This window comes from Clupea harengus, chromosome 5 (genome assembly GCF_900700415.2).
Source record: "Clupea harengus chromosome 5, Ch_v2.0.2, whole genome shotgun sequence".
In the NCBI taxonomy this organism is placed as follows: Eukaryota; Metazoa; Chordata; class Actinopteri; order Clupeiformes; family Clupeidae; genus Clupea; species Clupea harengus.
This window is the reverse complement of record NC_045156.1, coordinates 27,327,254-27,388,976: the sequence shown is the minus strand read 5'-3', so window position 1 is coordinate 27,388,976 and position 61,723 is coordinate 27,327,254. Positions and strand designations below refer to the sequence as shown.

The window sequence follows — 61,723 nt, the reverse complement described above, 5'->3', positions numbered from 1 at the left end:
CAGCGCCCCATGCGGGAATCGAACGCATGAACTTCTTGCTGTGAGGCAGCAGTGCAAGCAGTGCAAGCAACTAAGCCACCGTGCCACCCGAAATGAGCTCTGTACTTCACAGACTCTGTTTTCAGTCTGTGACATGAAAAGATCATTGGTGCCAACCTGCCCACCATCCAAGACCTGTTCACCTCCAGAGTCAGGAAACGGGCAGGAAAAATCATTGCAGACCCCTCACACCCTGGACACAATCTATTCCAACTCCTCCCCTCTGGTAGGCGCTACAGATCTCTGTTCGCCAAAACCTCCAGACACAAAAACAGTTTCTTCCCTCTCGCCGTGTCTTTACTGAACAGCTAACACATTGTGGCACTGTGAAATAACCCTGGATCATCGTAATAACCAATGTACAATTACTCCCTCAACCATATTTATTTATTTCACCCTTACTGTATAACCGTCATACTCATACCGTATAGTATTTATTTATTCCTGCACTTTCTGGACTCTCATCTTCTTTGCACTATTCCTCCTTGTATATACTTTTTTAGACTTCTTGGACTCTTAGACCTTTGCACTGTTGTATTGTTTTGCACTGATGTATTGTTTTGTGTTGTGATGTATATTTTGTGTAATATGTGTAAGCACACTGAGAGCCACTGTACCAAGACAAATTCCTTGTTTGTGCAAACTTACTTGGCCAATAAAACCTGATTCTGATTCTGATTCTGACATCATTGGGTTGATCTCATAAACATATGAGGTTGTAGTTCTTAGATGCTTTGGGCTACTAACTGCTGCGTTCTCTTCACACAAATGTCTGCAGATGCACAGACACAACTTATATGCAATATCATGAAATGGCCTAGTGTCAGTCAGTCAGTAAAACAGCTAAATATTCATTGTAGATTTATGGTTGACATCTGAAATGTTAGCAGAGGACCCACTGCCTATTTTGTTCATTTTCTTGCTGTTATGGTTAAAGGGCGCCATCTGGTGGCAATTCTAATGAAGCGCTATTAGGGACATGGTGGAAGGAGATTTTTTTTAGAGGACAGACGAATCATGTCAAAACCCACCGATTAACGTAGGCCTATTGTTAACGACCGGAATCAGGAAGCAAAGGGTGATTCAACTGAAACTTTGAAAACAAAAACCGACATGAAATTGATACAACTGCCTTTTCCCTTAATATCGGTTTAGCCGCTATATCGTTGCAGCCAGGTATTTGCAAGTGAAGGTGCTTGTGTAGGCTATCACAAGGTAGCCTACTGATCACTTTCTTGTAGGTCATTTTGCTCCCTAACATGGCATGGTTCAAATGATTCGCTTCGACCGTCCATGCTAAACTACCATAAAGAAAAACGAACCCCCCCTGCCTTTAGAGGGGCACTAGATCATTCCAGCTTGTACCATTTGTTCCAGCGGTGAGCACTGCATCAGGATCAGTGAGTGATTCTCATTGGCTTTCTAGTGCACTCGCCAACCTCGTTGCTCTCGCCATCAGTTGTCTGTGTATTATAATGGCCGCAAGATGGCGATACTAGTAACCGTAACCATATCAACTCCAAGCCACAGTGCAAACCAACAGGGCAACTGTGTAGGAAACCATGTATAGGGAGCGTTTAAAAGTTAAAATTACTTCAGACATCCTAAAAGTAAAGAAGGCTAAACCCTTTTGTATTTTACAATCACGAATAAAGTTGAACTCTGATCCACATTACTTGGTGACTGACAGTCCTAATTTATACCATATCCACTCAGTTTATGTTCTAGAACCAGAGCTCAGCTATAGCCGAAATAGTAGGCTACCTAAATAATTCATCAACTATTTCAACGATTATTTTAATTTTTTGGGGAGTTTTAAGGAGTCATGATAATGTAGCGTGGCATATTTGCATTATTTATCATCAGTAATTAGACCTAATGCATGGCAGTAAAGTTGTATTGTGTGGCAGTTTTTTCCATTTAAACGGAAACCAAAAGGGGAAATGATAAAGATATGGATAAAGTGCTGTAGCCTACTTCAATAAACGTTTCGTCATATTCTACCATTCAGCTGCATTGTTCAGGTTAAACCGAAGTTTCCCAATATCCGATTTTTTTGTTCTCATTAAAGTCCCTTTCACGCTATTAAGTTGAGGGATTCCATAATGGAAGAGTCGGTTTTTTTTGATGATTTACAAACAATGTGGATAAAGATCTGCTGCATTAGAGAGATGGACTGAGGGGGCATCCACATGAGTTCATCTGCAGAACCACGAGACAGATGCTTCACACTGCTACAAAAAGAACACAGTGTACTTTTCTTCTTCTTTGTGTCTCTTACTCCCTTCACGTTTTGCATACATCTGTAGCATTTAAAATGCTTATGTGAGCAAGGGAATGAAGGGAAGCAAAACTATATGTCCGATAAAAGGTTATTATTGTCATATTATTAAGTGATATATAAATAACTGTTCATAAAATATATGGGATACATGTGTCTACATATCCACATATATAAGCATATCTATATACTATACTGAATACTATAATACTTATATGTACTGTAACAAACTTTACATGGAACAAAGAAATCAGTCTATGAAAACTATTTGACAGATGAATAGATGGTGCTTTCTTTCTCATCCTTCCTCACCAACATATAACAAGTGCACACGCCAGTATCCACAGACGAATGAGTTAAAACACAGTGTTATACATGCTGCTCTGCTATGGAGACAAAGGACAGGGGACATCTAAAAAAATCTGCTAATGAGTTTGCATCCAGTAACCAAAGATTATTGTGAATGGCTGCCCAAAGCCCTCGTAATCTCTCTCTTTCTCTCCATCCTTCCCTCTCTTTCTCGTTCTCTTTCTCACTCACCCCCATGAACACACCCCACCAGAGCCTGGGCACTGTGTTATGCTCATCCTGTACCACGAGACTCACCCATCAACATTACAAATTTGACGCTTCACTGTGTGTGTGGCTGGATAAATCCAGCCTCCATCTCTTCCTCCTCCTCCTCCTCCTCCTCCTCCCCTCCCCACACACACACACCCACCATCCCCCCACCTCTCCTCTTCCTCTTTCTCTCTCTCTCACTCTCTCACACGCAAGCGTACACCCAAGTGGATAGCTCCACAGATTTATTTGAATTCATCAGTGTTTTTTTTTTGTGTGGTGCAATTTGGTTGCTTTTGACAAGTTATCATGGAGGACTACCATAAACCTGATCAGCAGACAGTCCAGGCTCTGAGGAACATCGCCAATCGCTTGCGGATCAACTCAATCAAAGCCACGACCGCAGCGGGCAGTGGGTGAGTGTTCTATACTCTGAAACAATAGAAAGGTCAGTGCTCTCATACACAGAGTGGGTAGGCCATCTCACAAAACCTCAACTTCAACCCTGACACACTCGGTGGGCACAGAGATTCATTACACACAGATTCATCATTCACTTCCATCTCAGGCATGTGGAGCACACGTACAAACATGCCACACACAATACATAAATGCAAAAGCAGATGCTTGCACATAGATATACACACACACATTACTTGCTGAGAAGCAGTTTCATTGTTCTCATGGTGTACCCTACGTAGAAAGGCAATGCAATGATGATATGATGACCTCTGAAAAGTGGAGAAAGAGATTGAAATTGGTCGTGAATATATCTCTTTCACATTGTCTGCATAAGGAAGAAAAAATAAACATATTTAATTGCCTTCAGCAATTTTACGGTCTTGGTTCTTTAGTTTGTTCTTGAACGAAAAAGGTTTTTTAATCCATTACGTAAGTGGTCACATTTGTGTAAAGGGTTGCTAAGTCAGTATGAAATAATTATGGGCAATGTAGCACACTGGTCTCCGAAGCACCCCGCGCGCAGAAAGGCTCGGAATCTCCGCTTCGTGGTAGGAGCGCGCGTGAGGAGCTACTCGTGCCAGCCAGGGCGCATTGTAGTATATTTTTATTTTAGTGTCACGAACGAAGAGTAGCCCGCCTAGCCTGCAAATCAAAGCGTTAAACCTTCCTACAGTAAAGCCATCTGGCACACACAATTGTGTTGGTATAATTGAGAATATTAATACAAATCGTTCTTTATTATTTATTAAAGTTATCTACAATAATATTCTGGATTTGACCCCAAATGGTTTTGGATGTAAGATGATGGTAGCTATATAATATACACACATAATTCATCTATGCTACTTCATCTGTTATTTTAGTGCGTGACACTATCTTCATTCTTTATCTGTGACAAGATCTTCACATTACTGAACGGGTTTTTTTTTTTTTTGAGCCTGCCGAAGAGCTGCACTGTAGCGTGCTCTAATCCCCAGGGACGGGAGCAAACGTTTGCATCAAATTAAACGGCACAGTGAAAGCTCGAGGTGTCTAGTGTGTTCAAATGCAGCAGTAGGTAGGCTACTATGTAGTTTCTGAAGAGCACACTAAGTCTAAGGTCACAGAAAAAAAAATGTCAAAAAAACAATTTACAGTAGCCTATTTTAAATATTTTGTGATTTATCCTCGATTGCTGTGAACTGTCCTCACCGTGGTGTACATCTGTTAGAGTATCAGAGGGATAAATCGGGGTTGGGTTACGTAAGACTGGGCAGAATGAGGAGAGGAGGCAGCTGTGGCACGCGCTGTACAAGTTAAACCGAATGGCGGCATTCTGCCTCATGAAACAGTAATTTGCTAAAAATGCAATTCCCCATCTTTCGCTGTCAGGAAGGAAATATATGACTTCTTTTCTTTTCTGTTGTTTGTCGCTGCTATTGGGTGCATGTTGACATCTCATGTTAAACTTATCACAAAGAGGAGATGGCATAAAGGAAACATCCTGATTTGAACCTACTTTTGGATAAACTGACTTCTTAATTTCATTGGGAGCTACATTTGTACTGCATCCCGAGCGTGTGTGTGTGTGTGTGTGAGAGAGAGAGAGGATAAGTGACCTGACTGTGGTCTCTCCTGTCCTCTGGTGCACAGGTACCCCACATCATGCTGCAGTCCAGCTGAGATCATGTCCGTCCTCTTCTTCCACACCATGAAATACCGACCTGAGGACCCCAAAAACCCCAATAATGACCGATTCATTCTGTCTAAAGTAAGCACTCCAGGATCAACCCAAGTCATGCCCTTGGTGTTTAGTGTCCATTTGGGCATTATAGTTTTTTTCAACTGTCTTTAATGCTGTTGGAATGATTACCATATGTCCAATTTGCCATATTATGGTTTACCAGAGTAATTGAATTGTACCATTCTAATTATGGTGATTTAAGTGCAGTTGTGGTTATTCAATAATTTTTAGCTTAATCATGGTATGTTGTGTAATTCGTATATAATTACATGTATATAATACGTAAAATAAAATACAACTAATATCATGTATTTGATATGATAGTATTGTATAGTGTTACGATTTCTATACTACACTATTGTCTTGGGAGTCTATGCCTATTCAGTTGTGTGTCAGTTTTATTCTGATTATCTTAGAATCAAATCTTTAGTATTTTGTAACTTTTGTAAGTCTGTACTGTACTGTAATGTTGGTTTGTGTGGGAATCCCCCTCCTGTAGGGTCACGCTGCTCCAGCACTCTACTCCATGTGGGCGGAGACTGGCTTCCTGAAGGAGAGTGAGCTCTTGAGCCTGTGTCAGGTGGATTCCACCTTAGAGGCACATCCCACCCCAGTGAGTTGCTCTCTCTCTCTCTCTCTCTCTCTCTCTTTCTATTTCTACCTCTCACTCTCTCTCTCTCTCTCTCTCTCTCTCTCTTTCTACCTCTCTCTCTCTCTCTCTCTCTCTCTCTTTCTACCTCTCACTCTCACTCTCACTCTCTCTCTCTTCCAGTAACACACACACACACAATCAATCAATCAATCAATCACACACGTATAAGTTTGGCTGTTCGCCTTGATCCTGAGGGTGACACACACCCTGATGCTCCTCTCTCACCTTGGGGCCGTTCACATTTTGTACCTACAGATTACACAATGCGATGCACTTAATATGAGTGTTTGTGAATTGTAATTTCAGAAGCAGCCATTTGTGGATGTGGCAACCGGTTCCCTCGGCCAGGGCCTTGGAGTGGCTTGTGGGATGGCCTACACAGGGAAGTATTTCGATAAGTCCAGGTAAGATGGAAACATGGTGGATTTAACATGACAATCATTCTCACATGACCTTTGCTGAATTGTGAACTTGATGTGCCAAGAGACACACCTACCTTGTTCTTTTTTGTCCTGGTGAGTGAGCTTGTGTGTGTGTGTGTGTGTGTGTGTGTGTGTGTGTGTGTGTGTGTGTGTGTGTGTGTGTGCAATGCTCATTTTAGCTCAAGCTTTTTGGGTGTGTTGTTGCAGCATGCTCTACCCTCCCCGGTTCTTCTGCTCCAATAATCAGAGGCCCCAGCGGCAATCGCCCTGTGACTTTTACTATCCAGACTAAATTGGATTTCAGAGGGAGATGCAGGCTTCCCCGACTGTGCCATGCTGTGCGTTTTGAAAGGGAGTTGCTATGTGATGCTACATTAACCTTAGCATTGACACTAGCATTGATGCTCCCCTTAACCTATCCTATTTCAATCTGACAAAACCCTTAAAAATAGTTTTATTGTTCACACAAATGGAAGTAAGTACCAAACATGGGCGAACTGTATGTATTGATTATTGAGAAGAGCAAGAGAAAGATATCAAAACAGAGAGAGAGAGAGTAAGGCTATGTGTGTGTGTGAGGTGTGAGAGCAAGTGAGAGAGAGGGTGGCGTGTTTGGTTTTCGGGTTGGGTTAGCGATGGGAAGATAGTCAACTCCCCTGCCCATTCACAGCCTTGAGTCTCTCACCTTTAATGGAATTGAGCAGGTTTGACTGGAATGTGTCATGTCAAATTAACTCATTGCAAAGAGAGAGGGGGTTTTTCCAGTACATTCTGAGCCACCACCTCCTTGTGGTATTCTTACCTTTTCCACACAACAAAGGCTTCTCAGGTTTATCATGCATGGGAGAATGTCAGTCATTTATTACACATTGAGTATGCAGTGTGTATGCCTTCACTTTGATGTGATTCACCCTGACTAAAGGGGCTTCAAGAGGACCTATTATGCTCATTTTCAATGTTCATATTTTTTTTTGGGGGGGGGGTCTACTAGTGATGATTTACTCGCTTCCATATTTCCAAAACCCTCATACTGTACATGTCTATTCACCGGTCTGAAAAGCTCTGTTAGATCTCCTATGTCTAAGCACTCACCCCCCCCCTCCCCCATCTACTCATTAATGAAGCTGTATTAGTTAGCGTGTCAGTACTATTACTTTGTGGACCAGCATGTCTCACATGCTATTGATAGGAAATGGACAGTTATTCAGTAGCACTTCTCTGATGAAGGTCTGCTGGGACTAGTAATGTGTTCTTCTCCACGAAGTATTCTTCAAAGAAATATGGTGCACATGCAGTGAAAATGCTTTTTTTGTGTGGCATGTGCTTAATGGATCACTTACATGATCTGTAAATGAGGGACAGGGCTAGAATAGAAGAACATGTCACTTTGTGAATAATAAAAGGTATTACCACAATGCTAATAGTGCTAATAATGTCATGTCAAATTTGTTATTTTATGAACAAATTGTCATTTTATGTACAATTATCTATTGTATAACTATGAATGTAACCACATTTGTGACTGAACTGGACTGTGTGTGTTTCTTTGTGTGTAGTTACCGAGTGTACTGCCTGCTGGGGGATGGGGAGATGTCTGAGGGGGCGGTGTGGGAGGCCATGGCCTTTGCCTCCTATTACCAGCTGGACAACCTGGTGGCCATACTGGACATCAACCGCCTGGGCCAGAGTGAGCCGGCTCCCCTTCAGCACCACGTGGAGAAGTACCAGAAACGCTGTGAAGCATTTGGGTAAGTGCATTTGTGTGTGTGTGTGTGTGTGTGTGTGCGTGCGGGAGGATGTGTGTGTGCAGGGGTATGGCTATGGGTAGTTTCTGCAATGGTCTACAGTGTGTGCAGTACGTACAGTATGTGAGTGTCATTTGTTAGTTTCTTTGTCTTGATTTTGTTGCCATTGCATACTTCATCACGTACTGTATGATTGAAGCGTCAGTGTGATCCCCTCTGGCTGTGTGTCTTCAGGTGGCACTCCATCATTGTGGACGGCCACAGCGTAGAGGAGCTGTGCAAAGCTCTGTCTCAGCCAAGACACCAGCCCACTGCCATCATTGCCAAGACCATCAAGGGCAAAGGAATTCCCGGTAAAAATGCTCAGCACAAAAAAACTGACAGTATCATTCTGCATTTCTAATTTTCAGGTAACAGACAATAATATTTGACCTTATTGTACGGTGTGTGTGTGTGTGTGTCTATAGTGGCAGAGGACAAGATGGGATGGCATGCCAAGCCGCTGCCCAAAGACATGGCAGAGACTGTGACGCGTGACCTACAGAGTCGCATCCTGAACAGCAACAAGCGCCTGTACCCAGCCACGCCCACAGAGGATGCCCCTCCAGTCAGCCTGCGCAACATTCGCATGCCCAGCGGCCCCAGCTACAAGCCCGGGGAGAAGGTGTGTGCTATGCCCCTATGTCACACACTCCCTCTCTCTCTCCAATTCCCATCTGTATCTGTTCAATTTCATTTCCAGCAAAACAAGCACTTTATAATATCTTATAGGTTTGAAAGATAAACGTTTGTAAAGATAAACAGTTATTTGGCTTTGTATTTACTGTATATTATATTATTGTATATTATTATACAAACACATGTACAATATCTGTTCAATTTCATTTCCAGCAAAACAAGCACTTTATAATATCTTATAGGTTTGAAAGATAAACGTTTGTAAAGATAAATAAACAGTTATTAGGCTTTTGTATTTACTGTATATTATATTATTGTATATTATTATACAAACACATGTACAATATATGTGTGAGGTGTGTTGGAGGGCGGTTAATCATCAGAATAAGGTGGGAGCCCTTTGCTCTTCTTCCACCTCAGATGTCCACGCGGAAGGCCTATGGGATGGCCCTGGCCAAACTGGGCCGCTACAACGAGCGCGTGGTGGCCTTGGACGGAGACACCAAGAACTTCACCTGCTCAGAGATCTTCAAGAATGAACACCCCAACCGCTATGTGGAGTGCTACATCGCCCAGCAAAACATGGTAAGAGGCCTCTGGCCCTCCCACGCCAGCCCAGAGACCCAGCCAGTACAGCTCTGCCTCTGCTCTGCTCTGGAGGCTTTATCAGATGCTTCATTGGGTCTGTGCCGTGCAAGTGTGGTAAATGCTCGTCCTCGTGTGCCCCGCGACCATCAGCAACTGCTGAATGAAATAGACCAGGGCTCTCTCGGGGGGGGGGGGTGGGTGTGGGGGGGTTGTAACTGAGGACATGCCCTCAATGTATATTTCATAGAGCACCAGATGTGAAGTTATAAGGATGGGGATGTATGGAATATCTGTTGGACTCCTCTCTGCTGTAGAAGGCAGTCTTCCTGTGTGAGCCGTGTGGTTGGCTGGATAAAATGCCTCTTTGAGTCTCTCTCTGTTACTGGTTCACTGAATAATACATGTCTGCCCATCCATAATGTAACAGTGGCGAAGACATGACCCACTTATGCCTCAGCATCCACTGCGTCAGCGTGCCTCCTGTTAGGCAAGCATAGGGAAATAACCTCTCTTTTTCTCAGATTCTCTCCCTTGCCCTCTTTCTCTCTCTCGTTTCCCTTTCTCACACTCAGACCCTTTCCATCTCTCACTCTAATCGATATTCTGTCAAATGTACACTCTCTCTGTCAGTCCTCTTACCCCATTCCCATTCTATTTGTGACATACAATATTCAATCTCTCTTTCTCTCACACAAAGAGTAGAAATGTGCTCTCAGTGCACTCTCTTTCTGAACACGGTTTTAAAATGCCACAGAGCCAGCCAAAAGGATGTAGGTCAGGCGTTCATGGGGGAGGATGACTATTGGCTGTGACAGGCCTGCTGAGAAGTTGAATATTAATGTCAGCAGTGGGCGGAGCTGGGCATTTGATTGGCTGGCCATTGTCTCAAAGCCTTGCACACCTCAGAGCCATGGCCGATCCTCATTAGAGACCGACCTACACAACAGTGCGTAAATAATCACAACAGACACAACTAATTACCAAACAATGACATGAAAATTCAGTACATAGATAGTGATATGAAAGATAGTTAATTTACTCCTGAAGTCATTTGTTTTGACATGATTCATGTAAATTAGCCAATGATAAATTGGCATTTGTTTCAAGCGAAAAGTAATTCTCAATAATAATGACTGTTTTGTTATTGGCAAACAGATTGTTTATGTTCAATATCCCTATCAATATTAAGAGTTCCTTTTGTATTTTGGAATAAACATAGATGTCTGCAAGTGGGTGATATGGCATGGTCTGGTAGGTCTAGGTGTGGAGAATAGGGTATGTAGTAGGGCTGAAGGATTAATTGCATTTGCGATTTAATCGCGATATGATAGAACGCGATGTTCTAACCGCAACGTTCGCGATTTTTTAAGATGATACATTTTGCACACAGTGTTTAAGTGCATGCCTAGTGTTCATACTTAAAATGACTTTTTTTGACACCGATTTGTTGTTCTTGTTTCTGTAATGAGCAGTTAAATAAAAATGTAAAATGTGGGAAAGAAGATTTTACACTAAATGTATCTAATATTGTGTTGGTCATATTTAAATCATTCATTACGTTTTGTTGGGGGAAAAAAGAGGATAAAAAAAATAAATCGCATATTAAATCGCAATCGCAATATTTTGGTAAAAAAAATCGCAATTAGATTATTTTCCCAAATCGTTCAGCCCTAGTATGTAGTTATCCTAGGTGCCTATTGCTGCCTGAGAGATTTCAGAGAGCAAGCACAGTGAAGCTGAGCTCTGAAGGTATGTGGGAAGATTTGAGTCGGAGGACAGACACAGGAAACAGGATATGAGCCGGGGTAAGTGGCGCACACTGCCGCTGATCCCTCTCATGTGCGCTTTAAGCTGTGGTTCCGGTGTCTCCACTGAAGCACCTCCTGCAGGGCAGATGCTTCTCTCAGTCTCCAGGAACTCATAACCTTTCATGCAGGGAGGTGTGCCTGCTTTCCCTGTATGTTGATTGGTCTAGGCATCAGGCCCAACCTGCTCCACATCCCTAACCCAACATTCTTCAGCAGCATGATGGGTAAGGAACTCTGACCCCTTCTCTTCTCCTGCCTCTCCCTTCTAGGTGAGTGTTGCCATGGGCTGTGCGACACGCGAGAGGAACGTTGTGTTTGCCAGCACCCTGGCCTCCTTCTTCACACGCGCCTACGACCAGCTACGCATGGCCGCCATCTCCGAAAGCAACATCAACCTGTGTGGCTCTCACTGTGGACTCTCTATTGGTGAGCTCTCCTCCATCTTGGCCAATCACAAGCTCTCCCCACGCACCCACACTTCCTAACCTCCCTGTAGTCACCCACCTCTCCAGGGATCTCTCCTACGTGTTCACCTTCCCTGGACTGCTACCTCACCCAACTCCCACTCCCAGCTTTGCTCCTCACTCTAGTTGCTCCCTCACGCTCGTTCCTGCAGTTCCCTGAGGCCAACAGCACTTCAGTTCACTTGTTTCAGCTTGTTTATATAATCTAGGCAAGCACTGCCACTGGCAGCATTTGGGGTACTACAGGAACATGGTTAAGAACTCACAACCAAACCTCTACTTAAACAGCGTCCACTGTCACTGTATTGCTCAAAATATGCCCTGAGCCACTCTGGCTGCCAAAGTTTAGCCACAGGTTATTCCCCTCTCCCGATGTCTTTGTCTGTTTCTCTAATGTGTGTTGTTTTCTCCCTCACCCCTCCTTCCTACCTCCTGGAGATTGTGCACTCCTAAGCACCCGACCCCTCCCTCTCTCACTCCCCCTGTCAATCTCGGAGGCCGTCTCCGGGTGACCAGGTGTCCCTCCATTAGCCCAGGTACACTGCATGCTACTCTTGACTGTCCACCATTGTCCGCATGCCCTGCTCTTTTCCGTTTGACTTGCCTTTTAACGTCAATCTGCTCTTGGGTACAGTCCCCATCCACAATTATTGGCACCCCTGGTAGAGGTGAGTGAAAAGGGTTATTAGAAATTCACCTTTTGGTGAATTAACTTAATCTCACACTGAAAAAAACGTGACAAAAATCCAACCTTTAAGCAACATTGAAGCAATTTTATTCTATGAAAAAAAGTCTAAGAAATAATTAACTGAAGCATCGTTTTTCCTTAAAAAACAACAACTTGTTTAGGAACTTTCAAGTAGTAATCCATGACTTTCTGTTTCACTGGGGAATAAATATGAGGTGACATAGAGGCCAGATTCACTTATTCATTCTTCAACATGGGAAAGATAAGGAACACACAAATCAAATAAGGGAAAAGTGTGTTGAACGTCATCATTTTACTATGACTTTACTATAAAAAAAATAGCTACTCGCCTGAGAATGCCCTTATCTACCATTAAGGCAATAACTAAAAAGTTCAGATCAACTGGAACTGTAGCAAACTTGCTTTCAAGAGGACAGAAGTTTATTTTCCCCACACACACAGTGAGGAAGATGGTAAGACAATCCTCTAGGATCACTATTGACGAGTTACAGAAAAAAGTAGCATTTTGAGGTCACAAAGTCTCCAGAACTACGATCAAATGCCACCGCCATGCCAGCAGATTATTTGAAAGGCATGCTGGGAAAAAGCCTTTCCTATCATGTAACCTCAAGCATAAGCACCCGGAGTTTGCTAAATAAGACTGCAACCATTTTCTACGGTCAGATGAAACAAAAATTGAGCCTTTTGCCAACAGACACTCAAGGCGGGTTTGGTGTAAAAGGAAGGATGACCATACTGAAAAGATCCTGATCCCCACTGTTAAGTATGGTGGAGAGTCTATGATGTTCTGTGGCTGTTTTTTCCTCCGAAGGCCCTGGGAACCTCGTTAGGGTACATGGCATCATGGACTCCATGAAATACCAGGACATTTTAAAACAAAATCTGTCTGCCTTTGCCAATCATTTTAAACTCATCATTGAGTCTTCTATGGGGATAGTGATCCGAAACACATGAACACATCAATACAACAGTGGTTTACTGACCACAAAATCAAACTTAACATGGCCATCTCAGGGCCCTGATCTAAACTCATAGAAAACCAGTGGGGGTGGGCAATGTAAAGTCTTGACTAGGGCTACAACACTGTCGGGGCCAGCCCTGCCCCCAGGATCCGTAAAAGCACAGGTTGGCTGAGCGAGAATATTAAAACAGTGGACCAGACGAAATATTGTAATGAAAATCAGGATCACAGGGACATTTACCTGAGAAGCATAGTCTCTGCCATTTATACTACTCAGTGTGGACGATGTCGAGGACACCATAGAATAGTGTACCACCAGCTATTGCTGAGACAGTATGCATGGTAGTTTCTGACCAGTGGTCCAGGAAAAAGACCTCAGTGCCAAGGATCCCTTCCTTTACATTTCAGTTTAGGGAGGTACTGTCCAGGTACTGTCTGTAGGTGTGAGCTACAGACAGTAACTGGATGTTGCTATGGTTCCCAGGTGTTCCTCGCTCTAGGTAAACCTGAGGGAGAAAAGAAAAACACAATAATTCATTATTAGAGCAAAAAATGAGAAAATCATATTATGATGTGCACAAGTGACCAGATGATGTGGAGGTTGAACAAACAGGTGTGAGAATGACTTCTGATGATTTCTGATCTGAGAAATGTAACAAAGCGATTGAGAAAACTGTAAAAACCAGTATTGACCTTTACGTTTGAATCAAAATAATGCAAATTGAATTGCCAGTTGCAAAATGCATTGTCATATTGCATGACCAATTTGTACACTCAATTGCCAGTTGCAAAATGGACGTCCAACAACCATGATGAAATACTGTGTTACATTGTTCCATTTCTAAAGACTTAATTATGTTGTCACATTGACTGCTAGAAAGAAAACAAATGCCACAACAACATGATTTAAAAAAAGTAAAATAAAAATTCACTTCAAATTTTTCCTTACATCATCGGTTAGCCAGTTGAACTCAGTTGACCGTCTAAGTCTCGGAATGTGGCTTGGCAACTTCTAATGTTGATGCATGACCATGTCCTTGTTACTCTGCGAATTGCGCATATGTTACATTAGAACCTGGTGGATTGGTAAGCATGTGGACAGAAGTTAACACACAATTAAATCCAGCATTTACGTGTTAAATGTCATTCATACATTTTAGGCGTGCAACCGTAGTTTTACGCACTAACCAGAAGCGTTTGAGAGCAGGCTATGCTACGGTGGGCTAACATTACTTGTTACTACTAAGAAGACTGTCACGGAAATAAAACAAGGGGGGAATAGCAATGTAACCAAGCATATAGCACAACTGGAAGGAAAGGTCACTGTTTGCAAATTGTAACTGTAATTACATGAGGTTAATTGCAATGCAAGTAAATCAACTTACCTTGACCGGAGGTCGTGTGAGTTCCTGTTTGAAGTTGACACTTCGACAGAGAGAAGTTTTCCAAGGGGAGAACATTCTTAAAAAGTCCAGGATTATGTAAATAAGGTGGTGGGCTCCTTCCTCTGGCACATGGGCATGGGTAGCGTGAGACACAACCACCTCCGCCACTGTACGCCTTTTTACCAGAGTTCATTAAAACTCCCTGGGTAACACCGTACTCATAACTTACATAATTGACCACGTCCAATTAGTCCTCTGAGCAACAGAACGGGTTAATAAAATATATGAATGTCAATGACCAAATTAACAGGATGCATGGCTGACTGTGTGTGTTTTTGTGCGTGCGTGTGTTTGTGAGGGTGCTAGCGTGAGCTAACCAACCACCGTATAGGAGCTAGGTAGCTAGTTAGCTTGCGTAAGCTACTGTAATGTAAGCTTACCAATTAACTAATTTGAGCAAAAACCCATTGATTATGTGTGTTTGTGATGTGTAACATATATCCTTTATCAGTCATTGACGTTATTTACCGCTAGCGATTACACCGACACAAGTGTAATTCAGTTGCTACTAATGTTGAACAGCAGCGTTACACGTGACACAACATTAAAAGTCAGGCAATCGACATCGTTACTCAAGGACAAAATGAAGGTCCTGGTATTAGCTTGGTATTAGCCTATCATACATATAGTTTTTTCCGTTCCGGTCAGATGACTCGTCTTAAACAATCAGAGGCCAGAATGACTTCCTGTTACCACCGATCGTCTGCTTACCACCCATCATCTATCGGCAGTCTCAAATGCCCTGCTCTGTATTGCCAAACCTAATAAGATGTTATATTGGCAAAGGGAGTTTGTACAAAGTATGAAATAAAGGGGTGCCAATAATTGTGGCACATGGGGTTTTGTTAAAAACAATTATCAGAATTAATTTGCTTGATTTAGAGGTTGCATTTTTCTCACTATTTCAGTGTGAGACTAAGCTAATTCTCCAGGTGTGCCAATAATTGTGAAGGGGACTGTATGTGTTTCTATATGTGTGGATGTATATTTGTGTGTGTTTTTTTGTTTGTGTGTGTGTGTGTGTGTGTGTGTGAATGTGATTGAATTGTTCTGTGTGAATGTGTATGAATGCATGTGCATTTCTGTCTCCCAGGTGAGGACGGGCCTTCCCAGATGGGTCTGGAGGACGTGGCCATGTTCAGGTCCCTCCCCAATGCCACTGTCTTCTACCCCAGTGATGGTGTATCCACTGAGAAGGCAGTGGAGCTGGCAGCAAACACAAAGGTGACCACCTGCCCCCCTTTACCCTTCGCTCAATAACTAAGCTGTATCTAAGCCCAGTTCACAGTAATGAGATGATACAACGTCATGTTTATGATGCATCTCACTCCACTACTCCACCTCTCACCTCACCTCTCCCGGTCCCTCTGCCTCTCTGAACCCTACTGTCATGTTTCTCCTTCCAGGGAGTGTGTTATGTGAGAACCAGCGGACCAGAGAATTCCATTATCTACAACAGTAATGAGGACTTCCATGTTGGACAAGCCAAAGTGAGTTAAATAATGACACGGCTCACGGGGGCACTCTCACATCTTGATCATACACATGTCATGAATACTTCAAACTGATAAAAGGTCATATTGACAGTCTTAATGTTGTTTTCACGTATTTAGGACTGTTCATAAATATGACATCAGGTTTTTATCCCATTAAAGGGGATAACTCCCTTTGAGAAGTAATCAAAAATGTTTGTGTTCCATTTCTCCACAAATTTACAAATACTTAAACGGTCACTATTTTAGCCTCTGAAATGGCATTTTAGCAATTAAAAACACCATTCCTGTCAGAGTGGGCTTATGCCAGTGACGGCATCTGTGCTTTGCTGCTGTTTCATGATACATTGCCTCACTAGCGCCTCTTGAGGTACAAAGTAGTATCATGAGAGAGGACAGGCTGGAGCTAGCAGGTTAGCATGCTAACTTTAGTGGATATCTGGGTAGCACAGAGCATAGGCATTTTATTTCTAGTTAATTTTTTTATTTTTGAAATTCTTACATATAGCACCTCTGAATTGTAAGGTTTAGGCATAAGGTTGATGTGAGGTGTAGGCTCAGGTTATGGATGATCATTGTCAGATGATTTATTTGAAATAGGTATTGAAAGTGTGTAAAACAGGCTACTCAGAGAAAGTATTACCACACGTGTTAACGGTGACTGCACATACCTCTGTCGTGTTTTCAGATTGTGTGTCAGAGCAAAGATGATCAGGTGACTGTGATCGGAGCAGGTGTAACCGTCCATGAGGCCCTTGCTGCTGCAGAGCAGCTTAAGAAAGGTATGGACAAAAATTCCCTTGGTTACTGGCCCTTGGTTACTGGCCCTTGGTTACTGGCCCTTGGTTACCGTTGTTCCCCTCTTCACCACAAGCATAATGCAGCTCTGACCACAGCTTCTGATTGGAGCCTTGCTTGTTCAACTGTTTTGTCATGGAATTTTCTACTCTGAACTTAATTATCTGTTTTGACTATTCAATCATGCATATAAATTACCCACGTTACTTAAGGACAATCTTATATTTTTTCACATTTTAGGGCTGAATGTAATGTTAACATAGAAATCCACAGCAATTGGGCATGTTTCCCGGCTGTTAAGTGTTAAGTGTTAAGTGTAAAGTAAGTCTGAGTATGTGGGTTTTTATAACCCACTGTCATTCCCTAGCCCTCGGTGCGGGGAATGCTCTGTGCTCGGTGCAAACAGCAGTGGAGTGGGTAAGGCGAGGGAGTCAGGCTACAATGACATTGGGCGGTAGTGACCCAGTTGTAGTAAACACTTATATGGTAGCTTCAGCAGCAATTCAATAATAAAAATACCCAATCAATCAGGCACCAGTTACACACTACCGAATTATACTTTTTTTCATACTGAGCCCCATAATACAAGTAAAGTACTTTGATAAACATAGTGAGCTTTTGTTGTAATTAACAGTTTCATCTGCAGTTGCTTTATGCCTAACTATGGCTTATCTATCGGCAGAGAGGATCTTTATTCGTGTTATCGATCCCTTCACCATCAAACCACTGGATGCTAAGACCATAATCGACCAAGCAAGGTCCACCAGGGGGCGTCTCATCACTGTGGAGGACCACTACTATGAGGGTGGGTGTGTCCTTTGTGTTGTCTCAACACATTCACTTTTCAAATTGAATGTCATCTTCCATTTGTCTGGCTCCCCTGCAAGGCCTACTTGACCTATGATACTGCATTTTGCTGCAAGTGAACTCTCATTGGTTAAAATGCTGTGATGTGCTATGCACAAATGTTTCCATTGGCTAGAGAGTTCACACTGTCATGTGGTGGCATGTGCTTATTGGTCAGAGGGCCGGGAGTGTGTTGTCATGAAGGGGCAAATTTGTCATCCTTGCGCATGTGTGTATGTGAAATTGTGTGAGTGTGTGGCTGTATGAATGTGTTGAGTGTGGCGCCTGTGTGTGTGTGTGTGTGTGTGTGTGTGTGTGTGTGTGTGTGTGTGTGTGTGTGTGTGTGTGTGTGTGTGTGGAACGTTGAGGGTTAGGAAGGGGCAGCCTGCTGTCAGGTCTTCTTAAGTAAGTGTGCGCCCGTGAGGCTGTGGGTGACCTAGATAATACAGACAGCCTTGCACCACTCCTCTGTAGTGTGCGTGTGTGTGTGTGTGTGTGTGTGTGTGTGTGTGTGTGTGTGTGTGTGTGTGTGTGTGTGTGCATGTCAGAGCATGGGAGAGAGTGTGTAGACAGAGAGACAGACGATAGATGGAAATACTGTGGGTACATTTGTGTATTTGTGAGCTTGGTGGGGGTAGGGGGAAGACTGAGTACCAGCAAATTACTCTGAAGTGAAACAGCAGGCAGCAGAGCCAGATCAGGGCTGGAGCTGCTCCCAAATCAGTCGAGGGGGAGGGGGGGGGGGGGGGGGGGGGGGGGGGGGGGGCAAGAGACGCAGAGTGAGGAGAGAGAGAGAGAGAGACCACAGGGTGCCAGAAAGAAATAGAGCAGGAAGTGGAAACTGTGAAAGAAAGAAAGAAAGAAAGAGAGAAAGAGTGTGAGTGAATCAAACCAGAAGGAGAATGAAATGAGATTGTGATGAGAAGTGAACATTCCCCTCTATGCATCAGACTAGCAAGACAGCACAAGATCAATGACCAATGATAAATGAGGAAAAAACTGATAGCCTTGACAAGAGACTTTAGGGTTTAGCTCGTTGTGTGAGCTGTTTGCTGTCTGTTTCACGTAGAAAATGAAACATTGCTCACGGGTGACCTTGTATGTCCTGTGTCTGCGGAACTGACACTTGCAACACCAATATCTTGAACATAAACTTCAAGTGAAACTCCAGCATGCTTTGTTAGTGTTCAAACTGCACAACACCACCCAGTCTGCAAGCTTGAGACATTTGGGACCTAATTGTAAGGCATAATGCGTGTTTTGTGCAATTCCTCAGGTGGCCTGGGGGAGGCAGTGTGCTCTGCTGTGGTGAATGAGCAGGGCTTCTCTCTGCACCGCATGGCCGTGTCCCACGTGCCCCGAAGTGGTAAGCCGGCCGAGCTGCTCAAGGCCTACGGTATTGACCGTGATGCTATCACCCAGGCCGTGCGCAAGATGCTCAGCTCCTCAGCCAACGCCAAGTAACCCGTCAACGCCCAACCTGCCCTGCCCACTCCACTAAACCCAACCCTCATTATAAAACAGGGACAGTGTGTCACGACTCCCACACACAAAAAAAAGAAGTTTTGTTTTCCCACATCCCCTCACTGTGAAAGCCCCAATGTGAGTACTGTTGTAATGTGAGTGATGTCATGTACATTTTTTTGAAGTATCCTCCAGACTGTCCTGGATTGTCCTTTCCATCCGATCACACACATAGACACACACGAAAATACTTATGTCCAGGAAAAGACCAACAATATTAACAGACTCTGGCAGTATTCCCATGCACTGAAACACACACACACTGTCCCTCATTGTCTCAAGGTATGTCACTTCATTTAGTTCATACATGAGATTGCAAAGGGTCCTCTGCCTGAATCCACGAGTTTGCAGGGCTGATAGTCGCTTGTTCTCAGTAACCATGTCAGTTTTTGTGTACCATGTGATGTGTTTTTGCATTAACCAGGACAGGTCTCGTCTAATTCAACAAAATATACAGTTTGCAGCATTATATTTTACTATTTTTTATATTGTTCTGATGTAGTTTGGATGTATGGGGTAGGGCGCATATCTAGGGACAGGGGTGGCATAGGTGACAAATGACAAGTGTCGTAGTCAGAATATCATTACAAGTGTGAAGTGAGTAGATATTAGTATAAAAATACAAATGTATGTGTGGCATAATTATCCATCAAACCCCACTGATCGGCTGATTCAAAGCAGGGGTTTGGGGATGTGGAGGAGAGGGAGGACACACTGAGACAGGTGATTTAGCCAGGGACCAGACTAGTGCCAGCAGCTTGTCGTCATGTACCATCAGAACTGTGAACACCTCCTTTGTTACTTTTCTATCTATGTATGTACCTTTTTTTGCCATTGATTAAAGCCCTCTGCATTTGAATTTGAGTTTGCTGTGTAAAGTTGTGTACTGGTGAGAATGCACCAATCAAGAAACCTCCAGCTTTGCACTGTGTGGAGTTTGACAGCTCTTGCATGAGAGGATTTTGCTGTAGAAGTATGGTTGAAAACTGAACTGTGGTCTTTCAGTTGTTTCTATATCACTCAGAGGCTTGTGTAAATGTTAACACATTACAATTTTAATGCTTAAGCCAAATTTTACCAAAGGTAATAAGAAACATGAAAAAATATTGGAAATGTCATCTAACAAATCCATTTATAATAGTTACAATAGTTTACATAAACCAAATGAAGAATTATCCGCAATGAACAACAATATTATTAATTTCAATATTATATATTCATATTATATATTATACAATATTGTCCCAATCAAAGGAGTTCTGTTTGACTCTTCAGTCTCTGTTCCTCAGTGGCAGCTCCATCACTATTCTCATTTCTAAAAGAACACAATCCTATAACATTAACTTTTGGACGATCTGGTTCTAAGAATCTAGGTAGACCCCGCAAAATAGTTGAGTCACCTTTAGGTCCAAGCCACAAGCTGGATATGGCCCAAAAATGGCCAGCACACTTCCGTTGCCTTGACGTCCATATGCAGGTCCTTGAGGATGAGAAGAAGCCGTGAATGATTTGGGATTTCTCCCCCTATTTCTCATTAACACAAGTGTCTCTAAGTAGATAGTCAGTAAAAGTCAAATGATTTGACCATAAATGTAGGTTTTGATTTGATGATTATTCTACTGGTCTTTAGCTTTCTTACCACAAGGGAGTAGTAGCCTTCAAGAATCACTGGGAGTATTTGTAATAAAATCTCCTATGCTTCTTCCTGGGAAGCACACCAGAGCACAAAACAATATTGTACAGAGCAGTAGACCATTTGAGTTGTTCTTCACTAAAGTAGGCTACCACAGTAAAATGTATCAGCATGAGATGCTTATATGGTTCTTGGAAGCATTAACATACTTGCCGTTGTATTATGTTTTTATACTTCATCAAACTTTCCTACTATATTCCGGTAACTATCCCAACATGAGAGAAATCTCCTAAGTTTAGCAGGAATTTTTCTTAACCATGCTGGATGGTATATTAAAAAGAAATCTTGAAAACATTTTTCAATTCTGAATTTTTAGCTTTTGAATTCTGGTTTGAACTGCTGATATCATGATGAAATATAGGTCTTAAACTCACCACAGGGATTTGCACTCACGTATTTCTCCACAGATTGCAAACACAATCAAGCCACAGCCATAGGAGAAAGTACACACTAAGAGATAAGTATAAGAGCAATTATGTATTGCTTCAGTAATCGCTAATAATTGAAATGGATGCAAAGATTGTCATTGATGATTAAAGAGTTAATGGCACCTACTGTGACACGTTTCAAGGTTGTATAGGGCCACTGGCACAGCAGCACACAATCCCCAGTACACATCTGATGGAAGGAAACAATGGAACAGAGGGTGAGACTTCGGTGGGTTGAGGACCAACAGGAAAACCCAGAGCAAGTGTTGTGTGTGTGTGTGTGTGTGTGTGTGTGTGTGTGTGTGTGTGTGTGGGTGTGTGTGTTTGTGTGTGTGTGTGGGTGTGTGTGTTTGTGTGTGTGTGTGGGTGTGTGTGTTTGTGTGTGTGTGTGGGTGTGTGTGTGTGTGTGTGTGTGTGTGTGTGTGTGTGTGGGTGGGTGTGTGTGTTTGTGTGTGTGTGTGTGGTGGGGGGGGGGGGGGGGTTTACCTTTCCTTTTGTATGGTGAACCCCTGCATTTCTTAGTGTGAGGAGGTATACCTGCGAAGTACAGCAATAGCTTTTACTCAACATTTGATTCGATACTTAACCTTTAAGCAAGACATGTACAACCATGTGTTAGTTCAGTGTTGACTCACTAATGTCTTGCTGTTATGGACTATGTATTTAAGAGTACCCCTCAGAAAGAGCAACCATAATGTGATTGTACTTCAGAGAGCACTTCCCGTCCTAACTGGCACTTCGACTAGTGCGTAACTTGCAATTACAGCAGTTACACTTCTGCACTCTTTCTTTCTTTTTATTTCATTTTGTTATATTTCTAATGTAAAGTAGTATTTATTTATTGTTACACCAGGTTCTATTGCTCGTAGCTTGAATATTCTCTCCCTTGTACGTCGCTTTGGATAAAAGCGTCTGCTAAATGACTAAATGTAAATGTAATGTAATTGTACTGGTGAAGCACACTCCAGGCTAGGCTTCATTTATCATGTTTTTTTGGACGTGTCAGAACAGAGCCATCTCACCAAAGGATATGCCAACTAATTCAAACGCGATTGTGAAAAACAGAGTCAGGAGAGATGGCATCACAAAACCTGCCAAGGCAATCAGATATAAATTGAATACATTTGATAATATTTTGCATACATTTAACATTTGAAGAGGTGAGGATTGCATGAGAAGCTCAGAAATGAGTTGACTTACACTCTATATTTAACTTTAAAAGGAAATGAGTTTGTTATCAGTGACACCTGATTCAAATGTGTGGTACTAACGCTATTTCACACAGGTTAATGAGAGGTACTCACTGTGGTACGGCCTAAAGCTGACCAGTCCACATCCCAATCCAAAGCAAAAGGAGAAAAAATGATGGAATTTATCTGTCAAAGAAGAAAAGTTACCATAAGATTCAAGACAATAAAGCACACCACAGCGTACATTACATCAACCAGTTTCTCTTTCAGTTTAGGCAGGTTTACACAAACTCACAATATCTGTAGAAGTTCAACATTTCTCCTTCATTAAAAGTATGTAAAATAAGAACTACTATTTCTGTCCCACTCCTCCTTATCTTGATCCAGTTTGGTTCAGAGCAATTTTCTCACAACTGAGAACACAGAGTGTACAGTGCATAGTGTCAGCTAGCTGGGTGTGAGTACTGTAATCACAGCCAAACAGGGAAGTCCCTTCACCAGACCAGTTCCAGTCTGGAAAGTCCACAGGTCATTTATGACAACATAAGAAAGACTGTAAAGAATTATTTCAGTTTGTATTCGAAATTATGCGAATTGCAAATGTTATACTGCAAAGCATGTTATGAAATACTAAGAAGGACGGGGATGTTTTTTTATTTGTGAACATAGTGTGCTTGAACAAAGTGATACTTCCTGTTCTTCTTATCTCAGTAACTCTGTTAAATGGACACTGCCTATGAGACAATGCATCTGACTCTCACAGACTGCTTATCACTATGTGTGTTTCTGATCCTTCTGCAGAAGACTGGTTATTATCAGATTTCCACCACAAGTTACACTGTATAGCAGGAGTCAAAACATTAGGAATGTAAAACCAGTTTGGTTTTGGCAACCTCATACAATCCAATTACATGGTGCATTTTACAAAAAGGTCATGTTGCCTGCTGAAATTGTGTCCTAATTGAATCAAAGTCCACCACTGGTGGCAGTATGCTCGTACTATTTAAAGGCATGGTCCTCAATCCTGACAAATGTTTTTGATCTTTGAGATCAACAGCCATATATCAAACGTTCATTAACACTGCTGTATCTGACCCAGAGAATGAATGAGAAACTGTGTTTGATGAACATACAAAAATGAAAGAGCTGTCATTGGACGATTAATGTTACTTCATACTTGCATGATCTCCACATCTGCAAAATGGAACAGCCATTTAACCCCTTTTGCAACTGCTGCAGGGGCTATTTTTCTGCTTAGAGGGCTGTAAATGATTAAATACAACACTTTGAGATCTATGAACCATAAATGTGTGAAAGCCATCGATAACTTCACTGTGACTGGAGACAAAGTAGGCTGTGTATATCTACACTGTGATCACAAGCATGCTTCTAAAATGCCCATTGCAAATGACAAATTCACTGTACAGTTTTTGATTTCATCGGTCTCTGGAACTATGGAATCCACTTTTGTGTTCTTAATTTACCATTTTGAAAAAGGCAAAAAAGGCAAAGGTAGATTTAAAGTGGTGTTGTGTTCTTCAATGAAATACTGGTGAAGAATTGTGCCCACAACAAGACTGGTGAGAACCCCTAACCCTTCAATGGGTTTGTTAGGGGCATGTGATATAGGGATATATCAGGTATATTATCACCATATTATTTAAACGAGCTACAATACTATAGAGAGATTGCTCTTTGTGTGTGTGTCCCACTAGTAGCCTATGAAAGACAGGCAGAAAGAATTAATTGCAAAATATCGTTGAAATTAGAGAGTAGGCCACACACACAGCAAACAGGATTCAGTCTGGAAGATTAGTATATATTTTCAAGATATTCAGTGATGTCAGAATCTTTTTTCTGTGACAAAATCTGTGTCTCGGTCGATTCAATTACCTCTCCTCGTATTTTATCCGCAATGCATATTTGCAGAGATGTCATACCTAAAGCCAGCAGATGGCACTGGAGAAACACGACCTCTCAAGGTTTACATCCCAGCGGTCAACAAGCCGCATAGCAAGGAGGATGACGTTGCCTAGGATTGAGACAGCCAGGGATTTGTGTATTCGTCTACAGACAGTAATGCATCATGGGAGTAGTAGTCATAGTTTCAAATACGTTCGTCAGTTCTTGTCAGTGTCTTTGCTTGAAGTACTGTAACTCCCATGAATCCTCACAATCGTCTTTGGTCACTGCGTCTTTCCAGATGGATGAGCTCAGCTCTTGAGTTCTCCCCCCTTCCGAGCGGAAAGTGGCGATAAGGGGTGCCGGAGGAGAAAAAAATGAAGCAAAGCTTGAAAAACTAGTTTATTATCTCTGAAGTATATGCAAAACATCGAAACGAACAGGTTTAAAGAAGAAGACCCGGGATTTCACCGAGAGCCACTATGGAATTCGGCTTCGGAAAAGACTGGTGGTGTTAATGCACTACAATAACGGGCAGGATCCGTTATCATGTCAGCTGTCCGCCGGCCGGCCAAGATGTCTGGAGATGAGGCGGAATTCCCCGAGGCGAAGCTAGTCATGGAGTCCGGGCCGCAGTGGTCCCGGGTGGAGATCGAGCGTTTGGCCAGGGAGCTGAGTGAGACAACCCGCGAGAAAATTCAAGCTGCGGAATATGGCCTTGTCGTTCTTGAGGAGAAGCAGCAGCTCAAACAGCGATATGACGACCTGGAGACTGATTACGAGTCGGTTCGACAAGAACTTGACCAGCTCAAAGAGGTAAGGGAAAGGGTACTTGGATGCGACCCATTTCTGATACTGATATTTTGGGAGCTGCTTATTCACAATTCGACTACGGCCAACGATAGGCCTACTTTTTGCAGTCTCAACCGACACAGAGTTGCTTATATTGTCAAGAGGGCGACTGTTTGGCCTAGCTGGCAAGATAGTTGCACTGAAACGTCCATTGTTTGTTTTCCCTAGTCGTATACACTCTGACTACAATTGCACACAGGCTTAGGAACCCTAAATATTGAATAATTCGTGAAACAGAAACAAATGCGGTATTCTGTAGAGAAACCTAGGTAGCCGAAACCTAGATTCGATGGATTTTGCCGTTTGCTGTTCCAGGGAAGTATAAGGCATTAAAATGGCTATTACATTCGATGACCCTACATCGGCCTAACAGTTGCTGTGCAATTGCCTTCTATGTGTAACAACTGAATTCCAAAATATTCAGGCTTATTTAAAATATTGTATGTGCTAGCCGATATTATGCTAGCCTGGCTAAAATTGTTTAGGTGGTTAGACTCCCTTGTTAAAGTGATCATACTTGCAAGATCTAGGCTCCTTCAAGAATATTTGCACTCCTCATCCGATGGAACCATAGTTTGCGATCATTTTTTGGCCATTATTTTAGACAGCAAGTATGTTGTACAGGTTTGTCTGCCAAAGCTATCACTAGGATTCGTTTGTTTTTCCATGTCTGTATCCATAACATCTCAAAAACAGATAACCGATGTGCTGTCTACTACAAGGATAGTCCTGAATGTTAAAATGGCTGCTGTCATCTAAGTTTAATAGTACGACCAAGCAATTTCTGAAATTGCCATCCATGAAGTGTGAAATATTGCATGCAATTGTTTTAAAAAGAAGCAGGCATTGTCCAAAATCAGCCCTAAGCTCCGTAAACAAATCAAATCAGCAGCAGAAGTATGTATGACTTCAGTATTTCCTTTCTTGAGAAGGAATCCAGACGATTAGTCACAGTTATGGTGAATGCAATTGTGTGAGGATTTCTTTCTGCCAACATTTTGTGAACTCTTGTGTAAAAGATGGAAAACTAAAGGTTTATGGATACATAGTGCAGATAAAATGGGTTGGTTTGAATTAGACGTTACAGTGCTGATTAAATCCCAATCACACTTCCTTCTGGATGTCAAGCTTTAAACTGGCTGTCAGAGCCCTTGTCAGAGCAGACTAAGGTCATGCAAGAACAAGATTTAAACACGACTTTAGTACGGAGTACCCTTTACTATATCACAGCAGTCACCACAGTAAAGACGAAAGGAACAAGCGCTGATTGCTAACAACACGTTTAAGTAAGGAAATTAATCATTTCCACTGACAACCCCCCCCCCTAAATGTAAATGAGAATACAGACGAGCCTTGCTTAAACCAAGGAATGTATGCTAAATGGCTAAATTGTATTAACGTATCTAGCCTAAGTTGGTCACATAATTTCAATGGATCCAGGCAAGCATGCTTCCCTTGCCTCAGGACACTCCACTTTAGTTGCTGAAGCGATTAGGTCACCTGGTGTGATGTGAGGGCCCTTAGGCGTGACCTTGAGCTCAGTCCCTGGGCGGTGTACAAACAGTTCAGTGTTCAACGTATTTGAATTTGGCGCCAGTAGGTGTGTGTTTGTTTCATAGCAGAAATATGCAGGAGAACAACTTTTGCTCTGTATGACCTTCACAGCCAAAGACTCATACATACTTTCTCATGCTCTGCGAATGTTTCACTCTCGTCCTCATGCTTAAAATCTGTGGAACAATCAAAGGCCCTAAGTGATAGTTTTAGGGGTGTAGTCTCTGGGGGCTCCAAACGCCTCAGTTCTTATTGGTACTAAATAAAGAGGCAAATCCCCCAGTAAGCGGATCTGAAGTTGTCACTCTAAAAAAAGACGGTCAGTCTAGAAGTGCGCCTGTGAGTGAGTGTCTGTGTCAAGCTATAGGGGATTCTGGGGAATGTATTTCAAACCGAGCAGGATGTTTATGTGCCAGTGTAAAAACACTCCTCAGAAATGGGTTACACATTATTGTTACACTTTCATCATGTTCATGGTAGACGAACAATGAATCTGTGGCGAAATTTTACAGTTCCTCATGACACATCATTGATCATCTTGCACCTTTAACACAACATCTAAAAATGCATATTTCCTGTTTACCAGGGGTGGGAATCACAAAGAATGTTAGAGTTTGACTTCAACAGGAATGTTAAGTCAGAAAAAAAAATAGTTAAAGATTCTTCGATAAAATAGTCCTCTGATGGCCTACATTTGGAGTTCTCTGAAAGTTCTACTTAGTTTAAAAGGTCGAAGCCCTTTGAAGAACCTTTCAGTACCACATCTTAGATTATTAGGCTAAAGGAAAATATGTTGTTACCCTAGAGACCAATCAGTAGATACAGTGCCATTTTTAAAAGTGTTAAGTTGAAAGTAAAAGGTTTATTCTTGGCATCTGATACAATGTAATTTGATGCTTGGCAAAATAACGCAGTAATGACCTGCCTCGATATTTCCGCTTCCCGCCTTGTTTACATGCGTCTGTGACCCATACACAGATTTAGTTTGTAGTAAGCGTGTAAAGGGTTCACTGGGCAAGCTCAAACTCACTAAACAGATCCCAGCAGGGCAGAGGCTCAGACATGGGATCAGACAAGAAGACAAAGGTGGTGACTAATCTCCTCATGCCCACCACCGAGCTCACTTGCTGCCTTCAAAGAATTGGACTGGAGTGCCTTGGCACCAGAATCAAACTGTACTAATAATCTCGGTCATGGTTGGAGTTGCACTTTAAGTAGTTTTCCCTGCTATGATTCACGCAAGCAGGAAGTTTGTGCACATCTGCACAAGGCATCAGTTCATTCACAGAGGAGTAGCATTTGAACTTGTCCACTGGGAATTCAAGGGTAGGTGTAGGGTGGAACTGCTCGATATGCTATAGGGGATGGGTTAGCACACAAACAGAGGTCCTGGTTATAGTCTCCTCTCCACAAACTTGCAGCTGCTCCAAACATCAAGGGCCCAGTGAAAAATGTGTTTTGTCGCAGTCAACATACAACATATTCTAAAAAGGAAGACATTCAGAGGTTTAATATCTAGCAGGACATCTGATATCTGACCCAAAACAGTCACTCTACAGATATAATTCTACTTATAAATCCAGACTGTATTCAACTCTATTCCTACTCTAATGCCATGCCTTCACCGGTGCCATGCTAATAGGGCCTACTCTCTTACTTAGCTGAGGTTCAATTGCCAGGAGAGAGATTAAATGACCAATCCTTAAGATAGTGTCCTATATGTGTATCATTTTTGCTAAGGTCATGGTGATGGTCAACAGAAATATGGTAATATGTTTACAATAAATTACCAATTTTGAATAAGTCATACTCAAACTCATGCTCGGCTAGTTGGAATGACAAGTGTGTTTCTCTGTCCTTCACAAGACCGTATTACATCAAGATTAATAAGAAGATGATGCCAAAAGTGGTTGCTCATAAAAACATAGCTCAATTACCTCAAAACATACCTCAAATTGTGGCATAGTGCTGCTTTAATCTAGTTGTTAATTATCGATTCAAAAGAAAAGTTGCTGTTTAAGGCCATCCTTAATTTTCTGTTGGTTTACCGTACCATCCAAATCTAAAAAAAATTAGCTATGTAGGTAAATATTTTTTTTTTTTACTTCCAGTTACCAAGAGCCAAGTCTTCTAATAGGTCCTCTTTGCTAGAAGTCTGACATGACTGTCGTGCCCTGCTTGGTCAAAACAAAGTTCTAGTCGGCAAGTCTGGCAGATCAAACACCGTGAGTAAAACTATTATGTCTGCCCAATTTGATTGAGTCTGTAGGGTTACGGCAAACCAACATCATTTTAAGGATGGCCTAATCTGAATTAACTGAAAGTTTAATGTTTTGGACTTCTCAGGGTCCACCATACTGTGATGAGGTGATGACTTCATAGTGGTTGTAGAGGACCAGGTTGGTCCTTCATCAGTCAAAGTCTGCTGTTTGTCAGTTCCAGTGGAGTTGTAACACTGAAAGCCTGTACTTAATAGCTTTGTAGCTGATCACATCTGTTGAATTATGCCATGACGACGTAAATGATGTCTAAGATTCTTTGGCAGCACAGGAGTATACAGGGATGAGTGAGTGTGTGGTTGAGCCTTGCCCTTGCCACTCTGTGTACTGGCAATCAGGTCTGTTTTTGTTTTTGTTTATGTTTAATTATTGACAGGATTGTGTTTACTTTAAGGGTCAACATGGGTGCATCGGAAGCTCTGAGCTTAACTTGTTCAACTACCCAATTGATTCAGGGAGATGCAGTTTGCTGTCACAATGGTGCCACATAAATGGTGGATCATCATTTGTCCACTTCCGCTTAATAAATCTGTTAAGCGTTGCTTTGTTGTACTTCCAGATGGGTTAGCATGTGTCTTCAATCTGTAATAAAATAACTATTCAGTGGTAGAGTTCTCCACGTTGATTATAAGTTGTCCCTATAATATAGCTGCACTTTTGTAGTGTAGGGCCAATGATTTTCCCTTTCAAAAAAATGCATTTTCCGTTTCACATTTGGTGAATTCCGTTTTTTTTTCCGTTTCAGCTCATTTTGTTCACCCTGAGGTAGATTGATGGCTTAAAATGAGTGAATAATATGTGCCCTTCTTAGATTGTTGTTTGCCAGCCATCAACAGAACAGAAGACTAAACATTTTTTGTTTTAAATGCGATTGGGAAGACGAGCGCATGAATGTGACTGAATGTGGCTTTAGCGGAGATCTGTGGGTCAACCGTTGAAAAGGGGGGCGTGGCCGGAGCAGAGTTCAGCGCAGACGTGACATTTTCTCAGTGGTTTTGTTCTTTAATTAATGTTTGTTCATCGTTGCAATCGTTGTTGTGTTTATTTGAAAGAAATATAGCCTTGCAGCCCAAAATACAGGGGAATTTGGGCGATTTGTATGAACAAAATGATGTTTCCGTTTCAAAGTGTTCATTCCGCGAATTCCGTCCGTTTTCCGTTATCGCGGAAAATCATTGGCCCTAGTAGTGTTTACATAAAAAGTGACTGAGCTCTAAAGTGACCATCATCACCTCTCCCGCTTCCGCTCAGCTGGTAGAGTATGGCATTGGTAACACCATCGCCATGAGGCTCAGCTGGTAGAGTATGGCATTGGTAACACCATCGCCATGAGGCTCAGCTGGTAGAGTATGGCATTGGTAACACCATCGCCATGAGGCTCAGCTGGTAGAGTATGGCATTGGTAACACCTTCATGCCTGGTTCACTTTCACTGCCCTTGGATAAAAGAGCCATCTCGAATAAAATAAAAACCGTTGGCTCTAACAGGTCTCTTTCTCAATGATGGTGTGCTTGTAATACAATAAATATATGCAGCTCTCATGACCTTTAGCGGTGGATAAATGGTCTTTGCAAGGTGATTGCTGATCTTTGTGTGATTGTTAGAAGAGCCTGTCCGCTTCTCGTAAGAACCAGGGGACAGCTGGGGTGGCCGTAGCAAGGGGATCTGTGATGGCCTGAATCCGGCTCAGGTTGAAGAGGAGGTGTGATGTCATGGCAACCAAGATGCTCCATATGGCGGCGGCCCAGAGCAAGGTAGAGGAGGAGCAGCTGGCTGGCCGGCAGTGTTGGGGGATCAACCCCGGCTCAGGCCATTCCTGCAGTCTGTGCCGCTGGCTCTAATGTCCTCCACACTCTCTTGCTCCTTTCGGTCCTGCTCTATCCCTAAAAGCAATTGTGCTTTCTCTTTGAATTGAATGCAAATTTTGGCTTACGAGAATAGGATGGCAATTAGACTAGTATTTTCATCCTTCTTAAATCCTTGGTTCATGTGCTTGCTCTCTCATTCTTTTTCTTTGTCTGTCTGGCCTAGTGTATTCTCAGTGTCTCTGTGATCACATGGATTAGTGTGTGTGTGTGTGTGTGTGATCATTGGGTTTCCAATGATGCAGCCAAACCCTGTGTATCCACATGGCACAGTCTTCAGAATCCCTTGTGCCTTTGGACCATTCCCAATTAACCCTAATAAATACCACAGTGCTGTGACATGCATAAGAACCCGATGTTGGTAGATTCATATTTCTGCTGTTTCGACCACATTTAGTAGAACTATCTTTTGACCAAGTGCTGGCATTTGCTGTTTGATATGCCACAGGTGAAATATCAGAATTGATTTTCTGTTCCAACAGCTGCGGGTAAAGTAGCAGAATACTAGCAGTTTAAATATGGAACAGGCCAGTATCCCTCTATTCTGTATATTGTGATATTTCCTGTTGATGCAGAGAAGCTGGTTAAAAAAAGGAATTCCCGGGGTCTTCATTGTTATTGCAGAATCTAGTTCAATTCTAACTCTATTCTTTGAAAAGCAAAACAATGAATGAAAACTGACCAAGACGGGCAAAAACATTTAGAGTCAAGCTAGTTTTTGTGTGTCTGTGTACTATTCAGAAATCTCAGTTGGCAGTTGAGGAAGACAAAGGCAAAAAGTAGGAGATGGAACAAGAGCTGTGTTGGACTGGATTCCGAGTATTCCAAGATTCAGTCGATGCATTTTGAAAGGAACCGACAGGTCACTCATATATGGTATTTGAACAGTAGTACCCATCAGTTTCACCTTGTACATGGTTCATTGGTACCTTTTACTTCTTGTAAATGAATGTTTCATGGGTCTCCTGATTTACCAACACCATTGGTATCTATCCTATTTAGCCCTTATGGTATGTCTCCCATTGTTCCCACTGCCCAGTAGTCCTCTAATTCAAATTGTGCATCTAAAAAAACGTTTTGTTATTGTTCTCACGGGTCCTCCTCCTGCTCTCTCCCAGGCCTTTGGACACGCCTACTCGGCCCACAGGAAGGTGGCAGCGGACGGGGAAAGCCGCGAGGAATCGCTGATCTTGGAGTCGGCCTCCAAGGAGGCGTACTACGAGCAGCGGGTCCAGGAGCTGCAGAACGAGCTGAGACAGACCAAGAATGACCTGAGCAACACCCATGCCGAGAACGAGAGGTTGGCCAGCATGGCCCTGGAGCTCCGGGAGGTGAGGCAGGGCAGAGGGGGCTAACCTGTCAAATTCTCAGTGCGTGGCTGCATATCACCGTCATCATCCTTCAGGGGAAGACAATTGGGTTCAATGCGTTTGTGGAGGATTGAAAGACAGTACCATTTTTCGGATATGTTCCTTGAAGTATTAAATACACAAACCGTAATAAAAAGTTATCAAATTGCGACAATAACAATAAAGTATAAATTATAAGTATGCTATAAAACTGCAATGAGATGCCATTACAAACTGTCCAAAGGAAATGTACTGGATGAATCATTGCAGCCTAATAATGTCATAGAATGGACTTTGGAATTTCATGCGTGTGTGATTCAATGTTCAAAGAATCATGAGGCTGACCATCATTTCCATGTTTGAATGAATTCTGTTATTTCATCATACATAGTCCAAGAGAATGAATTGACACCCGTTACTGTAAGGCAATGACAGCTCCCATCACCCTCAATAAGTGGCTGGTTCTCAACGTATCTCATTCAAGTATCTTACTTTTAAGATGGACCAGGATTCTGAGAATGGCAGTGCATAGCTGCCAATGTTCTGCTCCTATCCAGATAAGATAGTGTCTCAACAGTGCAGATTTAATCATAGGTCAATGTAGTCTCCAGAAGTATGACTGTGGCCAAGGAAGGCAAGACAAGACTGGTGCATGAACAAGATTAACTGGAACCTCCATTTGCATTTTGTAATTCTATTTATTGCTTTTCAAAAGGAGGAACCTCTGTTGAGAGGAAATGTTTGTGGTGGTGTCCCGTGGTGATTTCAGTCTCAAGTCAGTTCCATCTGCGCTGATTTATTGTTGATGACCTTTATGTAGACAGAAAGGCTTGGTTGCGCAAGACAAAATCAGAGTCAACTGTTCACTTTTTTTTTTTCCTCAGAGAGGACGTTTTTTTTCTCCTACATCTAGAAAGTACAAGGGTTTTTCAGCGAACTATACTGCATGGAAATCCTGTGAAATATGCTTCATGGCAGCATTCTTGTTAAAATTACCCTTTTCCCTCAGCTTGTGCCAACTTAGATATGTTGTAGTTGACTAAGTCTAAGGCCTCATGGTAAATGATAATAACAGACTATTCCCCTATTAGGGGCTGACAACAATAGCAATTTTTACTGAGTCTTATGGGACACAATATTTACTGGTATTGCAAGTATATGATATTGCCACTGTACTGAACTCAAATCTGCTGAAACCATTAGTGCACCCAGCCGATCTCATGGTTTTGATGTCCAGAGAAGCTTTGAGAAACTTTAGCTGAAACATGCTTGAAACACGAAAACCAGAGATCTGGGGTATTCAAATGGACAGAATTTGACTTCTCCAATCACCAAAAATCCTAGATCATTAACATTTTTATTTCTGTGAAACCTGAAATACACTTGTATGTTCCACACACACACTGACATGAGCTTTCTGTATGCAGAGTAATGAGCTGGTGGAGCTTCAGAGGGCTCGTCTCCGTGATGACGTCAGGGAGTACAAGATCTGTGAGGCCCGGCTGCTGCAGGACTACACGGAGCTTGAGGAGGAGAACATCACCCTCCAGAAACAAGTCTCTCTGCTGAAGCAAGGCCAGGTGAGTCGCTCTCATCCAGCAGGGCGCAGTGACGCGTGGTCTAGTTAAGTGGAGCCTTAAATGTGACAGAACCTACTCTCACGCCTGTGTCTTGGTTCCATCTCTTCCACACACCTCTGGGTTGTGCCGATGGCCTGCAGGTGGAGTTTGAGGGGGTCAAGCATGAGTTGCGGCGCCTGGAGGAGGAAGGCCAGTACCTGAACAGCCAGCTGGAGGAGGCCCTCCGTCTGCGGGAGATCTGCGAGCGGCAGCTGGCCGAGTCCCTGGAGACGCTCAAGACGGAGCGCGAGCAGAAGGCCGCCCTCCGCAAGGAGCTGACGCAGCACATGACGCTGGGCGACTCGCTGCTCGCTGTTTCACTGGACGGCCTCAAGTTGACCACCGACGAGCCCAACAACGACGACGATGTGATCCGCATCTTTGAGAACGGCCTGGCCAAGATGACCGAAGCGCACGCCCTCGACAACCGTGCCTCCACGCCCAAGAAGTCTGATAACTTCCGTCCAGCCCCCAGCCTGGTGGATGACCTGCTGAGTGAGCTCAACATCTCTGAGATCCAGAAACTCAAACAGCAGCTGCTCCAGGTAATTGTCAACAGACCTGTGCTAAAGCAGGCTTACTTGATATATTCATGAAACAAGCAAATGTTGTTGTTGGAGGGTGTGAAGCTTGATTCTGTGTTGCCTTGTTAATTTGAATCAGAGGCTTGCACTTTTATAACTCCAGGATTGCATGCACAATGAATATACAGTATGGTGTGCTTTTAAAATGCAAATCTTTCAGTTATATCAGAATTCCAATCTTCTGAACAAGTTATGCAATGCTGTAATGCTGATGTTCTCTTGCAGGTGGAACGAGAGAAGGTGGCACTGCTGTCCACACTGCAGGACTCTCAGAAGCAGCTTGAGCAGTCGCGCGGGGCTCTGGCCGAGCAGCAGGAGGCCAACGGTCGTCTCAACCAGGACCTGGGTGCCATGCGGCGGCTGCAGGCCAGCAAGGAGCGCCATTCGGCCCTGGACAGCGAGCGGGAGCGGGACAGCCGCGAGGACGGCGACGGGGATTATTACGAGCTGGACATCAACGGACCCGAGATCCTGCGCTGCAAGTACGAGGTGGCCGTGAACGAGGCTGGCGAGCTGAGGGCCGAGCTGAAGACCCTGAAGGAGGAGCAGCAGGAGCAGACCACAGAGTCCCAGCAGGAGCGGACGCGTCTGGAGTCTCAGGTGCATATGGGATCTCCCGTGTTTGGGCACGTTGGGGAGTTTAATACTGTCCGAACACTACTGCCAATGTTGTCTTGCTCATTTGTAGGTATAGCATAAGCCAGGTACAACAAACAGCTGTATGAAATTTCTACTTTCAAATATCTACGGAAAAAAACTGTTTACCCAAAGAATTACATGTGTTTTGCGAAATAGCCAACATGATAAATGTGTTACCTTTAATCAGTGGGCAAATGAAAACATGAGACATAAAAGATCCTCTCAAACATGTCTGTAAAAAAGGGATGGTGATTTTGAAGTCACAGAAGTGCTTACAAGTGTGGTGTCTGTGTGCTTCAGGTGCGTGATCTGAGCAGCCAGCTGGCGACACTGGAGAGCGTGAGCCGTGAGGTGCGGGAACGCGCCACGCGGCTGGAGAAGGAGCTGCGAGAGACCAGCGCAGTCGCGGGGGAGTCTCAGGGCAGCCTGAGCGTGGCCCAAGACGAGCTGGTGGCCTTCAGCGAGGAACTGGCCAACCTCTACCACCACGTCTGCATGTGCAATAACGAAACACCCCAGCGCGTCATGCTGGACTTCTACAAGGAGGGCAAAGCCGCCCCGGGCCCAGTCCCCAATGGCCGAGACACCCTCAGCTCGCCGCCGCCCCCTGCCATCATCGCTGGGGATGACACCCGGAAGGAGCCCATGGACATTTACAACTTGGTCGCCATCATCCGTGACCAGATCCGGCACTTGCAGCAGGCTGTGGACCGCACCACTGAGCTGTCCCGCCAAAGGGTGGCCTCTCTGGAGCTCTCCGCTGTGCCTGATAAGGACAAAGAGGCCTGCATGCATGAGATCCTCAAGCTGAAGTCCCTGCTCAGCACCAAGAGAGAGCAGATTGCCACCCTGAGGACCGTGCTGAAGGCCAACAAACAGGTAAGCTAAAGTTTGAATGGACGCAGCCAGAGCCAAACAAAACATTCCTGCTGTGTGCTTTCTATCCGTTTCAGTACGAGATTGCTGGTTCTCACTTCTGAGACGTATTTCTCCTTGTGCGTTTAGACAGCTGAGGTGGCCCTGGCCAACCTGAAGAGCAAATATGACAACGAGAAGACCATGGTGACGGAGACCATGATGAAGCTGAGGAACGAACTGAAGGCCCTAAAGGAGGATGCCGCCACCTTTTCCTCTCTGCGTGCCATGTTTGCCACACGGTATGATGGCCCCCCAACACACATGCAGATAAACAGATACATTTACACACAGTTGCAATTACATACACTGTCATTTGACCTCAATACACACAAAAATGCATAGCCTTAGATAGCTGCACAGTGTCACTCATTGTCTGATACTGTAGGCCATGTTTTAATTCTTCTATTTCTTTGTAAACCATGACCAATCTCCCCCTTCCTCTCTCCCTGTCGCTCTCTATCTCCTACCTTTGTGCCCGACCCTCAGCTGCGACGAGTATGTGACACAACTGGACGACATGCAGCGGCAGCTGGCAGCTGCTGAGGACGAGAAGAAAACGCTAAACTCTCTGCTACGCATGGCCATCCAGCAAAAGCTGGCTCTCACGCAGCGCCTGGAGGATCTGGAGTTCGACCACGAGCAGGCGCGCCGCAGCGGGGGCACCGGAGCCAAAGCCACAGCCTCCTCGCGCAGAAGAGTCCCCACCACCACCACCACCACCTCCTCCTCCTCCTCCTCCGCCCACTCGGCCCACACCAGCCCCCATGTAAGTCCTCGGCTGGCCAGCAGGGGCCGCCCACAGCCCCGCAGCATCATGGATACGCCCATGGTCTTCTGCAGCGAGAAATATAAGATCGTATGTGACCCCTGAGACATCTTTCCTCACCCCCTACCCCCCAAATGTCACCATCACTACCACCACTCATCTGCCCACCCGCTTCATCATGCTCCCATAACCTGCATCTGCTTTACCGCCTAGCTAACATTCATTCTAGACCAGGCTGGGAAAAGGCTGTCAGGAGACCGCTGCATGCAATGAACACAGTGCTGTGTGGCTTCAGCCTGAAATACACTTGTATGTTCCACACACACACACACACACAGACCACACACCACACACACACACACACTCACACACACTGACATAGGCTTTCTGTATGCAGAGTAATGAATGGCTATTTGTTTAACATGGATACAGATGAATGCATGTCCACAGCACCACCCCATTCTCTTTCTCCACCTCACTGTCTTCAAAGCAGGTCTATGTGTGTTTTTTTTGTGATGTTTCATGCGGAGGTGTCCGCAACATTCCTGTCATGGGGTGGGGTCATCTCTCTCTTCCCATTTTATGTTTTAACATTGCTTTCTAAATTCATTCCTCCATCTGTCACTCATATGTAGCCTCTTAAAACAGCTTGCATGCTGAAATAACTCTTCTTGGTGAGTTGGCATTGTCAGTCATGCATTAACCCACGTAACCCCTCTCCTATGCACGCACAGCCCTGTCTTCAGTGAGACTCTCGCTGTCCTGTTTTGAAGTATTGTGAATAATGATGCATCTGTCTGTAGAGCTGGTTAGCTTAGTCAGTTGTTGACACTGTGTTTGTATTTCTTGGTTTTGCAGTAACGTAGTAGAGCTGGATGTTGTGATTTCCCTGATGGTGAACCCCTGATTCCTGATTCCTGCCGACGCTTCCTACAGTAGAGCCTCCCTGTGACATTATAGCTCCTGGGCGTTTTGTAATCGCTCCACCAAAACATGCACATCACAGACACACTCACATTGATATAGACATGCGTAAGACACACGCAGCCTAGCATTTTTTTAATATTCCTAATTCTTAATAAAATCCTGGGCTGTGTCCATGCAGTTTCCTTTCGATAAGTCAGTTGGAAACTTGGGCTCAAGGTACTTTGGAAAGTCCACCCTAATTTCCAGCCTTGACCCTACTTGCTCTTCATGTGTGCATTATCCCCATTCATTTTTCTGTTACATTTTTTGTTTTGTTTTTGCGTCTGTCCTCAAATGTTACTGCACTTTCTCATGTACACTTGCCCCTCAGACAACTCCCGCCTATGCAAGATATTTCACATGGCTCACTATATTTTAAATTTATCACACTGAATAAGTGGCATTGACACTAAGAAAAATACAAATCTGACGTACTTCAGTGCCCAAAGTCCACTTAATAAGTCTGGATTTCATCTATTGGCCTTAAATTGAGTTGGTGTGGATTTCCCCGCTGAAGAGCAGGGGTTTGGCAAATAGTTGTGGGTTGTGGATGGGGCAGTGTATTCCTCTTGATATGCTCGTAATGAGTCTTTGAGCTTTGTTTATTTTTGTCATATGTAATAGGAACCGTTTTTTTTTATTAATAATAATAATATATGTATGGCTGTATGGTGTTTTAATAACATTTTGCATGTTTAACTGCCATGTTATGAACAGAATCCAGGGAGAGCAAACAAAAAAGTGTGTATTTATGCCGCTTTGTGTTAATCTGTATCCAACAGTTTATCTTAGCAATGTACTCCTTTGGACTCTTGGGTCAGCCTATTGAAAGGGTGAAAGGATGGAATAATTTTACCGGAAGCACAACCGCAAGATTTCACATCGGAATTATATACAGAGATATTTTTTGTTATGTTTTTTTTTTTTTAGTTTTCTTTGTTCCTCTCCTTTTCTGTCTCAGTAGTACACCACGAGTGCCTTTTTATTTCTTCAGAAATACGTTTTTTTTTTTTTTTCTTTAACCAGAGAGCAAAAACCACACGTTTTTGTGAGGTAGTTTTATTGGAGTATTGAGGTGATGGATATTTGTATTGAACTCTACCTATCCCCTCCTGCTAGCATGCATGTGCTGCTGCGCCTTCAGGATTTCTGTGGTAAACCTTATTTATGCTATCATTTCATTTGAAAGCTAAGCTAACATGACTGGTTAGGAAAACAAGTGACCCAGTATGGATTAGAGCAAAAAGAAATACAGAACCGGGTGTAACTGCAAGCATTTACTGAGCGTCTTGTAACCTTTGTGTTTGGATGGTCATGTGATGTGCATAGCAGTACTGAGGAGACAATTTGTTTATTTTTCCTTTTTAATGTTTTTAATATAATCGTTTTATATGTGGTAAAGAGTATTGGAAAAACAGATAAATGGAAAACAAGTCCTCTCTCAACCAATCTGTTGTGCCATTTCATACCTTCAGTTTGTTGAGGCATTGAAATGTTTCAATATTGTCAGGGGGTTAAATAAATATATAATATATATAATAAAAAATTATATATGTTATATATATAAAACAAACAAGAAATTTAAGTGCAATTTAACTGCTGTATCAGGTGTCTAATTCAATGTTCTCTATTGCTTGAAGCATAGTGGGGATTAATTGGCCTATCATTGAGGGATAGCTGTGCCCATTTTTATACTGCAATATTTTGTCACAGTTTTATATCTTTTTATGAAATAACTTCACCTGTCTGATCATATTTATTGATAACAATATTAAGCAGCTCAGTGTTATTAATGTGCATTATGATTAGTGGCATGGTTAATGCCAGTCTCTTCAGAAGCACCTGTGTCTGCAGGTGTTGTATATGTGAGGCCTATCTGGTAGGAGCACACCATTTGACAATGGCTTTGTCTGTTCTGATATGTCATGACATTTATTAATGGTTTCACGGTTCCCCTTGGGGAAACCCACCACGTGTCACCATTTGTACTAAGAGGACTTCTAGCTTGTGTAAGCTCTTGTGTGTTAAGGTGCTCATTATTCTGGCCAAATAAACATGATTGAAAAGGCAACTTGTTTGTCTTGTCTGTAGAATACAGCTTACCAACAAGCTGGTTTTCATGCCAAAAAGTGTGGTCTGGGGGGTATTTAAATAGTTTTCCTGACATACTGAAGCAGGACTTTCAATGCCTACTAAAATGTGTGGCATGGTGCTGTGATGGCATAAGGTTTGTGGATCATTTGTTTTCACTAAGGCTTCATCCCCTTCTTTTTACATTGGGCTGTTGGCTATTCTGTTATTCTCAAATGATTATGCAAACATCACCACCTTTGTGGTTCAGTCTGTTGAACACACCACCTCCAAATAAGTGCATTTCTCAAGTACAGGTTAAATGTAATTTTACGTATAAAAGCCATAAGCCCATGTCCCTTTCCTAAACTAAACTTAAATTATATAATGTCAATTCGTTGTAAGTATTTTTAGATATAGGTTATAATAACTTATTTTCAGTTAGTTATAAGTTGAATTGATAAGTTGAAATTTGAGTAAATTGGTGGCTAAAAGGGCACAAATTAAGCAGGATCAGGAATAACTTTTTTTTCTGGTGTGGCACTTTGTGGAAGGAGATGAAACTCCTAAAGACAGTAGGGACTTAAAGCAGTGACGTTAGAGGGACGGCTACGGCGTCCACGAAACATTCCAACGGGTTGCCGTAGTAGTGGTAATCGACTATCACTAAGCAACTGTAACTCTCAACGGCTTCTTCTTGGGCAAACTGACGTTCGCTCTGAGACCACATTTACACATAGCCGGGTATTTACAGAAACGAATATTTCTGCCCCTCCGTTTTCAAAAATCAACTTGGGTGCTGGCAATGATGACATGTCTATGAACAAACAGGAAAATCGGTCAAATTAGCGGGTATCTTTAACAAATATACTAATAATCCATAAAGCTACTAACGGTGGAATCGAATATAAACGAAGTGACAGTGTCAAATACGATAAAAACGTATAATGACCTGCTTGAAATCCTTACGTATTACTGAGTACGTCAAACCAGTGGCTCTCCCGTAGTAGACAGTTGGGCTACAACGGCAGGAAATGTCGAGATAGAATCTCGCGTGCGCAAACTGTCACTCGAACGCCGTAGCCGTCCCTTCAACCGTCGCTGCTTTAAGTCCCTAATGAAAGAACCCAGGGTAAGGTATATTTTAACAGTTGAGATTCCCGCGAAACCTGTGGAGACTGCGAGGTCTTACTGGTGAAGATAGATAGCTTGCTAAGCTACTTTATGAATCAACAATGCCACAACGCAGTGCTAAAATTATGTTTTTGTGGACGGTGTTGCTGTTTCCCGTTATGGCTAACAGGTATGTTAAGCATGTTGGTATTTCATTGGTTTAAACTTAACAGGTAGTTTATTGTTGGCTAGGTCATGAACCTGCCTCCTAAGGTTCGCTAAAATCAAGTTGGGTAACTTTCGCGAAGCACGGGTAAGGAAGTTGGTTCGTAGCTTGCTGGTCCTGTTATATTCTTGCTTAGTCTGACAACGGCTGTTAGCTACCCGGCTTCACATTAACATTATTTATCACAAAACATATATATGGGAATGTTATACTTTTAAACATAAACACGTAAAAATCAATGACTGTTGAGCAAACATTACCCTCACTGACCAGTTAGGATGCTAGCGATAACATTAGCTGTTTTACTTAGGCGAATGTGTCCGTTTACCTTATAGTCCAGGCAAAGTAACTCATTTTGGAGCCAAAAATAGAACTAGTTGTAAAATAATTTTTTTCAGCATAGATCATTTCTATGAGGTGTCCAGAACAACATACTAAAAGTCCTAAGAAATCTTAGTTGAGGAAGTATGTTTAATTCTCATCAATCCGAGATGTGTGCTAATAATGCCAGGCAACAATACACCCCAACATTTTACAAGTTTCTTTGAAAATGAATTTTAATATGCAAATGAGCTTTACACTAATCGAATATGCCCAAAATACACCCAAATAGGCTTAATTTTTTCCTACCACAATAAAACTTTACATAGTAAAAGTATACATGAAAAGTAACTTTTTTTGTATTACAAGTTTCTTTTGAAATTAATTTGAATATGCTCTACACTGATTGAATATGTCCTAATTTGCATAGGCAGAAACACCATACCCCTGGCAGGTACTACCAAGCCAGGCAGTTGTCAGGTTAGATGCCAGTCTAAAAGCAGCATTGTCATCATTGGCAGTAGGATGATTGGATGAAGATTGGGCCGATGTATTTGTCATACATATGAATGGTGTTTCTGCCTATGCAAATTAGGACATATTCAATAAGTGTGGAGCTCATGTGAATATTCAAATTAATTTCAAATATTTGTCATATTTGTCGATACAAACCCAATTTCATCCACAAAAGAAAACTGATATGGTGGTGTAGTAATCAACTGAGGAAATGGTGGAGAATGTTAGCCTGGATGCCAGACGAACTTAGCCACGCCCACACATTTTTTGGTCGGGAAGTTCGGTCTGGTGTCGCTCCGTTGGGGAGAAATTATCTCCTCACAAAAATCTGTGAGGAGATAGATAGACCAATCAAATTGTCAGGGCGGGCTTTATACGATGATGGACAGATGATCAACCCTAACGTAATCAACCACGTCACCAAAGAGCTTTTGGGGTGAATTCGTTTTCAACAAACATGGCTGCCGTTGGAGAGCTGAAATGTGGAAATTCGAGTCTGTTTTAGAAGACATTGACAGCACATTCATTTTGAAAGAGGAACAGAGAAACGCGATCAAGGCATTTGTCGATCAAAAATATGTTTTTGCCGTCCTTCCTACGGGATCCGGTAAAAGTTTAATGTATCAGCTGGCCCCATGGTCTACGTTATGGTCATACTACGTTGCTCTGATTGGTTCTAGATTTATCCAATTGAGCGAAGAGGCATTTTTTTCCCTGGTTCGGTTGAAACACGCCCCATAATCACAGTCCAACGGAGCGGTATCAGACTCATATTCTGACTAGAATTATGAGTATGACATCGTCAGGCTAGGAGAATGTAATTTTGGCCCAGGAATGTTCAGGAAGATATTTTGAGGTTATACACCTCCGTTTTCTACTTTAACTGTACTTGTGACAACAGTCAGTTTCCTTTTGAAGGGAATTTAGACCGCAGTCTTACTTATTGCCCACGGGGTCATCTCGTGGTTTTTTAAGGAATCGCATTTGAGAAAACTCTGGCCGAGTTACTGTGAAAGAAATATGCTATATAATTATTATCATGATATGTGTTGTAGTTTGTTATTAGTTTGTTACATGGAAGTCTAAGCTGTTTCTTAGTTCTGTTGAGAGGAATTCTGAATCTGTGAGAAAGGGAGATGTGGAACTCAGAGGTGTCATGAAATGTTTAGGTTAAGACTGATTTATTGTTGTAAGACCCAGAGTTTGGGTTTGGGGGTTTTAGGTAAACATTCTTATCTCTGGGAACCAAAGACCAGATGGTAAAACGAACTGGGAGTGGTTCATGATTTCTGTGAACATTTTCTTTCCATAAAGAGCAGACATTTTAGAAGAGAAATCAGTGATGGGTTGAAGAGCGGTCTGAAACCACTGCACTCCTCTTTGCCAGAGTAAAAGTCTGTTATTTATTATATTCTTGGTTGTGAGTCTTAATTCTGAGGTTAATACAGTCCTGGTAAAGGGTGAAAAATTCCCTGACAGTTACGACTGCTATTTCGAGCTTGGAAAGTCTTCTGAAGTTCAGAACAAATCCCAGATGAGAAAACTTTCATGAATGCCAAATGTTTTCCTAAATCCAATTGTGATGGACCGGACAGTCACCCCACGTTGTTTGGGGATGTGGCGACTGGACTGGGTGGTGAAGTGTGGAAGAACCGCACACGAGATGGTGGTCGTCATAAAACATATATATACACATTTATTTACAAAGGGCTCCAGCAGCCCAAGACATGTGCCCAAACATACAACACACACATACCGGCCGTACTCACAGGTATTGCAGTACTCTGTACCCTGGGCACCTGCTTGTCCTAAGGTCCAATCACAGGCACCTGTTCGGCCCAAGCCAGGTCCCAATCTAGGCACAGAGACTCGCCTGAAACTAAGTACATTACCTGGCCATCGAAAACAAATCCCTACACACATTAAGCACAATACAAGGCACACAAACACGGTACAGAGACAAGGCACACAGAAAAGGCACACAAAACAAAGCCTACAAAACAACGGAACAAAACGAAGCTAAAAGTGTCCACGCATCTAGACACGTACTGTTTCACACCACTCCGGTATACGGGGAAAGCAGTACACTTGTTTTCTCCCCAAAGGTCTGTAGCCCTGCTGTCGTGCCTCTCTTGGCAAGTCTCTCTCCTAGTCTTCTCATCAGGCACCCTTTAAATACACAGGCCACTTGGCTAAATTAGTCCAATCAATTATCCTTGGACTCATCCATTGTTGTGGGGGAACATGGAACCAACCATTACGATGGGGGAGTCAGTCTTAAAGGGCAACAGCCCTTTTCCTGCCACAGTGAGAAGGGAGGAAATTCACCTTCTCACACTGATTTAGAAGAAATTCCTTCTTAAATTCTTCTTAACTGCGTTCGAGAATGAGGCCCATTGTTATTATTCTTGATAACAGAAATTGTTTTTTATTCCATATGTTATAGATAACAACAATATGTACTTAGAAATAATATGAAGCCATAAAACACCAGAAGGATATCTCTTTCCAATTTCAAGTAAATCAGTGAGATTTGATGATGATCTGCATATTTCTCCATAGTAGCGTAACATGTATTCTGGATGTATAAGGGGGGTGGGTGGGGGTATTGTTTTATTTTTAAGGGCTATTTAGGGAGTCAACAAACAAACCTAAAGTACCTGACACATAAACTTGGGTAAAAAAAAATATTATACTATTTTTTTGAAGGTTTAAATTGCTGGGGTCAAATTGACCCCAAGCATAATAGATGTGAGTACAATTTGAACATAATAGGAGGGTTAAACAATTCAGCAGTGAATATCATGAGACAACTAGTCCTACTTCGTGAAGTTAAATGCTTGACGCTCAATTTCAATCTAAAAAACATAAACATAAAGTCTGACATCTGAATATTTAAAATACTGGTGATATTTAATGCTTTGCTAACCTAAAGCAGACAAAACTAATCAACCAGCAAGTACTTATTACTGTAGCGAAACAAGACAACATACATACATTGTCATTGCTATTTATTTTCTCAGTCCTTTTTATAAAAGTGCAGCGTAAAATTACACATATGCATCTTTTGGTGGAGGACACCATGAAAGTTATTTTTGAGTATGACAGCTTGGCTGATGATGATGACTACATTTTCATCTTTTTCACTGTCATCGCTGGACATAAGACTAGTAGCTGTTTCTCGTAAAGCTGCAAGATAAGGAAACATTGTTTAAAAGTCAGGTACATTTGTGAAAACAAACTATGCTGAAACTGAAAAAGAGTAAATTCGCCATGTATAGATTTTTGTAGATGACATGGAGAGAAGTCAGTGGGAAAAGAGTCCAGAAGACATATAGTGGGTGTGGTGTTGGAGTATGGATACCTCTATCACAGCAAGATGGGAGAATAAAGAAGTGCAATGTCTGGGTGGTTCCAATAATTTTCCAGTCATGTCTGCCATCATTTCGGTAAAGAGCAAGTCATTATTATCAGCCGAGAGTAATGTTGCTGAAGCACCAATAATGCCACCAGGCAAACACCAGGCCTTAGGTTTATGGTAGGTACATGAGGAACATGGGATGAACTGTCCAGGTATACAAAATCTTTCCCCATAGCAGCCCCATAGATTGCCCAGCATGATGACAACAGACTGTGAATGCTGCATATCGACTCTTCCCATTTTCTTAAACAGTGAGAAATCAGGTCAAATTGCCTCTACCTCCAAATAGGGTTGGGTACCGAAAACCGGTGCAAATACTGCCACTGGTGACCTAAAACGGACGTTACAGCCAACATAAGCATCACCTCACTTGCGCTAGTTAACGTTACACTACTCTGATGAATCTGTCCTGGCAGCAGGTAACGATAGCCTACCGTTTGTACAGCTACAGTAGCTATCTAGCCATCAACCTTTTTAACAGAGAAAATTACGAAAGGTAAACGGTCAAAAGTGTGGCTGTATTTCGCACAAAAAGATTCAAACAACGCGACGTGCAGAAAATGCAACAAAACAATTGCGTGTAAAGGGGGGAGAGAAGGCAAGAGTCAAAGGCAGATCAGCAACCGCAGACAAAAGACTAAACGGAGATGCCAGCAAAACTAAACCTAGTCTCTTAAAGGGGCAGTACAAGTTCACATACTCAGTGTGTTCAAATAACAAGATTAAGTATAAACAAGATAGAAAGGATAGGTATAAACAAATCTGAAAATGGTGAAATGTCATGAAATAAATTCAAACAAAATAATACATTTTTGACTCCTAAGGCAAATATGCTCATATTTCTGAATAAGAATTGCTGCAGTTTGAAGCTGTAGTGTGTGTACAGAGTGTGTGTGTGTGTTTTGTATTTATTTATATTTATTTAAGTATACTGTAAACTGTTGATAACAGTTAATATATTGTTCATAGTTTGAAGTTAAAAAGTTTGAAGCCAAGTGTTTTGTATTTATTTATTTTTATAGTATACTTTAAACAGTTAATATATTGTTCAATTTGAAGAATATTTTTTTGCCTTGGCAATAAAAAAAGCCTTTCTTTAATGTCGTCAATGCTTCTTTTTTTTTTTATATATATATATCGGTTTAGGCACCGGTGTCGTTTTAAAAGTATCGTTTTAGCACCGGTATCGAAAAAAACCCAAACGATACCATCCCTACCTCCAAACACAAAACTCTGAGAGGAGCTTTAACATAGGATCCCAAACATTTGCTGACTTTCATAAGCATTTTCAGGGTTGGCATCTCTGTGTAGCTTCAGGTTGGGAAGCTACTAACAAAAACCATAACTTCCAAAGTATGTTAGGCTATTGATGTAGTTGCAGTGTAATTTGTAAATCAATATTATAGTATCTTAAAAGGTTATGTTAGCATGGCTACTCTGTCTTTTGTGATCTTCTTCATATTCATCATCAATGTACCATAAAACTTCCAACAAACATTAACTTGAAGCCCTTGTGTAATAGCAATGTAAATCAAACCAAGCTAAATAGTGAGCTAGGGTTAAAGTACAGGGAAACAAGTGTTTTATTTGATTGATTAGACATTCTACATGGCAAAGAGGTAATTGTTTATTTGATTGGTTAGACATTCTACATGGCGAAGAGGTAACTGTTTATTTGAGGGTCGGCTATTGTTGGAAGATCACGGGATATAGATGATGAGTCACAGTAACTCTTGTCATTAAACTGGACACATCATGCTTATTTACATAGACAGTTATTGCCTCCGGCATGTCTAACATGGCAAAAGACTGTTGGTTTTTGAGCTCAACAGGCAATCAAATTACACTCCTCCCATCCGTGCGCCTGAGGCAATGTGTTGATTGGCTGAAACAGGATATGGCTTGATCCAGGCCACTTTGTTTCCCATTTGCAGAGCCAGGACTGTATGCGAACACCAGATTTGTTTTGAGCACAATACACAGTACTGAAAAAAAGGAGGAGCAGTTCGCTAATTTTGACCACAAGGGTTATTGGATCAGAATCCCAGACTGTACCTTGCCATTACTGCCTGAACTGCGGAAACCGATCCAAGTCCCATTATCTCTTCATCTAGAACAGCAATTCTCAATCCTTTTACTGTTACTTACCCGATCAGTCTCTGTCTGTCTGTCTATCTATCTGTCTTTCTGTCAATCTGTTTGAAGCTCATGTTTTTAAACACTTCACACTTTTTTCATATTGTTCTTTTTCAAGTCAGGGGGCCTTACCTGAAAATGGAACTCCATTTGAACCAAAAACTTCAGCAAAACAAATGAACACAAATGTGAGTATCATTCTTAGAGCAAAGTTACTTTATAATAAAAAGTTGTTTGATGATCTGAAACATATCCTATTTATGTAATTTATTAGGTATTCTTGCGGTATCACAAAGATACCGCTGTACTTGTCAGGGACTATTGTGACAAACAAAAAGCTCTATGGATGGGGTAAGATGTATTCCATCTGGAATATTTTTTTTAACCTCACACTGTAACAGTTCCCTCTGACTCAGCTAGGTGTCTCACTTATTGTTTGAGGAAATACACTGTTCCTATTTAGGAGTTGTGTAGAAACCACAAACAACGGCCAGACCATTTTTACTCCCCTTACAAACTTTATTCTGCAACCATGACAAATAAGCAAACACAAACGCAATGCACCCCACACAACAATACCAACAAACAACAAATATTCAGTATATACAATTTCTCCTCCAACTTCCTTCAAAGTTCAAACCAGAAAAAGCAAACAAACAAGCTGGATCTCACCAACAAAGGCAAGCCTGATTTCCAATTTACTCCCAAGATATCCGAGGAAATCTTTTTTTCATTTTTCTTTATGAGTTGGCTTTCTTGACAGGGTTGCAATTCTGTGTGATGGCCTTCTTGGGTTAAGTTTGTGTCTTTGAGATATTGTCTATTTTTTCCCAAACACACCACACTTCGGACCTTTTTCAAACCAGACCCTCCCCGCTACCTTTGTTTTGTAGTCACACTCGTGGCTGTGGAGGGCACCCTTAATGAAGGGGTAGGGTGTGAGGCAGTGGCACACTTTGGGATACGGCCATGTGACCAGAAAAACAACTGACAGGTAGAGTTAAGGTGCTGCACGGACACGAAAAAACTGTTGTGCATGCTTGCGAAGCCTGCATCGAGGCAGTCCCACTCAGGAACACCGGACGAGAGCCTCATAACCCTCTTCCACTCCCTGCAAATTGGTTTGAGATGGCGGACCCTCCACGTGAACATGCAAATGGAGTGGAAATAGGTAGAGAGAGGTTGTAGGAGTTATTTTGGAAAAGGCCTTTCATCTTCTTCCTGCACACCTGCCCCAGATGTTCCGCCCCTTGTATTGCCAGCAAGGTTCTTAAAGAGACAGTTCATTTACAGTAAAAAAACAAATGGACTTTGGTCCTCTGTATAAAATGTGGCTTTTACAACTAGTAGCAAAACGCACACAGGTCAATGTTAGCACCCCCAGAAAAAGTTAAACGTGGCAAGGTTTGAACCTTTAAAACATTTCTATGTAGTTGTGTTTCTATGTGTTAAATATATATTTCATTTAGAAGACTTCTCATGTGGCAGTGTCACAACACATGAAAAGTGTTGTGGTTTGTTTTGGTTTTACATCATTTTGGTCACTATTTCAGGAATGTGATCTTTTACACAGACAACACATTTGAAGATGCATCTGTACCCCTGGTCTATGAAGGGCAATATGTGAGTTTTCCAGTTTATCTTTTCATACCTTAGCCACTGCTGGCATCCAGATCCTGATGAAAAAGAGTTGGGAGACATTGTGTAAATAAACATGACCGTCCTTTTTTTTCAGAATCTAGATGGAAATGTCTCATCAGCGGCATTTGTACCACAGTCACATCTTGTAGTTGTGATTGATGGCTTTGCTTTCTTGCATCTTCTAAATTCACCCTACTGGACCCAAGTTCAAGGTTTTCATGAACAAATCTTTATGCTGGACATATGTACACATCTCAGTTTTTACCCTGCTAATGTTCAGATAGCTTGCTCAAGAAGCATAAATATAACAGTTTGCTGATTTCTGTACAGGTGTTCATTAAACGTTTACATTTTATTCAGGACAGACACATCCTGTGACTGATGTCTCAACTCTGCAATGCTGTATTGACGAGAAGGATTTGAACTGCAAGGTAAATTTAATAGATTGAATTAGACAGTATGAAAATTAATTTTCTTATAGAAAGTTGTGCACAGGACAGTGAATTTTCTTGTTTTCACAGAAAATATCTAACACGGTTCTGCTTTACAACAAGGGAAGTGCCATGGACAATCAGGAAGTATTCTTGTCCGATAATGGGGGATATTCTTATATTACACTGCCTCTAACGTCTAGTACAAAGGTTAGACAGGATCTTACTGAAATTATGATTTTGAAATGTATCCAAAATGCCACATATAAATGCTGTTTTTGATTTTACAGGAGTTTTTAGGAGGTATATACACTATGCCAACAATATCAAGCATGGTGGCTCTGGTAGTAGGTGAAGACAAGAGGGTAAGAATCTTTTATGTTTTAAATGGCATAAACCCCAGCCCAGTCCCGGAGACTAGACATGTGACATCCTTGGTTTCTCTCAGTTCTATTTCCGCCATGCTACTCCTAAGGACAGCTCTCGTCTGTCTGATACTTACCCACTAAAAGACAACCTGGGAGAGGTTCAAGTCATCCAGGTAGCAGGCATGAGGGGTCATCTGGTCATATGGTCACCACATATGGTTCTTTACTCTCCAAACAATGGTACAGATAACTCGGCCGTGGACAGAAGAACATGTTCAAATAAACTGCATACACATATAGACATTGACATAAATACTGAAGCTGCGTAATCATACTTAGTTTTGAAGTTGTGTATTTTGTAGGTCTGGTAATTGTGCCTGTATTGGAGATTGGAGAAGAGAACAGAAGTCTGCCACCGCCTGGACTTACCGTTTGGGGCATCGCAACAGGTATGATATTTAAATACACGATTGCGCACCTATGAAGGTGACAACTGGGATGTCTGTCACGGTAGCAGGAGAAAATGGTTAGCTTTATGCCGTTTGGTTTTACAAATATATTCACTGTCTGCAGCTGATACTGGAGTCATAGCTGTAATCACCAGTGACGGAGTACTGTATTATGGTCGACTTAGCTTGGAAGCAGCTGTCATAAAAGTGAGGACAATGTGGTTGGTTACCTTTTTAAGCTCTACATTTTCATCGGAACAATATTTATATTGTGTGTTGTATGCCCAAATACATTGACTTTCAGCTTGCATACTTTTCCACAGTTCCCAAAAAACATCATCAATGACATGTCTTCACAACTGGTTCCATTTTTTGATAAATACGGGGACTTTGTGATGCTGCAACCGGCTGCCATGGTGTATCGTGCAGTTCCTTTCCAAACATTCAAAATCAATGTGCAGGAGCAGTTAAGCCAAACAACGCCGGCAGTGATACCTTGCCCTGTAAGTAAAAACATTCACTGTGCTAACTACCAAGTGTTAAAGTGATTCAAGTGTTCAAGTGATTGTCTGTGTTGATATTGTGTATTATCGTCTCCTACCATTTGTAGTCTTACATTTTTTATCAAGTATGTTACATTTGCAGTGAAGTTTGCTCTCTTAAATGTTGCTGTGTGTATTTTTAGGTAGAGCGGTTTTCTGGCAATTTTGATGGGAAGCTGTTCTACATTGACGTGGGAGGCTTTGTCAAAATGATTGTGGTTTATGTCCCCATTCCTCTATGTCCGTTTTTTCCTGTGGTAAAGTTTTGGTTTGACTAGTAAAAACATAAAAGTATAAAATAGTTTTACAGCATTGCATATGGTTATTTACTATTCCTTTGCATTGCTAGGCGACTGTAACAAATGCTGAGGCACTAATCGCTACCGAGACGATAGTGGAGGATGGTGTAACTCCAGAGGGATATAAGACATTTAGAATGGTAAGAAATATGGCAAGATTATACAAGTTTTTTCAAGATGAATTATTATATCTCGCCATTATTATTATTATTATATCAGTTTGTATGGTGCAATCCCATTTATTTAAATAGTTCTAATTTTTAGGATATTGATGTTCGTCAACTACCAGAGGCAGGAATTCCGTAAGTGTGATTTAATTGTGATGTCAATGACATTAAAGCTTTGGGGGGGGGGGGGGGGGGACATTCTAATATAATTAATTTAAATAATGAAATCATTTAACAAAATAACAAAATGCTGCTATATATTAGGACCTGACAGTCATACAGTGCATAGGAAACAAATGTGAAAAAGTGTGTGAAGTGACTTGGTGATTCAGAGAGAGCAGTGTCACTTTTCAAATGTCTTCTCATCTCAGTCAGAAGGAAGTCCTTTCGACGGTCACTGTTGACTTGATGGAAAGAAAGTTGTCTTGCAATAACCTCAATCCTCAGGTTTGTGGTCAAAGGAGACCTTTTAAAAGATATATCTAAAATGCTGATGACATTTTCTTGTGGTTCCAGTTTTAATCCCATTTCTCATTTTATTCTCAGAAAGCGTATGTTATCATTGGGTGCCCACCATTAAGGCAGATTCGGGTTATAAGGTATTCTGCGTTTTATGAGCAGGGTTTCTACACTCCCTGAGTGCATTACAAAGTGATCGAGATCAAATAGATTTGCGGCCTTGGACCATAAATCCGTAATATATGCTGCCCTCCAAAAGTTTGGAAATGATTTACATATTTCGTATAATTTTTTATATAAACACTGTTTTGTGATTATCCTGCATCGATGGCAACACAAACCAAGAATGCAAATTGTATTAAATTTAAAAAAAAAAATGAAAAATGTCAGTATTTCAGCCACGACTGCTTTGAATACTGTAGGCATAGGAACAGTAAGCCTCTTCAAATATTTCCTTGATATAAACTACTGAGTAAATTACTGAGAGGACCAGAAACTGCAATGCCGTGAGGAAATAGTTTCCAGCAGCGGGAAACATCTATGTCCTTCAAGAAGCTTTGAGTAAAATATCAAGTTTGGCAATATCTTGTTTGTATGGCCTTAAAGTAGTAGTAAGGAGTGTTGGCTTTAATTTGTGAGCTAACTACCTAAAAGGCACGCAAGTACCTTGCAAAAATCATCAAGAGCACAGCTTATACTGATAAAAGCTTGTTACCATGCCAACTGCTATCTTTTGGCAATATAGTTGGCGATGTAGTGCTATGAAAGCTTTTCTTATATTTTTACAAATTCTGTTGCTTTAACCCCTTAAAAAAAAAAAACATGTGTTTTTTAAATGAAAGCTGATTGAACCTAGCCATTTCCCCCAAAAATACACCGGAACTATTAACAAGGTCAAATAAGGGCTCTTTCGGGGAAGCGCTTTGACTAGCTATTATGTCTGGCAGTCTAAATGGGCACTTTTTCAATCTCAATCTCATGTTTTACTGACATGATTTGAATGGTTTATTAACATTTTTATTAATCAAAAGATCACTATTGTTATTGTTATTGATAATGGAAAAATACTTTTAGGCTAAGATATAATTCTTGTGAATTATGCTAGTATTATGATTAATACATGATTGTTTTTGACATGATTGTGTTTGCACCCAGATGATGAGACATGATTGTGTTTTGTTGTATAGACATGGTCTTTTCCACAATAAGTCGTATTTCTTGCATGAAATCTAGGAATACAACAGCTTGCACTAGGGGGACTTTCACCGAAGAACAGCTTCAAGATGACTTCTCTTACACCATCCCAAAGTAGGATGGCCTTTCCGTGCATTTAAAAAATACGAAGGGATTATGTAATCAACCTACTGTCATAGATATATTGTCTTTACATTTCAACATTTCTCTGAGACAAATTGATATTTAAGGTGATATTGTGTGTGGTTTGTAGGGAGGTCTATGACCCAGAGCTTCACTTCAACCCCAACATGGCTAAGGAAGATCTGACCGTCAAATACAGTTATACTGACTTTCTTTGCCCCATGCTGGTGTATCATGATATACCATGGAGACCAACCTTTGAACTGTAAGATTGTTTTATGGGGATCTAGTATGACCAATGTGTCCAGCACTCAATTTAAAAATACCACATGAACCATTTATTTCGTTTAAAAACTGAGTCTGTGTGTTCTCTGCTGTTTCAGTTGGCAGGGGGACACTTTTGTGGAGATTGTGAAGGCTGACTTTGTGATGTTTGAGATTCATGGGATGCACAATTACCGGTACCTGCAGACAGCAAAAAAATGTGTCTCTCAGCCTCAGGACTGGAATTCCATGCTGGCCAATCAAATAAACCCTGACCCCAACACTGCATGGACAAGACGTGTAATTCAAAATTGTGAAAAAAAAGAGCTTATTAACAAGTGAGTTTTTTTTTTTTACATGAGTGATATATATATTGCTTTCTTTTTTCCAGAATTACAGACGCTGCAACGATTATAATGGGCCACCTTTAACTAATCCAAATGCTGAGTATCAAGTCCTTAACCAGCAGTCAAAAAACAGGATTGTGTTCTCCAATTACAACGGCATGTATACTTTCAAGGCTGTAGTTGTGGACCCAACTTACAGGTATATATATATATATATATATACTTTGCTTATATATTGATTTATACTTAATGTAGATATTTTCACGTTTCCTTTGAAATGTTTTGATCAGCAAGTAGTGAGTATATAATGCATATTCGTTGGTCATTTCCCCAGCTTATGTTCACTCACCACCACATTCACTGTATACGTTTATGGAGCTTTTCCTGCAAGACTTATGCAATCTGTAGTTTCCACTGGAATCTTCATTGCATTGTTTACCGTACTTCTCTGGATTGGTTACCTCCTGAGACAGAATTCCCCCTTGGATTTCTTTCATAAGCGTGTGACGGAACACCCTACCTCACAAAGTGACAAGCATGATGGTTAAAAACAGTTGTTAACTAATTGTAATGTAATGACATGTAAATGCAGAATGCCATTCATCTGAACATGTATTAATCATTTTTTAATAAAGTTACTTAGTTGAATGCACAGAGAACTGTTGCAATGCAATGTTGTTTTAGATATTAGAATTAACCAAATTCGATTAGACCACACCACAAGTTTCAAGAGTTCCAATCGCACTTAAGGTTTTATTGGTGGTGTATTTTCACGCTCATGAATGAGTGTCTTAGCAGAAGAATAAAACTACTATCTATGAATAATCCCGCTCCCGGCACCCGACGTCACGGTTCTTGTTTCTGGACCAGCATAAAGTTGGTGCTGAGTTGGAACCAGAGCCAGGTTTATTTGTGTGGAAAATCTAAGTACTAGTTCGAGAATTGGCACGAGCACTGGAACTGCCTTGGTGGAAAAGGGGTAATTGACTCCGCAGGCTCGGGTCGGGTTCGCACAAAATATTTGAATGGCTGTTGGGCTCGGGCACTAGCCTACTCTGTCGGACGCGGGCCGGGCTCGGAGAGAAAAATTCGGCCCGATTCACAATCTACTGTGGAACCGAGAACTCGAGAGGTGTGTTCCAGTATACACTGTGTACTGCACGCTACTCCCCACCCTAGTAGGCTATACAGTATTTTAAACAGGTATGCGAACTTCCATGTTGTGTAGGCTACTACACAATTACATGACCAAAACATTCTAGGAACTTTTACTTATTATCACGTGTTATCAGAAGGAAAGCTTCATTGGTGTTTACAGAGGATATTGATTTTATTAACTCAACGAAGAAATTGCAGTTTTTTTTGTTTGTTTCCAGAATTAAAGAGAATTAATCAGCACAAAACTGAACAGTGAACCAGCGAGAGCAATGGTGATTTTTTTATTTTTTTATTTTTTGCATGCAAAGATTCAAGGCCACCTGAATTAGTAGTCCAAAGATTGGACCTATAATATTACTATCATATTATTCTAATTTCGTTCTCACTTTATCAATCAGTTCAACATCCCTAAGACATTCTGGTGTCATAATTATATATTTTATTACACTCCTATGAGAACCAAGTATAATTATCATCCCAAACATTTGACAAGTTATCCAAATAAAAATAAAAAATTTGCCAAATTACAACATTCCCCTCACATTTATTTAACATATTAAAGCAACATCATGTGACAATTTTACACTGGCTTGTAATAGCAGAATGGCCTCTGCCACTGTCACAGCATGCCTGACTGCACTATGTAACTTTGGTGGACAGGATACACCACCTCTCCACCTCACACCAACTAGACCCTTCTGCTAGCTATAAGAAGAAGTCAGCGCACAAAGAAACTGAGGAAGATGTTGTCGGAGGAGGCGAGGAAGAAAGAGTAACCAAACTTGTTGGGAAGAGCTAAAAGGACAAAAGTCAGATGCTGGCCCTCGTTCTGTTGGAATGCAGGCCATCTGTGACCGCAAAGACTGCTCCTTAAATATACATCTCTGGAAAAAGTTAAGAGACCACTCCAAATTTTTCTTAAATCAGCATCTCTACGATGGCAGCCATTCCAGTGTCTGTTGAATTCCAACACAGGCACACCTGATTCTACTTAATGAGGTACTTATTAGGTGATCACCTGAGCCAAATCTGGTTTAATGAAAAGTAAAAAAAAAAACAGTGCTGTGGTCATCGCTATCCCTTGCAATAGGACCAGCTGGATGGCAGAAACAGTGCTAGTAGTACCTCAAAAGTAATTAGGGGAAAAAAAGTGTCTATTGACCAAGCCAAAAGAGTTAAAAAGAAAAGTTTTGAGTGAGGAAAAGAAGGGTTAAATTATGGTTTTACTGGCAGAGGGATACAGTGTCAGGTTGCTTCCATCCTTAAAATTTCAAAGACATTAGACATTAGGGACAGCAAAGCTACAGACCGGCAGAGGACGGAAATGACTCCCCACTCAGCGGGATGACCGCCAACTCATTTGAATGTCACTCAACAACCGTAGGATGCAGTGTCGGCTCCTGAAAAAATTATGAGGGGGGGGGATTTTTTTGATAATGATGAAGGCGACCCATTCAGTAGGTACATTAAGCATGACAATTGTATCAATTTGTTGTTAGCTGCCTCATACAGCAATACCTTTTTGTCCACTAGATGGCAGCACTTAACAGAAAGCTGTCCCCTTTAGCTACATAGAGTAGCTATAGTTACAGGTGGAAAGCTATGGAAGAAAGTTGCATCCAGGAGCCTTCATAAGCAAAAATGATGTGGCTCCACATTAAATTATCCCACTTATTCATTTTTCACAAAACTCAAATGTTGTATGATGTAAAATAGCTTAACAGGACACATGATATGTCCAGTAACAACATAAAGAAGGGGGCAACATAGAAGTCATAACCAACAATATTTATTGACCGAGCTTGAAAGTATTGGCTTACAAAAGCAAAATAAGTCATCACATAGAAAATAACTCGATGTTAAAGCAAGTAGCGAACATTCATACAGACCCTTCACAGCCTGCTAGCCACGACTTTCTTTCGTACCAATTCTTGTGAAATCCTCAGGTGTAGGATCCCCCCCCCCCCCCCTTTGTAGAAACCTGTTGAGTGGATACATTTGGTCTAGGAGGTCCTAATTGTTTTGTTGTCAATTTATCTTCATTAGTACGGCGACTTAAAGGAGTTTCTTCAAAGAGCAAATCGAGTTGTTGCACTGAACGTTAGCCATCTTGACCGAAAGTGACTTGATCAAAGCCCCGTCATGATCAGGACCCCGTCATGGCCAGCCCAATCTCCAGACCTGAATCCCATCGAAAACCTCTGGAATGTGATCAAGAGGAAGATGGATGGTCACAAGCCATCAAACAAAGCCAGGAGTGGCATAAAGTAACCCAACGGCAATGTGAAAGACTGGTGGAGAGCATGCCAAGACTCATGAAAGCTGTGATTGTAAATCATGGTTATTCCACCAAATATTGATCGACTAAAAAGTCGCTGATGGCTTTCGAACGACTCTTGAGACTCTCTGACTGATAGCCAAAAAGTGTCTGGGTTACGTAGTGTCCGTTTAGGCACAATATTAAGCGACTAAAAAGTAGTTGATGGCTTTCGAACGACTCTTGAGACTCTCTGACTGATAGCCAAAAGGCTTCCGGGTTACGTAATGCTAGCGTTGGGATAGCAACTGTCACTCAAGAGTCGTTCGAAAGCCATTATGACGTCGCCCGGACCCCTTTTGGCGCCCGAACACCTTTTGCCATGACAGTACCCTGGCTTCTAATGGCAGAATGGCGTCTGTGCCGCTGCCACTGCACGGCTGGTATTACATTATGTAACGTTATAAGTTTTGACTATAAAGTGCTGTGGTCCTTCTTGCATGATAACCCATCAACTGTACAGGTATTTGAATGGCTTCCAATGAACAAAACCTGAGTTGTGAAAGCCTACATAGGTTGTTATACATGTAAATCTGTCTTTTCCAGACCCATACTGATTTGTGAAAACTTTGTAATGCCTGAAGTGCTGTAGTCATTCTTGCATAAATGTAATGTGTTTGAATGGGCTAAAATGTACCAACCTGATTTGTGAAAATTCAAATAAGTTACACACTTAAATACACCTTTTCAGACCCATACAGATTTGTGAAAACTTTCACGGATCACCTTTTCTGGGATTTGGCTCTCTAAAGTGCTGAAGTCATTCTTGCCATGGTATCCCATCAACTAGGTATTACAGTGATTTAAATGAACCCATCTGATTTGTGACAGTACTAATAGGTTGTTAAACAACGAAATTACCTGATTTAGACTGACTATACGTGGGTCTATGGAAGTTTTTATTGGATTTTATTATTTGTAACCCACAGAAGACAATCCACAAATGTGTACCATGTAAAATCATATAAAATACATAGCGATGTGTAAAATAATTGGGTTTTGCACATTTGTGGATAGCAATTTATTTTTGTCCAATTTGTACACAGAAAACTAAATTTATAAATATGTCACTGTCCACATCCACATGTACAAAGAGTGATTTGCACGCATAACTTAAGGGATTTTTGTCCAATTTGTACATATCGGAATCTGAAAAATCCACAAATCTCACTATCCAAAAACGTATAATTTCATTTATGTTGTCTGGTCATATGCACAAAAATACTGTAAACAACTGTTTAAATATCATATGTGAAGGGGTAAATACACATTTGTGGATCCATTTCTACACATGAAACGAGTTTTGCACATTAGTGGATCGCTTCCTGTGAGTTTGTGGGCCACGTAACATTTGTGACTGCGGATTTTTGCAGAATATTATCGAAGAAATCTGTAGACAAGCAGGAGATGCGGTTACTAGCTACACCAGCAGGTGGCGATATTCCCTTACATGAGCTAACGACACTACCTAGCATTCGCATCCGTACGACAGGAGACAACAAGGAGAAGGACAGCAACCTGGCCTTACCCAGTAGATAAAAGACAAAGTGACGGTCCTTTATTTAACCCAACAGTCATAATTCAGGATCGGGTTAATTATTGTCATCTTCAGGTGAGTGTTTAGTGCTTGCTTACTTACTGGCGTTACATGCACATGCCACATTTTGGCTGCGGTAGTAGTGTACAAACGTGCTCACTTTAGCAGGCAGCCATAGATGCCGACAACCGTGAACTTGCAAGGACAGTGTTGCTTTTAGGTAAACACAACCATCATTTGTGGGCCGGGGGTCAGAATGAAGCGTTATAGTGATGTCATGATAATACATTACTGTGATACCCCTCTTGTTACAAACGTCGATTAGTATTATTCTCAAACGTATTGCCTTCAATTTATAATTTATATTATATATTATATTTATAATGTATTACAATACATTAAACACTCAAAACTTGCCAAGTACATTTATTACAAAGAAGCTTATTTTGTTCCTTAGGTATACATGCAAATTTGAAATTTCACAAAATTCTCAAATGTAACACAAGAATATGTCATAAAGTCACACTCGTGCCTCATATTCACTAAATGAGTCACTGGTACTGCTTCACACCCTATACAGCTGCCATAGCCACAAACTATACTTCCTTACATTTTCACCCAGAAGAAGACAAACTTTTAAGTCTATTTTTGCCACATTATAATTCAAGATACTAATGTGCAAAACTCGTTTCATGTGTATGAATGGATCCACAAATGTGTATTTACCCCTTCACATATGAAATTTAAACAGTTGTTTACAGTATGTTTGTGCATATGACCAGACAACATAAATGAAATTATACACTTTTCACAGAATGGAATATGTTATGATTTCACTTCCTTCTTACTCATTATCTGGCCTGGATTACCACACAGTCCTATTGGGCACAGGCCCAGGGGCCCAGACGTCACAGGAGCCCTAAAAACCTGCACCAAGGAAGCCCCTCTGCTCCAGGGTGGACCCTTGAGAGACCCTAAAAGGCCCCTACCTTCTGATCCGGTGACGTAAGGTTCGATCAATCAGGCCTATAGCCCCAAATATTTGTAGCCAAGCCCCAAATATGTCTTGCTCTGATAACGGAGATGTTTATAGCAAAACAACAGACAGACTGTGTAACGGAGTGGAACTTAACTTAACTTGCATCGTGTGAGGGTGGAGTAATCAAGCGCTGCAAAGTGCGCACAGAGTTGGAAGACGTGCACACCCAGATGAAAAGCTCCAGTTTAAAAAAGAACTATATAGCATTCTTGGCTTTAAAAAGAAAAGTGAAGGTAAATCATTGAGCATGGATATTACACCATGTATCGAATTATGTTGAACATTTTCTTTTACTGATGTGACTACAGACAACCCAAGTTAGATATAGCCCTTACACCAATAACTAGCCTATAGTGAACTGACGGCCAAGTCTGTCACTTGTAATTTTTTACCGTAGACACAGACCTCAGTCAAGATAGTGTTCAATCAGGATACACGCTTTATTCAGCTGTGCAGAGCAGAAGAGAGGCAGGATTCACAAGAAAAGACTCAAAGCACCTCTAGCGTCTCATGTCTCTGATCTCTAACTAGACAGAAGACAACTCATTTGAAAAGAGAGGGGTGTTAATCACAGACCTCAGATTACATGGGCCGTCCTGAGTTCAGCTGCCCCAACCAGTGGTGTCCAGGTGGTATAAAAGAGGTACCAACTGATGGAAGATGTCTCAGGTGTCAGAATGACACTATGACATTAGAGACATAAAGTCCTAAACATTCCAATCCTCATCACTTAGGACACAGATATAAATGCCCTACCCTGGCACACATGGTATAACACAGATATCTGCGTAACCTTAATATATATGTGTGTATTAATATATATATATATGTGTGTGTGTGGCCACATAGCCCAGAGAGGCGAGAAAGAATCAGCGTTCCTGACGGAGAGACTCCCCGGGCATTAACAGCCTATAGGCGGAGCTGGCCGCCGAAAAAAAGCCAGTGACTCAGAAAACAGTACAGCTGCGAAGGTAAAAAAAAAAGGAAACAGCTCTCTTGCTACCACGCTACTTCAGGACACCGGTGCCATCTTTACAGAGCACTCGCCAACCGACCCTCGCTTCGTCTTTAAGATGTGTGTAAGCACTACCAACACTCGCGTAAAACTCATGAATTGGCAGCGCTGAAACAGGGAGAAGGAAAGCTGCGCGTAATTCCAATATGGCCGTCATTGGGCATTTTTTTTCAAAATAAAAGTCAAAACTGATTAATTGGCTTTACTCAAAGCCTATTAGTGTTGTTCGGCTGAAAAATGTTATTTAACATAAAAATGGCATAATTAAAATTGTACCTACAAGAGAAAAGGTGTTCGCATGTCTACATGGGTCATTCCACCTTCTTGAGATTGAGAATTGAAAGGTAGGCTACATAAATTCAAATTGTGTGACTGGTAAAACAATCAGGTACCAAAGTAAGGTAAACCCCAGCTGAATCACATATACTAGGCCCCACATTTTTTACTGATTTCCTACTGTGTGGCTGGGAAAAAATGGCATGGTAAGCCACAGCCACTTCACATACTCAAGGTTTAAGGTAATGGTCTATTGATAACGTTCAAATTGTGCACCCTTGATATGGGGCTTAAATGAAATCCAGGTTGCAGGTGCAGGTTTAGAAAATAGATATTGACGCATGAATCGCCTTTGTAGGTACCAGGACATGCTAAGCCCCATCTGAATCACATACACTAAGCCTACTCTAATCGTCTACCAATGAATTTCAAATTGTGCGGCTGCTGAAGACTGGGCATCACTGCTCACTGCTGCTGAAGACAGGATGCTG

General features: G+C 41.8%; 3 protein-coding genes across 6 annotated transcripts; all 3 read left to right on the top strand.

Moving 5' to 3' along the window:
- The first annotated feature begins 3,029 nt into the window (after window positions 1-3,029).
- On the top strand, window positions 3,030-20,058 carry tkta (transketolase a). The gene is made up of 14 exons (XM_012831155.3): window positions 3,030-3,297; window positions 4,976-5,093; window positions 5,566-5,679; window positions 6,025-6,122; window positions 7,697-7,888; window positions 8,120-8,238; window positions 8,353-8,549; window positions 8,984-9,148; window positions 11,229-11,385; window positions 15,632-15,762; window positions 15,945-16,028; window positions 16,720-16,813; window positions 17,512-17,634; window positions 18,952-20,058. The coding sequence occupies exons 1-14, from the start codon at window positions 3,191-3,193 to the stop codon at window positions 19,137-19,139; spliced, it is 1,887 nt and encodes a 628-aa protein (XP_012686609.1). The 5' UTR covers window positions 3,030-3,190; the 3' UTR covers window positions 19,140-20,058.
- A 4,434-nt stretch (window positions 20,059-24,492) lies between these two features.
- On the top strand, window positions 24,493-39,874 carry bicd2 (bicaudal D homolog 2 (Drosophila)). 2 transcript variants are annotated; one of them, XM_042707893.1, is made up of 9 exons: window positions 24,493-25,228; window positions 32,081-32,293; window positions 33,739-33,891; window positions 34,032-34,475; window positions 34,740-35,114; window positions 35,454-36,032; window positions 36,159-36,310; window positions 36,558-36,927; window positions 37,696-39,874. In XM_042707893.1, exons 1-9 carry the CDS (start codon window positions 24,962-24,964, stop codon window positions 37,696-37,698), a joined length of 2,556 nt encoding a protein of 851 aa, XP_042563827.1. In that variant the 5' UTR covers window positions 24,493-24,961; the 3' UTR covers window positions 37,699-39,874. The 2 variants fall into 2 exon arrangements, with proteins under 2 accessions (XP_042563827.1, XP_012686619.2); XM_012831165.3 differs by having other exon boundaries at window positions 24,494-25,228; window positions 36,558-36,837.
- Window positions 39,875-47,317: 7,443 nt separating this feature from the next.
- Window positions 47,318-57,317, top strand: LOC105903403 (cation channel sperm-associated protein subunit delta). Of its 3 annotated transcripts, none has more exons than XM_031568395.2 (21): window positions 47,318-47,794; window positions 47,881-47,957; window positions 49,160-49,229; window positions 49,342-49,459; window positions 49,608-49,678; window positions 49,769-49,888; window positions 49,969-50,043; window positions 50,127-50,286; window positions 50,409-50,495; window positions 50,620-50,702; window positions 50,819-50,998; window positions 51,181-51,294; window positions 51,387-51,476; window positions 51,601-51,638; window positions 51,875-51,950; window positions 52,050-52,102; window positions 53,196-53,270; window positions 53,410-53,544; window positions 53,663-53,843; window positions 53,935-54,089; window positions 57,095-57,317. In XM_031568395.2, the coding sequence occupies exons 1-21, from the start codon at window positions 47,783-47,785 to the stop codon at window positions 57,105-57,107; spliced, it is 1,983 nt and encodes a 660-aa protein (XP_031424255.2). In that variant the 5' UTR covers window positions 47,318-47,782; the 3' UTR covers window positions 57,108-57,317. The 3 variants fall into 3 exon arrangements, with proteins under 3 accessions (XP_031424255.2, XP_042563829.1, XP_042563830.1); XM_042707895.1 differs by lacking the exon at window positions 57,095-57,317 and adding an exon at window positions 54,225-56,542; XM_042707896.1 differs by lacking the exon at window positions 57,095-57,317 and having other exon boundaries at window positions 53,935-54,218.
- The last annotated feature ends 4,406 nt before the right edge of the window (window positions 57,318-61,723 follow it).

What these genes read in the sequence shown, in the direction of transcription:
- tkta (XM_012831155.3), top strand. Translation starts at nt 3,191, where the DNA reads ATGGAGGACTACCATAAACCTGATCAGCAGACAGTCCAGGCTCTGAGG. An exon ending in ACGACCGCAGCGGGCAGTGG is followed by an intron (nt 3,298 to 4,975) that starts GTGAGTGTTCTA and finishes TCTGGTGCACAG; the next exon opens with GTACCCCACATCATGCTGCA. An exon ending in GCTACAAGCCCGGGGAGAAG is followed by an intron (nt 8,550 to 8,983) that starts GTGTGTGCTATG and finishes CTTCCACCTCAG; the next exon opens with ATGTCCACGCGGAAGGCCTA.
- bicd2 (XM_042707893.1), top strand. Translation starts at nt 24,962, where the DNA reads ATGTCAGCTGTCCGCCGGCCGGCCAAGATGTCTGGAGATGAGGCGGAA. An exon ending in TCAAACAGCAGCTGCTCCAG is followed by an intron (nt 34,476 to 34,739) that starts GTAATTGTCAAC and finishes GTTCTCTTGCAG; the next exon opens with GTGGAACGAGAGAAGGTGGC. An exon ending in GGACGCGTCTGGAGTCTCAG is followed by an intron (nt 35,115 to 35,453) that starts GTGCATATGGGA and finishes TGTGTGCTTCAG; the next exon opens with GTGCGTGATCTGAGCAGCCA.
- LOC105903403 (XM_042707895.1), top strand. An exon ending in TGGTCTATGAAGGGCAATAT is followed by an intron (nt 49,230 to 49,341) that starts GTGAGTTTTCCA and finishes CTTTTTTTTCAG; the next exon opens with AATCTAGATGGAAATGTCTC. An exon ending in GATATAAGACATTTAGAATG is followed by an intron (nt 51,477 to 51,600) that starts GTAAGAAATATG and finishes TCTAATTTTTAG; the next exon opens with GATATTGATGTTCGTCAACT.